The sequence below is a fragment of the Nicotiana tabacum genome, chromosome 24 (assembly GCF_000715075.1).
Source record: "Nicotiana tabacum cultivar K326 chromosome 24, ASM71507v2, whole genome shotgun sequence".
NCBI classification, from domain to species: domain Eukaryota; kingdom Viridiplantae; phylum Streptophyta; class Magnoliopsida; order Solanales; family Solanaceae; genus Nicotiana; species Nicotiana tabacum.
The window spans coordinates 586,863-658,951 of NC_134103.1; the positions used below are offsets into that span (position 1 = coordinate 586,863).

Sequence of the window (72,089 nt, forward strand, 5' to 3'; positions counted from 1 at the left end):
ACGGTTGTTGTGGGCCCTCGACTCTATCCTCTTTAACAATCTAATTATGTGAGAGGTGATATGTTTTGTTACAAGTCCAAGTACCCGTGCTAATGGTCTAGAACTTGCCCCAAATGTGTCTAGGCGAAATTCTAAGTTTTGCTTGGCTTGAGAAGTGATTGTAGGCTCTCCTTGACCCATTTTGAAACTTTCCATGGCCCACCATTGATGTTATCCCTAGTCAACCTATTTAAGCCTAAAGACTTTTTCATTTGATAATTATATTATAAGCCTTTACCCGTTTGATAGTGACCCCTCTTGGCACTCGAGCTTTCCTTAGCACTTATGAGAAACAAATGACGAAAATATAAGTTTGGGGGAGAGACGAGGAGTTTGAAAGTGGTATCAAGGTACAAAAAGAAAAAAGAAATAAAGAAAAGCAAAGGAAAAGAAAAAGAAAGAAAAAACAAAAGAAAAACACAAAAAGAAAGTGAATAAAATGAAGAGTTGATGGGATTCAAAGAATAGCAAAAGTGTAAAGCATGGAGAAAACAAAGAAGGAGAAAGTGAATATCATGACCAAGAAAGAGTGATATCAAGTCTCTCTAGTTCCCCTAAGGAAAAAGAAAGTGACTCAAAGAGTCGGCAAAAACATGAGCCAAAAAGAGAAAATGGAGTACTTAAGGAAGGATGAACTCGTTCTATTCTAACATTTCCCACCTTAGTCCAAAAGCCTTCATTACATGCCGAAAAATCCCTACGTGATTTCAAGCCAAGTAAGCTTGCATTAGTGGTGATCTACATGAAGGGCAAGCATATGGTACTTAGAGCCGTACTTGTGACATTCTTTTGAGAGTGATGAACGAACTTTTCACAAGTCATTGAATTGAGTGCTACATTCTTAAGTGAGATGAGCAAGCAGAGAGTATAAGAGGAGTTTGGGATCCACAGTGACCTACATGAAAGTACGAACTTCCTTGATGAGTAAAGTCAACTCTTGATGCTCAAGTGTCACATTAGAGCTATTCGTGCTTTAACCTTTAAAACAATGCCTTGTTGATAATTCATGAGTGTGTGGGTAATTGTTGGTCCCAATTGATGTGTGTTTGATTCACCTTAGGCTAGCTGAAATAGCTATTTTCTTGTGGAGGTGGGAATTACCTTATTTTTTTGAGGACAAGCAAAAGCTTAAGTTTGGGGGAGTTGATAAGTGGGAATTTTGACTACTTATTTGCGCCATTTTTACTTTCGTTTTAGCTCAAAAAATGCTTAAAGGTATTCCCGAAAACTGATAAAATATACTTTCTTGCAGGAGTATTGAAAAATGAGCCAAAGCGATGAAATTCAACTCAAGAAAGAGTATTTTTCGACAAGGACTAAAACCAAGCGAAAAGGGTAAAGTGCAGACCGCAGAATTTTGTCTGCGGCCGCAGATCATGAAGGGATTTCTGTGAGAGCTTCTTTGAAAAGTGCAGGCCGCACAATAATTGTGCGGCCGCAGAAGAGGAAGATCAGAGCGTCCCAACTTTAAGTCCATCAAGAAGTGCGGACCGCACTATTATTGTGCGGCCGCAGAACTCAAGAGTGCGGTCGCACTCAGAAATATGCAGTCCGCAGAATCTGAAGAAGTGCGGCCGCAATTTAGAATTGTGCAGCCGCAGAAGTCCCTCCTGTCAAGCTCTGCATCAAAGTACGGATCACACATAGAATTGTGCGGCCGCAGAACCTCCGAAAGGACAATTTTGTCCGAAAATTTTAGCTGTGTATAAATAGTCTTTTTTGACAAAATTAGGTTAGGTTTGAACATCTGAAAGTTGGGAGCCGTTTTTATTTACTGCTTTAGGAAATTTTATGATAGTTTGTCTATTTTACATTGGATTTTTATCTCTTTATCATTGAATATGAGTTTAATCTTCTATTCTTTTTTAATTTCTTCATTTTCATCTATGAGTAGCTAAATTTCTAGCTAGGGTTGTGACCCAACCCTAGTGTGGTTACCTAATGGGTGTTTGATTTAGGGCTTGTTTATGGTTGGGTGTATAATATTTAGCCTAGTTCTTGCTTTAATTGTAGAATTAATGGTTGCAAATATTGATTCAAGCCTATTTGACTTAGTCTCTACTTGAAAAAGAGAGATCGAGTCTAGGAAAACTTGGCTAATAAGAAATTGGGGTGAACTCAAGAAATCGATAGTCCCAATTAAAGGGTTGATTCTAGAGATAGTAAAACCCGAGTTGAGCATCTATCAACTGTTTTGTGAATTACCCATTTAGACTTGAGAAAGCCAAATTGGACAAAACTACTTTATTACCTAGAGGTATTGAATGGGTAATTGCGTGTCGATTGTTATATTACACCCCGACCTACCAAACCTGCCCTAAAGCCCACAATCCGTTAGAAAAACACATAGGTGGAAGTCGCAGCCCTAGATCTTTTACATACTTGAAAAACAACACCAAAAATATTATTCTCTGGCTTTACATTTGCAAAACGTAGCATAATTTAGAAGTAGAATCAAAACACAGTTTATGGAAGTGCATCTTAGATACTTTATGTGCTTGGTCCAAATATATACCTAATCCCATCTATGCTCCATGTGGATTCGATCCCGACTCCTAGTTAGGTATTATTATTACAATCGACCGCTTCACAACCCCAAACTGAGGTGTGATTTGGGCGAGATCAATTGCTTTCCGTACTCGTCTGGGGTACCGCCTGTCATACACCAGCGTGACATCTTCTTTCTCGTTGCGAGTGTCATTGATTGAGTCCTCAAGATGGGGGTGTTCCCCTTGAACCTCAGGGTTGTGAGTGTTATTAATAGTATTGATTGCCATTTTCTGTGATTTTGCTAAGACAAGAACGATCAAAGCTTGTGAGTGAAAGAGGTAAGGATCGATTTAACCACATGACTGTCTAGGCCCCACGGTGGGCGCCAAACTGTTTACCCGAAAAATAATATAGTTGAATTTGTTCGTCATTTCTAGACATATGAATCAGTTTGATCCCATAAGATAATGAATCAGTTAATTTGGATGCAAGATACTTAGCTCAAATGTAGATAAAACGATAGATATGGAGAGCCCGGGGATAGGATTTTCGGGCACGATGATGATAAGAACAACAAGCTAGAGAGAGAAAAATAGTATCAAGATGTTGTATTAGAATGTATCTTTTGATGTCTAGAAAATCGTGTGTTACAATGATCGTTGAGCCTATTATTTATAACTCAGTGAATTTAATGGTTGGGCCCACCACTAATGACAATTATTGAAGTGTGATAATGAAAACCTAACGGTAAACATAAATGCCTGAATTCTTGTAATGGGCCGTTATTCTTTAACGCTGTAAAATATTTTTCATTAAATGCTATCGGGTGCAGCATGCTTAATGCCTTTATGGACTTGCCTTTTTCGGTGACACACGTGGTAGATTTGCCCGATTTTCTGTCCTCCTGCCTTTGATTCCACGAGTCTCCTTCTTTGATGGCCACGTATCGTAATATATTTTACCTAATACAAGCTTATTTTAAGTCGTTGGAATTGTGCGGAGAAAATAAGGAATTATAGAGTTCATCAAGAGATTTATAATAAAATATTTTTCTCCACCTATTAAAAAGAAAAGATAAAGTTTTCTCGAAATTCGACTAGAATGAGTGTTTAAAAAGCAAAGCCAAAGGAAGAAGAAGGCTTTTCAAACCATAGTTCATCAATTGAGACTTTTGTGATCCCTAAAGTTCCACCAACTCATAAAACTCTTTACTAGTAACTGAACTTACATATTCAAATGATATATTCTTCTTTTCAAGAATTATTTGGTTCATAACTTTTTAAGTCCGCTTACTTTTTCAATGTGCAGTTCACATTCTCGGACCACATTCTTCTTTTTCCTAATCATATTACATCCTCAGCATGGGCAAGTTTCAAAGCATATCATGACTTGTTTTGTGATAACGTAACCTCCAAAAGAAAACAGCCAAAATATTTGGAGAAGTATAGTAACGTTGATCAAATTGATCATCACCACCTCTCCATTGCAATAAGAATGGTACATAGAAACTTGGCATCTCCAAAAGCTAACACCTTTCTTTGTGGTGGGTGGGTCCACCCATATCATCACCATATTCTTTCCCTTTATAACTCACTTTCATGAATCCTCAAGAAAGTTCTACACACACACACACACATATATATATATATATATATAAAAGGACTAAGCTAGTGCACTGCGTACGTGTTTGATAGAACCCAGTAGCTAGCTTTGGCTTAAACGTCGTATTTTGTTTGAAAAGTTTAGTTAATATATTTAAATAAGTTATCTAGAACCCATAAACCGTCTTTTCTAGAATCAAAGAACCAATAGACTCAAAATCTAGCTCCACCTCCGTTAATATTTATGTGTGTGTATATATTAGATCAGGCACCATCTTATCCTGAAGTAGATCAACTTGAAACCAAGCTCGCGGTCTTATGTCACCTCATGCAATTATATTGGCATGCTCGACCAAAAAGGAAAACAAAGTTTATGTGTGAGATGTAATTTAGACCGTCGATCCTATGCATGTTTCTTTCTAAGTTGTAACTAAGATTGTTTGAGCTGTAGAGACTAAGATTGTTTGAGCTAAACTAACAAAAAAATGTTGCATTCTATACCTTTTTATTTGATATGGATGAAAATTCAATTACTTCCCCGCTACGTTTTTTTTTCTTCCTCTTTCTAGCTAGGAATAGAAGTATGACGTTTGATCAAGCTCACCAGTCTCCTTGCTTGAGATACCGAGATAGTTCCATGAACTAATAGCTGGGAGTTACTAGCACTATAGATATATTTTATATTTCTAAAAAGTTAATTGATTATATGAGTTGAGCTTAAAAAAAGGTTAGGATTCATATCGCTAGACACTAATTTATTTATGATTTGAAGTATACTATATTCGATTCTAGAAGGTGTATCAGAAAAAAGGGTGGCAAAACTAGCTCATGAAAACAGGAACGTCAAGCCACCTCATGTTTGGGCTACTTAATGACTAGCTCATTTATTAACATGCCCAGATTGACTCGTGAGAAATCTTGTCAAAATTTTCTTTTAAACTTTTTGTTTTGTTTGATATGTTATATATAATCATAATAAAAAAATAAAGTTGTATTAGTTTTGTTAGATAAAAAAAAAAAATTAAAACATGGTAAGAGTCGGACATGTTGGGTATTCTCATTGTTTAGGCCAATTAGCACTTTCAGCCATGAGTGTGATTTCATCACTGTAAGCCTCACATAGTTGTAGGTGTTCTGAAAAAGGGGCAGTACCAATCATGAAAAAAAGTCAACATGAAAGATTTTGTGAGTATGTGATATGATTCCTGGTTGACATTACAGAAACATGGCTCTAAGTTAACTTGATGCCTAGCCATATATAATGATCTAACATCCAATATTACAAGGAAAAAGAAAATGTAACTGAAAGGGAAGGTTGTGGAAATGTGAACCTAGTCTTCTATATACATGAAGTATAGTAATAACTTGCATAGATGAGCTGTACTGATGGTATATTTATATCTTCTTAAAAGTTCACCAAAATAAAAATAAAATAAATATAGAAAGAATTAAAAGGGAGAGGGGAAGAAAAAGAAAACAAATAACAAGGAATCCTATAAATTTTACCATAAATTAAATGTATATCTTAGTAGAACTTTTATGACTTATATAGTTCGGGGATTAAAGTTTCTAGTTATGTCTTGTTATAGTCCAACCTTTGACATGGTCCCAACCACTAGTACAAAATTTTGAGTTGGGTGGACTGATTATTCCACTACCATCTTTTTGCAAATTATGTCATGGTATCCATTGTATATGGAAAGGTAGTACTTAATTATTTATAAGAAGTTCAAAATATTTCACTCAGTTACGATTTCTTAACTTTGTAATACATGTATGCAGCGGAAGATCCAAAGATTTTGTGTGAATAGAGACTGTGAAAGACTCAATGAGAGAGATCTAGAATACAATCAAACATCTCTATAACAGTCATATTTATTCCGGAATTTTGTGGTTGTTTTAGCGAAGTGTTATTATAGCAAACATATATTATAGCATATCATAAAAATTGATTTCATAAAAAAAATAATTTTATAGTAAACGCATATTATATAGCGACAAGGAGGTTCAATTGTATATATTATTCCGAGGAATGAGGGATATTGCGGCTTAATTGTGAGATTATTGGGGGCCGTAGGTTGATCTTGAAAGATTTGAAGGGTGGGGATAAGTAGGAATTAAGGGGCCTAATATATCCTTCCTAAATATCCCACCTAATTCCAACTTAATTATTCCATCATATCGGAAGATCATAGCTGGATTTAACATAGTACGAATTAGTCCTGATTTATAATTGCATAATCACAAACTAAACACTATAAACATGCTGAAAGACTAATTCAAAGTTGTAATAAAAAATTTAAATAATTCTTCTTCTCCCATGCACCGTTTGCGTTCCATCCCTAGTCATTTCCCGATAACCAAACGTCCATCTTTGTTAGAAAATTAAGCAGCTAGGAGTTCAGACAATATTTTGTTGAAGTTAAATGAAAAAAGTTTATGAACTTTGAAGTTTAAGAAAATTAATATTTGGAAGTTGAGTTGAATTTTACTTCAAAAAAAAATTGAAGATTTATAAGTAAACCATCATCTCGCTTTTCACTAGCTAGTATTCCAGATATAGGTAATATCATGGGTAAGATGACAACAGAAAATCATTATATGGTGTTACCTAAAAAAACAAGATTTGCCCTCATCTTGAGTTTGCTAAAGTGGTAGACAAAGATATCTTACGATTTAACGTACTTTTCCTAGCTTGCGTCGTTTCTTATTTCTTTGCCACATGTTATAAGAAAATTCCACTTGTTGAGAAAAGGGGATCCATTTTCTTTACTTAATTTTCTCTCTGTTTGCGTCTAAATATAAAACATTTTGTTGACCAAGATCTTGAAACAATGTGTCAAAATAATTTCCTTTAGCTTTATATAGGTATCGGAAATGATATATAGTATGATAACATGCAATCTAAAAAGATAAATGAGAAGTCACTATAGTGCGCTTATAGGTGACTTTACTGTAGTTCCTTTGCTATTGGACCTTAGGTGATTAAGAAAAAGGATCTACCGCCTCCATTATTAACAAATACTTTCGGGTCCCTTTACAAAATATACCAGAATCTGTTCATATAGGATAGTTAACCAGAATATTCTTAATATGTACACACGCAATATTCGTATTAAACTAACAAATGTATAATATACATCTTTATGATAAACTTTTATAATTTAATCACGATCAAATATCTTGTATTCGCAATGTCATTTCATTTATTATTTCTTTGTTTTTCTCTATAAAAGTAGTTCTCTTTTTAATATTTAATTATGATTCCACTTCTCAAAATTAGTCGCTCTAACTTGACTTTAGTAGACAAAGTTAACGGATATTTTGATCTAAAAAGTTAATCAATTTGAGCGATAATATTGTCTCGTGTTAGGCGAAAAGGTTAAACAACTAAAGTTGGAACATAGAGATAATCCATAGATATGATATTTCGCTAGCTATAATAGCTAGTTCCCCATATGCTAAATACGAGTGAAAATAGCATGCTAACCCATTTTCGAGCTAGTGATTGAAAAATAGCTAGTATTTATAAAGTGATTGAAAAATATTCACTATTTTATGCGGAGATAAAACTTGGGCAAAAATACCCTAACTGAAACACGAAAAGTTCCAGCATATATTACGTTAGAATTCCAGCACATTATGAAACTCCAACATATTATATTGGAATCTTATATGTAAAAGATTCGAACTCCAACATATTATACTGAAATTTTTTCCGATTTTTAAGGGTATTTTTATTAGAATTTTATTTTTACATGAAAAAATGACTAAATTTAATTTACTTTTGAAATTGTGGCTAATTTTCAATTAGCAATTGTAAATCCGACTATTTATGAATTTCCCCCTGATACTACGGAATCTATTTTTCCTTTCTTTCTCCTTTTTCCTTTTCGAAAAAAAAAAACCATAAAATCCATTTGATAGAAATTGATTAATACTTGGCATGATCCCTATACCATGTACATTCTCTTTTTACCTTTTTCTATTTTCTTTCTCTAAAAACATAAGAAGAAGAAGAAAAAGATAGAGAAACTGCAGTGAACAGAAACCACATTATTGAAACCGAAAGTGCACTATATGCACAATCAATTTTCTTGAAGATAATATGAGAAGATAAGGACCTTAGTTTCCTTATAGGTTCATCATCATTCTCTTTTGGTCCTTCCCATTCTGCTTTACCATGTTTCTTTGTCTTACTTTGGTTTGGTTCTCCTGAACCACAACATACTACTTACCATTACTTTTTCTCCTTTTGTTTTTACTTTGTGTCATTTGTGGTTTGACACCAATTTATCTTTTGTTCTTTCAGTTTTGAGCCTTTACTTTGCTGAGGTTTAGGTAAGTAATTGATTGAACCTTTGTGTCTTTAAAAAGCTACTTTTTATATTCTGATAATTTTGAGCTTATTGTATGGATAAGCATGACATGTACAGTGGCACTATTGACTGAAAAACTTTTTGAGGTCAAAAACCAACAAAAAGAAAGACATAACACATTAGGCCAGCAAAAAGTAGGAATGGCCCATGGAGAATAGTTTATTAGAATTCGACTCATTCATACAGGTGTATACAAGAAAAATTGAAAAACCAAACCGAATAAAAAATGCAAAATGCATGTATGCTTTTATTCATGAACTAAGGAATTAAAGAAAAGAGTATAGAATAATTAAATTATGATACATATACTAGCTGATTAGGTACATCTTAGAAGAACACTTATAGATATAAATACCCATATAGTATAGCAATTCAATTTTATGTAAGTTAAGTTAGAAGAAGTAAAGAAAAATACTTTCCGCCACTTATTTCAGGAGATGAAATGATATGACTGATAGGTTGTCTGGCCAAGTTTTTCAAAGGCCAAAAGTTTTTTTATTTTTTAAAGATGGAGTGTTTGGTCAAGCTTTTAGAAGGAAAACATGTACTTTTGAGTAGAAGTAGAAATAATTTTGGAGAAGCAGAAGTGGTTTTGGAGATACAGAAAAAAGTAATTTCTCCCCAAAAACACTTTTAGAAAAGCACCTTTGAAAAAAATACATTTAGAACTACTTTTTAAAAGTTTGGCCAAATATTAATTCATGGTCAGAGATACTTTTCAAATTAATTTGTCAAACATAAACTACTTCTCACCAAACATACTTTTGAGAAAAAACACTTATCAAAGCTGATTTAGATAAACTTGGCCAATCAGGCTATAAAAGTGCTCCTCCTTCCAAACTTCCAACATATCTGGTTCAGAACGATGTTACCAAAAGAATCTGAACCAATTCGAACACACACACACACACACACACACATATATATATATATATATATATATATATATATATATATATATATATATATATATATATATATATACGAGAAGAACATGACACATTAATTAGACCAACAAAAAATAGGAAGGGCCGTGGAGAATAATGTCAGAATCGACTCATCCATATACTATGCAGTGTATCCATCATTTACGTGAGAGGTTGAGTAAATAGGGCTGTGATTCCTGGGAATTTTATTTCTTGTATATAACGTCTCTGATTTATACTTGCTTGTTTGAAAAGACAAATTAAACTAGAGAAGGAATGCTTCTATATGTTTTGGATTTATAACATTCGTACACGGTACATTATGGTTCTTAAAATGTTGTTCTTACTATGCAGATTGCTTGCAAATCTTAATTTTTTAATTTTATCTTACAAAACCACAGCCTTCTTCTCCAATAGCATAATAGTAAACGGTTGCTAATTTTTACCAATCGGATACATATTACGTGACAAAATAGTCAATAGATAGTATACATTTAATAACACAGATATTCTTATTGCAATCAATATCTACTTAGTAAAAAGAATGTTAATAGTCGTCCACGTCATAAATCATAATATTTTTCCTTATTTTAATTTGTCAATATAAAGCATACTAGTTCGATAGTGCATTTTCGACTTCTCTTTCAATTAACACATTGTAACCTGTGTTGAATACACAATTAAGTAAGTAAATAGAAGTTTGCTCTCTAAAAGCTTAGCTTTTAAATGAGACGGTCAATACTTCAATATGGTATCAGAACAGGTAGAGGTCATGGGTTCAAGTCTCACTGTCAGCCACTATTAAAAGTAATTTTCACGTGCTTGGCTCATAAAAAATAATCAAGTCTGCACGTGAGAGGGGGTGTTCTCTAGCTAACAACTAAGTTTTTAGATGAGATGACCACACACTTCAAAACTCTCTGGTCTCCGACATCTCCCGAACCCAAAAGGATTTAAAAACGGAGAAGGAAAAGCACAGTACAAAACAAGGAAAATATCACGGGAGGAAACCAAGTTGCCACTTGAACAAAAACTCCAATATAGACAGAAAATGATAGGAAAAAACCAAATTCCAAGTTGACTCTTTAGTGACAAATATACAGGCGAAGTAGGGAACTGTGTTGAACCAGAGATTATGCATCTAATGACAAGACAGATTTAATTCAAGAATGGTGTTCTATTTTAATTTATGTAGCAGACCAACCTCATGGATAGGAATAATTGCATTTCAAAATATAGGGTCCTGCCAATTATATCAAAATTTGATTGGTACATCCAAATAATTGCAGAACATCAAGAATCTGTTCCCATGTGATCTTCTGGAACCAAGCCTCTCTATTCTTTCCTGCCTTTTTGCTCAATTAGTTTATTCCTTCTTACTTCCCTTCCAATTGCGTGATTAATTCTCTAATTGCTACTTCCAGATTTGGACACCTAACTTAGCTTTTCTATTATATGTAGGGTTGGATGTATCATGCAAATCTTTCACAGTTAAAATAATCCTTAATTATTATTGAACAAGAAAGTATAGAGAATATGTGCCTATTTGGTATAATGGTCTTATTCAAAATGATGTATTTGTGTTTCCTAACTCGTGACTAAAAACGGTACAAGTAATTAGTATCTTATTCGAGATAGCTTTAATCTACTCATCTTTGACCAATGACTTCTATAGTTTGAAAAATTATGGTAAACTCCTAGGAGTTGGTTAGGATATTTGTGTTCTATTCAAATGACTAGTTATCTTGATAGTCTTTTTTTCTTTTGCCACCCGATACTCGAGATCCATTTTGAGGTCCGACTAATCTAATTTGCGCCGCTAAATTCAACTTTTGAAAATAAAGGGCTCCCCGCCAAAAATAATTTGTAAGTATGGAAAAGTACTTAGGACCAGAGACGAACCTATATTGTAACGACCCGACCGGTCGTTTTGAGTATTACAACCTCATTCCCTCATTTACTGCTCAAATTGTGATTTACGGTTGTTATTTGGCTTGACGGGGGTAATTGGTTCAGGTCCGGTTAGGTTTTGTAATGATTTGGAACACTTAGTTCCAAGGTTTAGAATTTAAGTTGAAAAGGTTGACCGGATGTGGACTTATGTGTAACGGCCCCAGAGAATTTTTGCTAAGAAAATTAAGGTTTTGTGGTGCCGAGGTAGATCAATTAGTACAAAGGTTATAGAAATTTCTCGCGGCTCGAACTTTTTGGGTTGAACAATGCACTGAGTAGTAAAGGAAAATTTTCAGTAGAAGAGGGCATTTCTGCGGTCCACTATGCGGTCGCAGAATCACTATGCGGACCGTATAATGGCCGCAAAGTGAAGCGGATGTGAGGCAAGATTTGAGAAAATCTACAGTGCATTATGCGACCGCAGAATAGGTATGCGGGCCGCATAATCACCGCAGACCTAAACAAGTGACCCTCGTTTTGGAGCTTCAATTATGCGGTCAGTTTATGGACCGCATACGTGTTATGTGATCGCAAATCTGCATCGGGGCTTCAATTCTTTCTAATTTTTTACCCGACCCAACTTCGATTTATAGCCCTTGAAGCTCATTTTGGAGCAAAAACTGACATTCTTTTAGAGAAGGGAGAGTGTTCTAGAGAGAGAAAGTGAAGACTTAATCAATTGTACATCAATTCTTGTTCAAGAGTTGAAGATTTCACAAGGATCTTGTTAGGGCTTCAAAGAGGTAAGAATTTCTTCCCCCAATTCTTCAATTTCGATTTTTGGGGTAAAGATGGGTAATTAAGAGTATAATTCTTGTGTGTAAGAGTATTATTTATATGTATCAATAAGGTTTATGGAAAGATTGTTGAGTTCAAATAGGTAAAGATTGGGTTGAAAATGGTAGAAATCTTCAAAAATTTTAATTGAAGATTTGAGGGTCGAGTTGATGTCGTAATTTGGTTAAATTTGTATGGTTGGACTCGTGGTTGGATGGGCATTCATATTTTGTAACTTTTGTCGGGTTCCGAGATGTGGCCCCCACAGGTGATTTTTGAGTTAATTTCGAATTTTTAATGAAAAATTAGTATTTTCTTATGGAATTAATTACAATAATTGGTATTGACTGAATCGAATTAATTGTGGCTAAATACGAGACTTTTGGAGACCAATTCTCGTGGCAAGGGCATAGTAGAATAAAGAATTTTACGGTTTGAGGTAAGTAACAGTTTTAAATTTGGTCGTGGAGGTATGAAACCCCGGATTATGTGTTATGTGATTGGTTTTGAGGTGACACACATGCTAGGTGACGGGCGTGTGGGCGTGCACCATAAGAATTATGACTTGGTCAAATTCCATGGAACTGTGTAGTTGAATTATTTGTTGATATCCATACATTCTCTACATGTTAAGGAAACTTGAGCTGAAACTCGTATTAAAAATCATGCTTAGACATATGATGTTACTATTGGTACCCATTGGGGTTATTTCTGTGGTTGAATTATATGTGTAAATTGTAATTTCACTCTCGGTCATGTTTACTCAATTCATATCATATCTCAGTCTCTATTGCTATTTATTAAAATATCATATTATCAATTTTGGGCTGATTATCATGATTTCTGAGAGCCCGAGAGACTGGAGAGGTTGATGACTGAGTGAGGCCGAGGTCCTAATTGTGTGAATATTTATGGATCGGGCTGCACGCCGCAACATATTTTATTGATTTATGCCATGATTGGCTTGATATAATGCTTGGGCTGAAGGAGCCCCTCCGGAGTCTGTACACACCCCAGTGAGCGCATGTACCTAATGAGTGTGAGTGTCGAGTGCTGAGTGACTATGAGGTTAGAGTGAATGGGAGGACTGAGTGACTATTACTCTGAGAGGATACATTGATTGCATTATTTGCTGCATTTCAGCTGTCATATATCCCTTTTTGGAAATTTTGGAAAAATACTATTTTCTGTGTCAGTCAAATTTGATATGAAATTTCTGTGAAATTTTAAATGTTAAACTTGAGAGCATGCCTACTCTTTTATGTTGGAAAGTACTGTATTTGGACTTAACTGAGAAGCTCGTCACTACTTTCAGTTCTTTATTTATTATTGTTACTTACTGAGTTGGTTGTACTCATACTACACCCTGCACTTCGTGTGCAGAGCCAGGTGATCCCGGACATAGTGGGTGTTGATTCTTTCACACAGTTAATTTTTCGGAGATTTAGAGGTAACTGCCATGTTTCGCAGACCTTGTCTCTCCTTCCCTATTTCTTTGTTTACTATAATTGGTCTTAGACTATTATAGATCGTGTTTTCCAGACTTGTAATGTATAGATACTCATGTACTCAGTGACACCAGGTTTTGGGAGTAAATTTATATTCAGTATTGGTGGGAGTTTTCCCCTTAAATTAATTATTATGTTTTCAATATTTAAAAGAAATTATGGGTTATTGATGATGTCGGCTTGCCTAGTATAGAAATAGGCGTTATCACGACAGGTGAGATTTTTGGGTCGTGACATATACTATATTGAGAGGGGTTACCGACACCCGTATAATTTAGCAAAAACTCTATGTATAGATGTATATGTCTTTAGAAAATAGTGATTTATTAGTACACTACAAGAAATCAGACTTCTAATGGCGACAAAAGTCGCTACAACAACCCACAAAGTCACTGCTAAAGACATATAGTAGCGACCTTAGGGTTGCTGCAAGTACAACCGTTACTGAATGTGTTTTGTGACTACTCCTTGGGGTCGCCACAAAAAGATACATTAGTGGCGACTATAGTCGCTACAAATAGTTAATAAATATGCCTTCTCACAAAACAAATTTTAAGAAAGTTGCCACTGTATGACTAGAATTAGCAGCAATTACAGTCGCCACTAAAACCTTTATAGTTTCAGTGGCAGCTGTTGTCACTACAATAGTTTGAGATTTAGTGGCAACCTTTATAGTTTTAGTGGCAATTGTTGTCGCTATAATAGTTTGAGATTTAGTGGCAACCTTTATAGTTTCAGTGGCAACTGTTGTCGCTACAATATTAAAAAATTAATGTGTATTAGAAGCGACTTTAATAAAGTTGCCACTAAAAATTTACTTTCTGTAACGGCTACAATTGTCGCTGCTAAAGCTGTCACTATTTGTGGCGACTTTTCTATGTCGCGGCTAAAACGATATCAATAGTGGCAATTAAAGTGGTCGCTACTAAAAGTTTTCACAGAAAACCTAATTTCTTGTAGTGGCAGTAGGCACCCTATATACAAGGCATATTTTGATTGAATCCAAAAGTGCAACACCGACCTTCAAATTCTGGATCAGCCTCTACCTACGACAATCTTTGTTGTGAAACGGGTGTGTTAGTTTTGTAGGTAATTACCTTCTAGTGCTCCTTTAATATATCCGCAAGTACTTCTTTATCAGCAAGCCAGTAAAAATCTAACAAATTTGAGAACATTTTATTTGTGCATAGTAGTCAGACTTGTGTAAGTATTATTATTTCATACCTTATTAATAAAGCAAAATATAAAAGAAACAGATATAATCAATTCATATCAATATTTTGTTAGTATTTCATTTTCAAAAGTAAAATTAAATAAACCGACGTCATTCTAGCACTCTGAAATTTGCAACTCTGCACCGATCACCATATAATGACATAAGAAGGTATATTTACTTAATGCAAAATCAATAAAAGTACTCCTATGTAGATCTTGTTGAGAAATTTCATCCAGAAATATTATCATAATCTATTCAGAGCAAGTTAAAAGATCCTTTCTGGACATAAATCTTATTTGATTAATCCTATTGTTATTTCCTTGTAGTAACGCAGAGGGTGTTAGACTAAGTTTATAAGGTAATTTTGACTTATTTATGTGCTTATAAACTAAATTAGTCAAAGTAATAAGTTGAGTTAAGTTGATCACCCTGAACTTATGACTTTTCAACTTATAAGTATTTTTGGTTTGATAACACTGAGATCTTGAATATTAGAAGATATATAATTATTAAAGAATAATTTGATCTAAAAGGTGAAATTAAACTTGAACTATTCCCAACATTAGTAAGAGAATTACTACACATAGCCTTATGTGATCGTGAAGTTTGAGTAGGCCGACTACGATGAATACGTTACTTCTCGTATTTTATTTGTATTTTTCCCACTGCGAAATTTCTACAAAAAATCTTTTATATAATAAGATAAAAATAAAAATAGTGAAGAGCAGTTTGCCGCCATACCGACCTCCACATATCACTTTATCTAAAACTATCCCTCTGAAACTCTGAGTACTCTTCATTTATAATCTTGACCCTTACTCTATATTTATTGTATAAATTTCATAACCTTCTTAGAGAAGTGCACCCTTCCATTTAATGAAATTTCTCTATTAATTTTCTCATTTTCCCATTTCACATATTTACTTGGATACGTACCTATCGCAAAATCTCACCTTATTTTCATCAGAATCTTATCCAACTTCACTTTCTCCATCTTTTGGACAGTAACACTTACTGTCACCTTCCATCAAATTCCAAGTCATTAGTAAGTTTACTTGTTTGATATTAAGTAGATTTTGTGATCTCCTTTTTAGATTATATATGTCCATATTTTACCTATAAATTTAGTCAGCCCAAAGTCTCTAGTCAAGGAAAAATATTCAACACAAGTACTGTTACATTTCCATTTCATTCTCTCTTCTTAGAAGTTATTCTTTTCATTTCAACTCAATTACCAAGTGGAGTAGTACTAGTTTGTTTGGTAGCTGTCTTTTTGAAAGTTGATGGAAACATAAATAGGAGGAAAGGAACCACAGACATTTTGCATTCCAAACCATTCTCATTAATTAGACCAAAATGGAACCAAATAATGAGAACAGAGTTATAGACATAACAGCAATGGAGGTACACAAAGTTGTTTCTCCACCTCATAGAAGCACCTTTCAAAAACTCAAAAACAGGCTTAAGGAAACCTTTTTTCCTGATGACCCTTTACGTCAATTCAAAGGTCAGCCATTGAAACAGAAGCTAATTCTTGGTGCTCAGTATGTTTTTCCCATACTAGAATGGGGTCCTAATTACAGCTTCAAGTTGTTCAAATCTGATATAATCTCTGGCCTCACCATTGCTAGCCTTGCAATTCCTCAGGTTGGTTCTTTTTTTGTCTCAGGCCTAACCCTTTTCTTGATTTTGTCTTTTAAAGTTATGGTAATTTCCTCTTTTACTATTGCCACTTTGCTAACTCTTTCCTTTTTTTCTTTTTGGCAGGGAATTAGCTATGCAAAACTAGCTAACTTACCTCCAATTGTTGGCCTTTGTACGTGTTTTCATTGTCATCGTGCAATTATTTTTTCATTTTTTAATTTGTTGGGGGTACTTAAGTAACTTTTTTTTTTCTTTTCATTTGCTTTTGGAGTGTAGATTCAAGTTTTGTTCCTCCTCTTGTTTATGCTGTTCTTGGAAGCTCAAGGGATCTTGCAGTAGGGCCAGTTTCAATTGCATCACTTGTTTTAGGATCAATGCTAAGAGAAGTGGTGTCCCCAACTAAAGATCCAATCTTGTTCCTTCAACTTGCTTTCTCTTCTACTTTCTTTGCTGGCCTTTTCCAAGCTTCTTTAGGCTTTTTGAGGTAATTCCCACTTTTTTTATTTCATTCTTCTCAATTACAAATTACAAAGGAGGTGCACAAGGTTCGAGGACGAGCTGCACCCCAGGGTGTAATGCATATAGCCCACGCTAATACAAGTATTAGTGCTTGTTTCCACGGCTCGAATTCGTGACTTATAGGTCACGCGGAGACAAACATATCGTTGTTCCCAGGCTTCCCTTCTACTATTACCTAAAAAAGAAAAAGGGTAATTACAAGTGTAAGATCCATTTTAGTAATCTATTTTTTTTGATATTTTTGGGAAATTGCAGACTCGGTTTTATTATTGATTTTCTTTCAAAAGCAACACTGATTGGATTCATGGCTGGAGCTGCTGTTATAGTGTCACTGCAGCAACTTAAGAGTCTTCTTGGAATCACAAATTTTACCAAGCAAATGGCGATAGTCCCTGTTTTAAGTTCTGTTTTCCATAGAACTAATGAGGTTACTACTGTCTTTTTAACCCTCTCTTATGTACTATTGTATGTAAATGTAACTGATAATTATACTTTAATTTTCCTTTCTTGGCATTATATAAAACTAAATTTGTCTTTAGTCTTCAGCTTTTTGGAGCAAATTCAGAGAATTGTATTTGTCTGTGTCTTTTCTACATTTGGATTATAAGAATATTCACGTGCTGACTTGGCTTTCGATGCCATCATGTGAATTCAAGATTCTTAAAATCAAGTACTAATTTTCTCCCCATTTGTTGATTTGTTTTTACAAATTTTGATGTGGATAAGTTCATTATAATGTAAAATCGTCTAAAAAGGTGATTACGATCTGATAATAATTGATTGTAGAAAAACAAATAATAGCAATTTAATGGTGTTGTAGAATGAGAAACATGTAGTCAACAAGAAAAAATGTTGACCAATCTAGCATATTATAAGCTAGTAATGCACCGAATTTTTTTATAATTTCTTCCAAAATAGTTTGACAAAAATTAATTCTTTATTAACTATTGAAACTTTATAATAGACATCCACACACACCTTCTAATTTTCAATTTGAGTTAGACTACATTCAAGTCAAGGCAGCCAAGGGTTTGAGTGTTTGACCTTATGATGTTATGTTTTTTTTTTTTTTACCCCGTCACTTTTGGATCTTACTAATTTGGGAGTAACATGCTTCCTCTTAAAGGCGACTCTATTTTCAAGACTACAAACCCGAGAGCATGTTTATCACTTTGAGGGGCTTAACTGAAATAGTAACATTTTATATGGTATATATGCAGTGGTCTTGGCAAACTATACTAATGGCATTCTGCTTCTTGGTGTTCCTCCTATTGACCAGACACATTGTAAGTGCTCTTTTCCAGTTTTGTTTTTCTTTCTTCACTTTTAAAATGTAAGGAAAAGTCATATTTAGTTGACGTAATTTACTGAATTCTAAATGCAAAAGTCATTATATAGTTCACAATTAAGTACGTAATAATGTATTGACTGTGGTTTCAAAGTTTTGTTGCACAATAGATAAGTTCGAATTTCTTAAATTCCTTACCAATTAGTAGAAAGGAAAGATGTCCTATACTATATTACCTTTCGGGAGACATTTCTAAGTTCTAACCATTTTTCGAATCTGCAAACTGTGCATTTTTCATGTTCTTTGTAAATCTCTATATATTTTTGAATGAAAATTTAATAATAACTTTAAAAATTGGTTAACTAGATAATCTGAAATAAAGAAACATAACCATAATCTTAAGAAAATTTGTAACTGATATCATAGACTCATGAGAGAAAAATACTTAATACTTTTGACTTACAAACATTTTCTTTCTGTTTTTGGGATGAACATTTTTTATACAGTCAAACATCTCTATAATAGTCTTATTTGTACCGAATTGTTTTAGCTCTTATCGCGCAATGATGTTATAGTGAACATATATTATAACATAGCATGAAAATTAGTTCCATAAAAAAAGTTGAATTTTATAGTGAATGGTTGTTATATAGTGATATTGTTATAGAAAAATCTCACTGTATATCTTGTTATTAACATGACAAACTTTTGGGTGCAGAGCATGAGAAAGCCAAAGCTATTTTGGGTTTCAGCAGGAGCCCCTCTTCTTTCTGTCATTATCTCTACACTTCTGGTCTTTGCAATGAAAGGTCAAAAGCATGGTATCAGCATTGTATGTTTCTAAACCCAAGAAAATTTATCTATACTTCTAAGTTCTAATATCTATTACTACTATATTTCTAAATCTTTATATTTATGTAATTATTTTCCTTTTGTCTTTTGGTAGATTGGCAAATTACAAGAAGGGTTGAACCCTCCTTCATGGAACATGTTACATTTCAGTGGAAGCTACTTGGGACTTGTAATCAAAACTGGAATTGTCACTGGCATCCTTTCACTTACTGTAATTTTTTTCTCTTTTACCTATCTTTTTATGAAAAAGGAAAAGAACTCAAATTATGATTTTGGAATATAACATCTATAAATAATGACTATAAAGCTCATAGCAGGCACTAATATCTTTAGACACAAAGAAAACTTAGGACCCGTTTGTCCATAAATCTTTTTTTCCGAATTTTAAAAAAAAAATATGTTTATCCATAAAATTTTGAAAGTTTTTGAAGATTTTTTGAAAATGAGTTTTTCCAAATTTTTGGGAGAAACTTTTTTCCCCACTCACAAAACTGCAATATTTTTTCAAGTGAAATGTATGTTCAAACATAATTTTCAAATTTCAAATACCATTTTTCAACTTAACTCCAAATAGTATTTGTTTTCAAAATTACAATTTTTATATCCAAACGGCTACTTAATGTGTTGTGTAAAAAAAAAATTAGGAAGGAATTGCAGTGGGGAGGACTTTTGCTGCTTTAAAGAACTACCAAGTGGATGGAAACAAAGAGATGATTGCTATTGGGGTCATGAACATAGTTGGTTCCTCAACTTCCTGCTATGTCACAACTGGTACAATAAACCTTTCAACAGTTTAGAATTTCTAAAACTGTTTGTTGCTTTATTTTCACTGTTTCTTGAGCCAAGGGTCTATCGGAAACAATCTCTCTACCTTTAAAAGGTAGGGGTAAGGTCTATGTGCACATTACCTTCCCCAGACATCACTTGTGGAATTACACTGGGTTTGTTTGTTGTTGATGTAGAATCTCTAAAACTGCAGAATCCTTTAAATGTAACTCTACATTTTCAGGTGCATTCTCTAGGTCAGCAGTGAATCACAATGCAGGAAGCAAAACTGCAGTTTCTAACATAGTAATGGCAGTGACAGTAATGGTGACACTCCTTTTCCTAATGCCCCTCTTCCAATATACTCCCAATGTTGTGCTCGGAGCCATAATCGTCACTGCTGTCGTTGGCCTAATCGACATCCCAGCTGCTTACCAAATCTGGAAGATCGATAAATTCGATTTCCTAGTCTTGTTATGTGCATTCTTCGGAGTCATCTTCATTTCTGTTCAGAATGGTCTTGCCATTGCAGTAAGCTCCCTCTCAAGTTCCTTTCCTTTTTTCTTAACAGTCTCTCCACCTGCACAAGGTAGGGGTAAGACTGCGTACACACTACCCTCCCCACCCCACTTGTGGGATTATACTGGGTATGTTGTTGTTGTTACGTTACTTGGTTTTTGACTTTCTTTTATAATGAATTTCAGATTGGAATATCAATTTTAAAGGTGTTGCTGCAAATTACAAGGCCCAAAACAGTAATGTTAGGAAATATACCTGGTACTGGGATTTATAGAAATCTTGATCATTATAAGGAGGCTATGAGTGTTCCTGGTTTTCTCATTTTAAGTATTGAAGCTCCAATCAACTTTGCCAATGCAACTTATCTTAAAGAAAGGTTAGTATTAGTTGAACTGCTGCATTGACCATTCTATCTTTCATTTTTCTTCTTTTTTTCTTCTTTCCATATTTATTTAGGTCTTTTTATTTGCCCCGAAAAAAAAGGATTTCAAGATGGATAGAAGACTACGATGCAGAGGGAGAAAAAAACAAGAAAGAGTCGGGGCTTAGATTTGTGGTCCTTGATTTGTCTGGTAAGTTCATAGAGACGTTCTCAATATTGTCATTTATTCCCAATTTGGCATAACTGGCAAAGTTGTTGTCATGTGACCAGGAGGTCACAGGTTCGAGCCGTGAAAATAATATCTTGCAGAAATGCAGGATAAGATTGCGTACAATAAATCATTGTGGTCCGGCTCTTCTCCGGGTCCCGCGCATAGTGGAAGTTTAGTGCACCGGGCTGCCCTTACCCCTACTTTTAGATAATACCAAGAAACAGTCAGGACATCAAGAAATTCCCATAAATAAAACAAATTAATTTCAACTTGAAAAGTGATTGTGGCTTGTTTTTTATTCTTCAGCTGTGACTGCCATTGATACAAGTGGAGTCTCATTGTTCAAGGATTTGAGTATGGCAATGGAAAAGAAAGGCCTTGAGGCAAGTGTACTTTAGCTTTTAGAAGACCATTTTGTTTTCTATTTATTCTGATATTATGTGAGTATTTATTTCCTTAATGATTTTGGCATTGCAGTTTGTATTGGTGAATCCAATAGGAGAAGTACTGGAAAAATTACAGAGGGCTGATGAAACTAAAGATATGATGAGACCAGATTGCCTTTTTTTAACAGTCGAAGAAGCAGTAGCTTCACTTTCCTCAACAATAAAATATCAAATACCAGACAATGTTTGACATACTATAAAATAAATTCAGCTGCTGCGGCTTAGCTTTTTCATCTCCACCTTTGTAATTCTATTTGGTTGATTAAGAACTCAATCAAAAGCATAAAAAATAACCTATTTTCCCCTTAGGTTCACTAGATATGCAATCATTGAATTGTACAAGCAAAATTAGCTAAGAGAATTGTTGACTTTTAAGAAAGCATTATCAAGCAACCGTTATATTTTCAATCTCTTCCACAACTTACATCTACAGTTGAGGTGGAGAAGACATACTCCTTGTCTTTTAAGGCAACTCCACTTTTGCGAGTCTACTCACATTGCCAGTTCCAAACTCGAATAAAGGAGTAGTACAACAATGCTGACGATTAGCATATAATTAATCAATTTATGATGAATCCCCATAATACAAAATCGACATGTTCAACAAGAATTCATATATCCTATACCATCTTACTTGAGATTGAGCATAGTTATTGTTGTTGTTTTAAGGTATATTATAAGTTCTCTAAAAACTAGAGGTTCTTTAAAACCATGCTTATCACTACACCAACATACACGTCCATATGCAGAATAAAGGACTTCTAAGTTCTAACAAAGACCAAAACTAGTATAATATAGCAATAAATACACCTTTTATACTAAATAACTAGTGTCGTCTATACAAATATTTTCAATTGAGTATTCTATTCACATACAAAAGTTTCACAAAAATAAATAGATAGTTTAATAATGCCATTTAGAAGTGAGTAGAATTGAGCTTGCGATTGAGAAAATACTTTTTCATTTCAACGAAAGAATACAAGAAGGTGTCCCAAAATTAAAAGGTAAGTTCTATAGAGCAGTGGTTAGACCGGTCATGTTGTATGGTGCAGAGTGTTGGTCAGTCAACAATTCTCATATTCAAAAGACGAAAGTGGCAGAAATGAGGATGTTGAGATGGATGTGCGGGGACACTAGGCCGGATAGGATAAGGAATGAAGATATCCCGGTGAAGGTGGGCGTGGCTTCCATGTAAGACAAGATGCGAGAAGCTAGGCTTAGATGGTTCGGACACGTGCGAAGGAGTAGCATGAATGCCCCGGTAAGGAGGTGTGAACGGCTGGCCTTTACGGGTATGAGTAGAGGTAGAGGGCAGCCTAAGAAGTATTTGAGAAAGGTGATCAGGCAGTACATGGTGCGGCTTCAGATTTCCGAGGATAAATGGCCCTTAATAGGAAGATGTGAAGGTCAAGCATTAAGGTTGTAGGTTAGGAGGTAGGAGGTTAGTATGACAAAGTTGTGTCTTAGACTACTAGTAGCTCTTGTTGTGTTCATATTACCTCATTAGGGTTGCAGGTTAGATTGTAGGAGGCTAGTTTGATAGTATTTTGTCTTAGGATGTTAGAGGCTCTTGTTGTGTCCTTATTACTTCCATTGTGTCTGTAGTACTGTGTCATTGTTACTGCTTATTGTTATTGTTTTTCTTTCTGCTTTCTGGTTGCCATGTTGCTGGTGTTTTCTTTCTTACTTCCTTTGATGTTACTGCTCCACTATCCTTTACCATCGTTGTGAGTCGAGGGTCTATCGGAAACAATCTCTCTACTCCTCCGGAGTAGGGGTAAAGTCTGCGTTTACACTACCCTCCCCAAACCCCACTTGTTTGCACTGGTCGTTGTTGTAATGTAGACATTCCCTCAAAGCTATCCAAATCACCGCTCTAAATAAGAGGACATTTATTCGCACAACTATGCAAGGGTTATTATCATCGAAATGCTTTTTACCACACTTAACAAGTAATAATAATAACACATGAATTGTTATGCAAGTATTATTTCTAGAAAATTTATACTGGAAACTATATGCAGAATAAGAAATGAAAGTCTAATATGGGAAATCAAATGTCATATTAACATTGCAGAATTTTATGCCAGATTATATTTATTCACTTACAACAAACAAAACAGTCCTCTGTGATCTGGCCAAGAAGCAATTGAAAGAAAGTTACTTTCTGCTTTCCCTTCACCTTTCTTATTCAAGTTTTCTCGTCTAGCAAACAGCATTTGACCAACCAAAACAGCTAGAAACATGAGAAATCTTCTATCAGTAGAACTGATTCAGACCATCACAGCCACTTTATCTAGTTAATTAGCAGCATTTCTACCTTATAAATAAACGAAGTGCATGGATCCTCAGCTTTTAAAACTATAAGGGGACGTTTGATAGGGTGTATAAGAATAGTACTGAATAGGTGTATTAGTAATGTTGGGATTAGTTATGCTGGAATTATTTCTTATTAACTGTTTGGTTTGACGTATTAAAAGCATTGCATAATTATTTTTTAAAATTATTTGTTTACAAAAATACCCTTCACATTCTTTGGAAAAGGATTTGAAAGAGCAGTTGCATTTATACATGCTTTATCCATGTATTGAAAACCATGGTATTGCTAATGCCATGGTTTGCTATGTATAAGAATAGTCCTGAATAGGGTGTATAACTAATATAGGTATAGTTATACATAGGTTGAAAAACACTACCAAATAAGGGATTGATAATACCAAAGCTAATACATGTATACATCCTACCAAACAATCCCTAAGAGTTAGCTGGAATCATACATTAAACCACACAGAGAAGTGGCAACTGGCAAGGACACAAAAATATTCAGTTTTGATTAGAAAACTTTTGCAACATTGATTACGGATGACTCGCATTTCTTTGAGCAGTTGCAGATTAGTATTTACAGATGTGGAGCCACACATCATACATTTCAGGGCATAAAATCGAAAGTCAATTAGAAGTAGATCAATCACCCGATAAAAATGTGACGATCACAGGAAGCTATGAGATTGTTCAAAGGAGCCAGTCACTGATGGTCAAGCATTAGCTTTGCTGAATCAACTTTATAACCCTTCTATTGCCTCTTCCTCTGGTAGAGTGAATAACCAACAAAAGCAGACATAAAAAATGTCCATAGAACCTGTGAATACATGAAAGAATTTAAGCCAGAATTCAAACTTTTACGGTGAGAGGCAGTCAAGAAAACAAGAGAGGAATGGAAATACCGTATTGATCATTTGCCATCGTTCAAGCCTTTTAATTCTTGACTGCATGTCTTCAATTACACCATCCAATGGTGAAATCTCTCTTCTGGGCGAGGACTCTGAAGATGAACTGCTTCCCTGCTTGCAATACACAAAACACTAATCAATAAGAGGCTGACTAACCATTAGACTTGATATCATGCAGTAAGCTCGACCTGGATGTTATAACAGTGTACCAACATTCCACAACGTCGAAGTAGTATGTGAGTGAGCTCAATCTACATACTATAACACTGTAGAAGCATACCATAATGTCAAACTAGTATGTGTAGCTGAGGGAAATCGGTGGTGTATCACATGAAGGCATACATGATTCATGAATTAATGGGAAGCACGCAAAAAAACTCCTTTACTGGACACCGTCAGCCATATGGCCTTCGCTGTCAAAACTTGGTACTCCTGCAATTATCTTATGCGTCTGGTACGACAGAAGATATTTTTTGAAAAATGTTCTCTGGAAGATGACTTTCTGGAAAATGTTTTCTGCTGTTTGGTTTGATAGTTGAAAACATTTCCAAAGAAAATACTATTAAAGATAGATGATAACTTTAACAAACCGGAGAGTGTTTTGATGATTTTTTTTTTTAAAAAAAAAGGGTAACAGTAGTGTTTGATGAAAAAAATTGAGTATTAAAATCCATAATAATGTCTACTTATTGGTAGGAGCAGTGATATGAAATTAAGAGTTGAGATGTTGTGAAGGAAAACACTTTTCCTCATTTGTTGGAAAATGTGTTTCTTCTGACCAAAAATGTTTATTTCCATATTAGAAGAAAAAGAAAATTTTAACCAAGAAGGAGCTTTATATAGTTTTAAAGGAAAAAGAGAAAAAAATAAAACAAAAGAAAACAAGAAAATGAAAACCTCATAGATAGCCTTGAAGAACTTCAAGCTTGGAGGAAGAAAGAACTATAAGCAGAATTTCTAGGGCAAACCAATTTCAACAACCATTCTTCTTTAATTAAAAAAAGCAATTTAAACAACCATGTCCAGACTACCGTCCAAGTCGACCAGTGGGCTTTACCATCATTAATTGAACAGCCTAATCAAGTTTTCAGGTTGAAGGTTAAGCCAAATCTTATATGCTTCCTATATTTGTATCAAATGCTATCTTGTGCCAATCTCGGATTTCAGTTGTAAGACTGAAAAATAACACTAAAAGCATGTTGAACAAAAATGTTCTCAGCAAACGCATGAACAATGAGGAACTTGAAAGACAAATTATTGAAGTAAATATTGGCCCTCAACCACTTCTATCTAGTTATCAAACTATAACAGGAAAGATAGAGCAGTAGATTATCATGTCGGTATATGCAAAACCAAGCGTCAGCGTTCCCGAAGCTCCCTTCTACCTTCATCTCATATCAATATATCAATGATAAACTACAAAACTGAGGTATGCCAGCCCACCAAATAAGGTTACCTGAGATTGTATGTATTCCACAAGTTCTTGCAACCTTGCTGCCTGTTGAGAATGGATACCACTTGAACTTTTCTCTAATGCAGGCAACCTTTCTAAAACTATTTGAAGATAACTCTGTAAGAAATTCAAAAAAGTAAGCTATCGGTTTGGACTGTTTCTGATGTAAGACAGAATTCTGATAGTAATAGTAATGTCAAATCAGAAAGAAAAAAGAAGATGAAAGTCAAAACCTTGGTCGTATATGAACCATCTAATTTGAGTGTTGAACCAGCAGCTGCCACAACCTCTTTATTGACCCCTTTAATTTGTATGTAAGGGCTAGGTACATCTTGTAGATGATCAACCTCTATAAGAATCTAAAAAGAAGAACCCTTTACTTCCCCGAAACCAAGTCACATAAGAGGCAATGCATAATTGAGGAGGAGGTAGAGTGCAGCATATGAGTAGGAAAACAAAAATTATCAGGAATCAGAACCAAAGCACATCGATAAAAGGTTAAACAGATTCGTACCAACACCTAGGAAGACTACTGAAAACCTGCAGTGCAACTGAAAAGCCTCCTATCAGTAGTCAAATAGGGATCATGACTGTATACTATATGCTACTTCCCTCTCTACCAGCAAATTGACAATGATGTTGTACTGTCGGTGGAAAAATCCGGTGTTTTTTATCTCTTTCACTTGACCACAAGCATCATGATTTCTGCCCCCAACAAAATTTCTTCCGTGTAGCTATTTGTTCCTATTCCCCTATTAAAGAAATCCTTCTTGAGAGGTCCTTTTTGTGATAAATCTCAGAAATCTTCCACTTGTTCAATTACTGTTAATTCTTTGATTCTACCAAGATCTTTTTCTTCCTCTCTTCTAATCTCCGAAAGTCCTCTTTGTTTCCATCTTCTGATTGTACTGTCTTTCCTCCTTATGGTGACCAGTTTGGTGTCTCCACTCTTATTTCTTTTTGAATAAGGAGTAGTATTGAGCAAATCTCGGTGGCTGCTCTTCCGGAATAAATCTCTTTTGGGTGACCATTCCAGTGGCAGCCGTGCTTCTTTTCGATGAACGTTCTAACAATACCATGCCAATTATTTGTGACAATTCCAAATGAGCAGTACCTTTTACCCATGACTAATCGTGCCTCTTCTCTGGTGACAGTTGCATTGGCAGCATACCACTTTCCGCGACATTTCATATTTCCAGCCATTTTTCTCTTTCAGTGACCAAAATTTTTCTGCCGAAATCCCATCTATCATAATTTTGGCGAGATTCTAGCGAATCAAAACTTTTTCAATGACCTTCCGACATGCCTTCTATAAACCATTCCAGCAACAATTTATTTGTTGTTTCTGGATAAGTAAACTCAAGTTGACTCTCCACTTTGAGTTTAAGGGACGAGTTAGAAGTAAAGTGCTGGTATGTTATAATGGTTGAGTTAGCATTAAGTGTTATTATTAAGCCGGTCTTTCGTCGGTTTAAGATATGAATTCTATACAACACCTAGAAATAGGTGTCTTGTATTCCTCTTCTCTTATTCCTCACAGATGATATAGATTACAATTCAAGTAATGTAGACAAGTCTTTCGTGTGTCTCAGTATGATAAAAAAGTATCAAGAAAACTGAGAGTACCTTCCCATCTTGGTAGATATAAGCTGAAGCTTCAATATACGCGACTGCTTGATACCTGAAATCAGAAATTATGAAGCATAAAGAATTTGATTCAAAATATACTGACAAGGAAAGAACGTAGAAAAGATATAAATGCAGATGACTAGTCAAGTTACATATGAATTAGCGTTATGTTTACTAATACTTATGAGAAAGGATGGATATAATATGGAATAAGAAAGTGTTAAATGGAAAAGAAAAAGCGTAGAAGCAGCAATAACAGAGACATTCAGTATTTTTCATTAGGGTCATTTTGAGGAAAGCATGCCTGGGATTGTTATCCTTTATCTGTATCTCATTTTTTCTTGCTTTTTCTTTTTGCCTTTTTGAGGGGTTATCAAGTAAGTAGGTTGCCCTCAGACTGCGTCCTATGTGGGAAAGAAATATTTTATTTACTTATCACCAAAAGAGGAAAAAATGTTAGGACAAAGCTTGGCCCAGCTATTAGTGAGGAAAAGGTAGATTAATGCGCTGCATCCAGCAATTGTCCTTTCATAGCCAAAAATCAACTAAGGGAAAAAGTTAAACCCATCAAACGAAAAGACTTGGTATTTTCTGCAACATATATCAGTCGAATATGTTGTACTTGGCTTCTGAATCTTATTTTGTCCATACAAATGCATTTAACCAAGCCAGACTTCTAAAGAACTTCCCCACCCATTTTGGCCTTTACAACCATCATCTTGCTGGTGCTTCCCTCATCTTCTCCATTAAAGTTGTTGGTAGCCCCAGAATGACTCATCCCTTCCACCCCCCTGCATTCTCTCTTCCTCCTCTTCAATGAAAACCATCTGAACTACCCATTCTGGGACATCAAACATAATCTTTCTATTATGTAAAAACTCGCCATAGTCTTTCTATTATGTAAAGACTAGCCATTCTGGTTGTTGCTTTCACTAGCAGGCATTCAACTTCTTTTTTCTTTTCTTTCCTTGATAACAGTAGGATCGGGCTAGCTTGCGTGCACCTCGCTATTCCACCGGGGTACCTGCTAGCTACCACCAACACAGGTACCGGGTAACTCTGTCCACCAAAACTTAGGGAGATGAGAAGAAACCACCTAGTGTTTTTTGTCTTTGCTGAGAATTAAACTCTGCAGGTGTTCAACTTTTATAAGTACCAGATATTGTCTAATCTCCCCGCAACCCTTTCTTTCATTTTATCCTTTCATAACCATTACTTGTTTATAACAAGAAAACAAACTCAACATGCAATACAGCAATCAACTATCCAAGACATGTCAAATTCAGAAGGATTTACAGAATCTACATAGAAGAGGAAATGTTTGTTCTCATACAAAAATTTTCAGTTGTACATCCTTTAGTCTATTTCACGAACTTTGAGATCAATTTCATACAAGGCAGGCCAAGCATGCAATAGACAGCAGAGTATACACAAGAAAAATTTCTAATGCAATTGAATGGCATGAATTATTGATACAACAGAATCATACACATTATCTGCCGAAAGTAAATGAAATTATGAAGCGTGGAAATAAAAGGATGGATGATGCAAGAAATGGCCTAATAAAAACCAGCTCCATTGTCAAATACTTCACGTACCCAAGATTAAGGAGGCCGGCAACAGTACTAATGCTGATATCGAAGTCCACTTTCGGCTGAATAATATAATTTCCTTCTCTTATAGGCTTCAGATGTAGCAGTAGAAAATATAAGCCACTATGGTCGAGCATTTGCACAAAAGTTTCAAAAAAAGGAACGGTAGAGCATGTCCTTTGATAAATACATTTGTATGCATGTCAAATCACACACCTCGCGTATTAGCAATGCAAATCTTCCTTCACATATTCTGACTCTAATGCAATCACTCTCAGTTAACTGGCCATTGGCAGGTATTCCAGGAAGCCGCAAGTATATATCAATAAAATTCTGGACAGAACTACATATCTTGGTAGGGTCAAGAATTCTCAAGATATCTTGATATGCCACCTGTAAACAGTTTTCTAGTTAAAGCAACAAAAGCAAAAGACTCGTTTTGCGTCCTACATAGTAGAATAATGGAAGCAACTGACCTGTTTATTGCTTTTCAGCACAAACAATGAACTCTCAGGAGAGAGCACAGGATCAAAGTCGTTCCTGATTTTTAGCTGCAGAATGGTATCAAAAAGGTCTTTAATAAGGTAAATAATTTTATTAACAATTGGGGGAAACCCCGTACACAAGCACATAGACCAAAAAGAAGAGAGCCTACATCAAAATATGGTTCTCAACAAAAGAGACCCAATCTTCTATACAGGACTCCATGGGTACACCAAAAAGAAACTAGAAACAAAAGACTATTTTGCAATTTTACAAAATCTTGTTCCACTCCTTCAAATGCTCTCCCATTTCTCTCATTCCAAACAACTCACATGATTGTAAGGGGGAAATATTCCATGCCCTTGGACTTCTTCCCCTTCTATGAGCCCAACTATACAACGCCTCCTTTATTGTGCCCGGCATCACCTATTGCATACCAAACAAATTAAGGACCAGCCTCCATAACCAATTAGCTATTTGACAATGCAATGAGAGATGATCTACATCTTCGCCCGAACTTTTGCACATGAAACACCAACATAGGTGATCCTCCTCATTCTCGAATTTTCCGCTATCAAAATCACTCCCCTTGCTGCCAATCACGCGAAGAAACAAACCTTTCTTGGTGCCCTGGAAATCTAAACAGAGTAACGAGGGAAGATACATTCCTCTCTCCCTAATAACCTCTAATACTAAGATTTAACAGTGAATAATCCGTGTCTACTCTCTCGCCATCTCCATACACCTTACAATATCTCAACCAAGTGATGGAAGAAGGTTCCTCCTGAATCTCAAATCCCAATGAACCTCCCCCCTCCTCGTGAGACTTACGGATTTGTTGGACTGTCATCTCTCTTTGGCTAGATACTCTATATATGTTAGGAAAGGCTTCACTCATGTGCCCAAAAACTAACCCCGCCCGCGTCCATCCGCAACCCTGAAAGAAATATGATCTAGACAGTGTTGTGATATTTCTAGTCCTCCATCCCCCTTCCATAATACCATACTTTTCCGCTACCAACCTCCTCCAAAGTGCATTCTCCTCCATCCCAAACCACCATAAATATTACTAGCAATTTACTAATAACAGATTCTATTTTTATTTGTAGAAAACTCGTGTGCTTGGGAGTCCCTGATGATTAAATAAACCAAGATTTTACCATGACTGCAATTTTAGTAATGGATTTCTATTGCCACTTTATGTCAAAAGCAGTTTTGATTTACACAATATTGTACAAAGCTTGTCTCATGCACCGCTACTTGTTACAAAATATCAAGCGGTTTGCATCATTAAGTAATTACACAAACTTCCACATACTAGCCATGCAAAATAAACATTACTAAGAGATGACAACAATTACTTACAATTTCTAGTAGCAAATTCTGCTTGATTTAGAAGATCGCTAAATTCTAAAGCCCAATTTATTGCTAAATTTGAACTACCTAGTGAAAATTATATAGGAAATACGAAAAGTAAAAATATTTCCAGAATAGACTAACATGTGCATGAACAAGATGTGGTTCAATGTACTGCTGGAACATTGGAAACACAGTTGTCATAATTTCATTTTGGGACATAAAGCAGCCAACTCTACTTTTGTCTCTTTGAACTCGGGAAAGAAGATGTGAATGCACACCTCCAACCTGTTCCAAAACAGGCAATAAAATCATTGGTGATAAATTTCTTACCTAAATACTTTCACAAACAAAGTGAAGCAAATTCAAGATAATCATGTATAACATCATCATACTTACAACAGCAATCCACAAATCCAGTGATTTTCTGATGTCAGGATGCAAAGCATAAACACCTTCAAAAATGACCTAGCCAAAAAAACCAAACCTTACTCAGCTTCTCTGATTACTGTAGAAGATTAAACAGCAAAAAGCAAGAGCTATACCAACAATAAACTTCACAACTTTTAGAAGGAAATCAATTTTGTCTTCACTTTACTTACCTAATTCAACATACATCGTCTCTTTTCTTATTTAGATCGTGCAAAGACTTACCTTTTTCGTGGCTTTTACTTTCTTTTTTTCTTTTTTGTGTGTGTGTGTGTGTTTGTGGGGGGGGGTTAATCATACCACTCCACATTCTTCAGAAACTTCAAGCTCCTTGAAGCCACTACGAGCGCCTGATTCAAGGTCAAAGATAGGTGCTTTCGTTCTTCGGCAATTTCTGATGTCACTGATATTCTACAAATGACAAACAGATTCAGGAACAGAGAAACATGGCCGGGGAAGGAAAGGCATACAGGAATAGCACAAGTTATGCCAAATACAAGTAGTAGTCCAAAGTTATTATCAGAAGGAAAGGCATACAGCAAGTTATGCCAAATACAAGTAGTACAAAGTTATTGCCCCAAAAGTAAGACTTCCAATATAGATGCAGATCTGTCAGATACTGCAATAGACTCATAGGTTTACGCCAAAGAGTAAATTGACAGTTCTTGCTTTATGCTCAAGTTACATACATACCATAGCTGAGGCGCACTCATCTTAACAAAATGTTAGGCTCTTTTTTGAAAGTAATACAATTTTGGCCTTTTGACTAAGATCAAGTGTGGTATCTGCTCTTATCATTTCTTTTTTTAAATAAGTAAAACATTTTTTTCCAATATAACTAGAACCTGCAAAGGATTCTATAAAGTGAATAACAAATCACAAGCTTCCTGAAAGGACTAGACGATCTCAGTGCAGAAGAGAATCTCAGAGACAGTAGAAAGTAGGTCTTGCTGAGAAACTAAATTTGGCCTTAGGTATTGGGTCTATCACAAAGACAACCAAATGAAAGTCTTGATTTTAACGAACTTCTGCATACCAAATAAAACTCTCATAAACTGGAAAAAAAAGTAAGAAAGATATCTTTGTAACTAAGACAACTATGAATCCGGATCCCCTAACAAATCCCCCTTAAAAGCATATAGTAGAGGATTTAAAGGTCATCCATTCTCTTCATTAGCATATGGGAAAGAGAAATATCAGAGTGGATAAGAAAGCTGAAGTTTCCCAACCAAATGATCACCACGAAAAATCAATGTGTAGCACCGTAAACCACTTCTACCAATATAATGATCAACTTAATGGCAGATGAAAGAGTTGTTTTCTGTTTACTTCTATAACTAGTTTAATAAAATTAACTGAGCAGCCACACAAGGATTTTCTACGGTACAGATCCCCTAATCCTACCTGGATTGGAAATCCCACTTGTTCTGAAGTGAGATATAAGAGGAAAGTAAAGACTGAAATGAAATAATTAGAAGATGCTCTCCCAAAATGGACAATGATTTACAGTAAAATGCTCTCAGGCACTTACCCCGAGACAATTATCCTTCATGAATCCTAGGATTGTACCACCACCCTCCCAGAGACAAGCCTATCGCGACCAAAACCCAGCTAGAACCTCCGGCGTACGACCACCCACGTGCCCTCACGCGCGGCCCAGTTCCGGCGACCTCTCAGCCACGCGCCGGCGCGTGAGGTAGATTCCGGCCAGATCTCACTTTTTTCCCTTCAGACAGCCTCATCGCGAGGCTGTTCCGAGCCTTCCAGTCCAAAAATATCCAAATTCCGACGACTTTTACTGTTTTCCGGCGACGGGTGAGGCTTTCTCCGACCAGACCTCACTACTTCTTCTTCAGACAGCCTCTTCGCGAGGCTTTTCCGAGCCTTCCCATCCCAGTTCCTCCTAAATCAGAAGATTTCTCCTATTTTCCGGCGAAAATCTTCAGATTTAGGCGGCATTCTATGAATTTTACGACATCATGCAGCACCAGAGATACGGATAGTATTTTGGGAAAGCCGAATTTAGATATGATGGACTCTAGAGTGAGAAGCTCCTACTTTTCTCTAGAATCTAGAAAGCTGGAAAACATGTCTTTTATCAAAGCTGCCTCTTGGCCAGCCCTAGAACTTGAGGGAAGATGCCATCGAAAGCTCGACGTAGGGCAGGAGCCGCACTTCTCGCTGTCTTGGGAGCACACCCTCAGGCACAAGAAGGGTTTCTTGGAATCTCGTCTGATTGGGTCTTTCTCCAAATGGATTGGTTCTCCAGAGGCTGTTAGGAACTAGACAGCAGAGGTATGGAACGTCAAGGACGGAGTGAAAATATTGCAACTGGGGGACACACAATATCTCTTTTGATTTGTCGACGAGTCTCAAGCTTCAGAAATTCTTGTCAGAGGAAACATGTGGTTTGATGGGAACTTCTTAAAGCTAGACAGATGGGTGGAGCACGATGGGTGTCACGACCCTCGTTTCCCCGGCGAAACTTTGGTGATCAACATGATGGGTCTCCCGGTGTATCTTTGGTGTCTTGACCTATTCAAGAAAATTGGGAAAATCTGTGGGGGTTTATTGATGTAACTAGCAGCCTACACGATCTCTCGCGAGTGAGGATTGTGGTGAGGAAAGGGGGCAGAATCCCTGTCTCCATTGTGGTGGAAGATGGCTACATGAGTTACAGGGTTTGGTTGAGCCCTGAATTTCGCCCTATATTTATGCATGTGGTAGTGGTGGAAGAAAAGGGAAGGTCAAATAGAAGGAAGGGGAGGGGAAATCAGTCTCTGCAGGGAGGGGAGGACTCACCGGATCAGTGGACTAAGCCGGAATCAGACGTTAGATCAAGAAGAGACGGGGGGTTTGAATTTGGGAGAAGAAGACAAAACTTTATCGGGAGGAAAAGACGTGAATGCCCCTGGGTTAGTGATGCGGGCTGGAAAGGCAGAATGGGCCGGTCATCTTTTAACTATCATAGGGCCAGGCAAGATTTCAGCAAGTACAAGCCTGGGCCTCCACACAGGCCCAGCAACTTTTCCCAATTCTATTAGAATTGATCCCAAGGGGCCCAGATTATATAAAGCTGCGTCTGATAAGGCTCCTAAGCATACGGGAGTAGTCACTCCTTCTTCTTCTGCCAATGGTGCTTCACACAGTGGTATTTCTTCACCAAGTTCTAGTGACCTGCGCCCCTCTTGGGCCGCTGCTCCAGGGGCAGCATCGGCTAAAGCTGGTGGTGTTATTCCACAGCCTCCCGCCTCTAATGAACCCAGCTTCATCTCCCCCTATGCTTAGCTGTGCTGAGGTTACAATACAAGCTCCTCCCTCTTCTCGGGAGATTGTTGCGCCTGCCCCAATTGATGTCAGTGGCGGGCCAGTAATACCAGTTAATATGCCGCCAAGGGTTCCATCCTGATACCCTTCTGGCATTTCTGGTCATTTCTATAGCATAGAGGCATTAATTTCAGAGGTTGGTGCCTCTCAAGGAAACGATGAGATCTTCCCGGCACCTAAAGTTCCTTTTGCTAGCAATGCTATGGTCTTGTATTCCTCCGGTAGGGGCAAGGAAAGGGTACATACAGAAGACGCCTGTCCAATTTTGTCACGGATTGGAGAAGGGGATATGTCGTTCTGGATGGAGGATAAACTATTAAACTTTGGGAAGTTCTTAGATGTTTCTTTTGAAGGGAAGGAAGATAGGGTGCTAGAACTGTTGAGGGAGATTGAGCAATAGTCTTTTTATGAAGGTGCAGGGAGGGAGTTGGGTAAAGGTGTTAAGCAAAATAACTTAGTGGATGTAGTGGTGTATCAGAGAAGGGGTCGGGTATGTGACAGGGAGAAAGGGACCCCGGCTAGGGGGGATGGGGAAAAGGGGGCTATTGTTACTTATGGAAGTTAAGATTCTTTCATGGAACGTGAGGGGGATGAATGACCCAAACAAAAGGGTCATCCATCAAAGTAGGAGTTAGAGAGTGGGGTGCCAACCTAGTTTGTTTTTAGGAGACCAAAATGGAAGTTTTGTCGGATGCGATCATGAGAAGTGTCTGGGGAGGTAGTTGGATGAAATATGACTGGGTCACAGCAGCGGGAAGTGTCAGGGGCATGGGCATTCTATTTATGTGGGATGATAGAAGCTTGGAGGTAAAGGAGATTAAGAAGAGAGTTTTTTCTTTAGCGGCTCTCGTCAAAGATAGGATGAGTGGGGTGGAGTGGGGATTTGGGGGAGTGTACGGACCGGTAGGGGAAAGGTCTCGTCAAAGATAGGGTGAGTGGGGTGGAGTGGGGATTTGGGGGAGTGTACGGACCGGTAGGGGAAGGGTCTAAGGTGCCTTTCTGGGAGGAACTGGCCAACATTATGGGGGAATGGGACATTCCATGGGTTCTAGGGGGAGACTTTAACACTATTAGATTCCCAGAGAAGAGATTAGGGTGTAGTCTGATTTCGAGGGCCATGGAGTTGTTTTCTAAATTCATCAATAATCACTTTCTCATTGATCTTCCTCTGTCAGGGGAAAGGTTTACTTGGGCCAGGGCGGAGGATTCCAACTCAAGGTCTAGACTTGATAGATTTCTGATATCGCCCTCTTGGGATGAGCTGGTGCCGAATGTGCTGCAGATTCCTTTACCTAAGCTGACTTCGGATCATTTGCCTATCTTGCTAGATGGATGCAGAGGGAGGGGGGTGTGCTCCCTTCCGATTCGAGAACATGTGGTTGAAAGTGCCAGGATTTTGTGACAAAGTGAAAGAATGGTGGACAAGCTACGGGGTATCAGGGTCGCCTTCATTCCGTCTGTCGAAGAAATTCAAATTGCTCAAGGGAGATATTATTAGGTGGAATAAGGAGGTCTTTGGGAGGGTAGAGATCAAAATGAGGGAGCTTATGCATGAATTCGGGGAATTAGAGAGGGGAAGGGGTGAGTGAGTTAGATGAATCGGAGAAAACGAGATTGGGGGAGGTTAAGAGAGAAATAATCGAGTTAGCAATAGCTCAGGAGACTAGTTGGCGGCAAAAATCGAGGGCGCTCTGGTTAAAGGAGGGGGATTCGAATACCAAATTTTTCCACAGGGTTGCGGTCGCAAATCGAAGGAGAAACTTCATAGAGTCCTTAATTGTGGACGGGGTGAGGATTGAGGGAGAGAAGGAGGTAAAAGGGGCGATAGTGGGGTTTTATGAGAACTTAGACAAAGAGGAAGTTAGTTGGAGGCCTACTTTGGGGGGAATAGAGTTCAACAACATAGGGGAGGGAGACAGTGAGTGGCTAGAAAGGGCTTTCGAGGAGGAGGAGGTGCACGAGGCTGTGTCGAGTTGTGCTGGTGATAAGCCCCCCAGGCCTGATGGTTTCTCCTTGGCCTTCTTCCAGCTCTGTTGAGACACCATTAAGGGGGAGATGATGGAAGCCATTAAATACTTCCACGTGAATGGTGTTTTCGAGAGAAGTATCAATGCTTCTTTTATTACTATTGTACCTAAGAAAGAAGGCGCATCTTGTATCAGAGACTACAGGCCTATCAGTCTCGTGGGAAGCATTTACAAGATTATTTCTAAAGTGCTCTCCAACAGACTCAAGAAGGTTCTTGACGTGTCTGTTTCGTCCTCCCAGAATGCGTTTGTGGAAGGTGGACAGATCCTGGATGCTGCTTTGGTAGCAAATGAACTTGTAGACTCCAAAAGGAAAAATAGAGAACCCGGCTTACTGTGCAAGTTCGACCTTGAGAAGGCTTTCGACCATGTCAATTGGGAGTTCCTGGATTTCATTATGATGCGGATGGGGTTTGGGGAAAGATGGAGGGGATGGATTAAGTTCTGCATTTCCTCAGTCAGATTCTCTGTCCTGGTTAATGGTATCCCGTGTGGTTTCTTTGGCAGCTCCAGGGGTCTCAGGCAAGATGACTCCCTATCCCCCATGCTATTCATTCTAGTGATGGGTGCTCTGAGTAAAATGATGGATCGTGCGGCGGGTGGAAGTTTCTTGAGAGGATTCTCAGCTCCAATCGGGGCGCTTAGTGCCCGAAGAGTCTCTCATTTGCTTTTTGCGGATGACACCCTGGTTTTCTGTGATGCCGATATAAACCAGTTGACCTGCCTGAAGCAGGTCCTGCAGTGGTTTCAGATAGTATCACGACTCAAAATCAACCTCGGCAAGTGTGAGATTTTCCCGGTGGGTGAGGTCGCTAACATTGATGCTTTGTCTAATGTTCTCATATGTAAGTTGGACTCTCTTCCCACTACTTACCTGGGTCTACCATTGGGCGCTTTGCATAAGGATACTACGGTTTGGAATCCAGTCATTGAAAGGGTTGAAAAAAGATTAGCAGGCTGGCAGAAACGATACTTGTCAAAAGGCGGTAAGGAAGTGCTTATCAAAAGCACTTTGTCGAGTATCTCTACCCATTACTTGTCCCTGTTGCAAGCTCCTGTGAGCATCACAAAAAAACCGGAGCAGCTTCAAAGGAATTTTCTTTGGGATGCGGCGGATGAAACTAGAAAGTTTCATCTAGTGAATTGGCAGACAGCCACTTCCCCAAAGAAGGGCGGGCTTGGAGTAAAAGATCTTAGGGTATTCAACAGAGCTTTACTGGGGAAGTGGCTGTGGAGATTCGGGGTAGAAGAGCATGCTTTATGGAGGGAGGTCAATAGTAGAAAAATACGATTCCACGTGAGGGGGTTGGAGGACCAAGGCAATCACAGCACCGTTCGGGTGTGGCATGTGGAGGAGCATCATGAAGAACTGGGAAGCTTTCTATGGCAACATCACTTACAGGGTGGGAGATGGAAGGAGAATCAGCTTTTGGAATCACAAGGTGTGGAGAGGATACTCTGAGGGTCTTTTTCCCCCACGTCTTCAGAGTTTCAAACCAGAAGGAATGGATGGTCTAACAGATTCGCAAGGCCCTATCCATCTTGCGATTCTTGGAGATGGGGGTTGCGTGGCAATGGTTTGTTCACCGTAAAGTCCTTTTACCAGAGTATGTTGGTGATAGAGGAGGCTACTTTTCCATACTCCTCGATCTGGATTCCTAAGGCGCCCACGAAGGTGTGCTTTTTTGCATGGCTAGCGGCGAGGGGGTGATCTTGACAGCTGAAAATCTACGAAAGAGAGGCATTACACTTGTTAGTTGGTGCTACATGTGTAAAAGCTCAGGGGAAGAAGTTGATCATCTTTTGTTGCATTGCCCTGTGTCCTCGGGTTTATGGAGGGCAATCCTGAATCTTTTTGGTGTTCAATGGGTGATGCCAAACACTGTAAAGGAAATGCTATATAGCTGGGCCGGTTTCCGTAGAAGAAGCAACCAAAAGGCGTGAAAGTTCGCCCCGTTAACTCTCATGTGGACAGTTTGGGGAGAGAGAAATAGGAGAGTTTTTTAGGGGATTGAGTCTCCTTTTTCACATCTTAAGAATAGTCTTTTATCTTCGATCGCTTTTTGGTGCACCCATATAGCCCCTACTTGTGTAGAAGATTGGGAGTCTTTTGTAGAGAATCATGTTCTGATGTAAATTCTCTACTTTTTGGTATACCACTTGTATAAGGGAGTTTTTTCTCCCTTTTTTGATTAATACAATTTACCTTATCAAAAAAAAAAAAACATACAGTATATCCCTATGATAAGTATGTGATTCAATTCCAAACTCTAAAAGGTGTATAACAATGAAATAAGCGTTCAGGTAAACTATCTCTCTCCTTTTTTCTCTTATTCCGCGTAAATAGTTAGCATCCACATGACATTTCCCAGAGCAAAAAGCTAAGACTTGAATTTCCTAACACAGTTAATCAATCTATTTGATGGACTTTCCTGGGGAAAAAGGAGAAAAGAAAAAAGGACTCTGCTGGTAACTTATTTACCTTCCAAAACAAACGAGGCTGCAGTTTCAAGAAAAGAGTACAGAGCAGAAGAGAAGAAAGGATGATTTTGTACCTTTGACAGCAAACCGAGATCAAGAGAGCTAAAATCATCATATTTAAAGTCCTTTACATGTTCAGACTTGTAATAGCTTTCAAGGGAAACAACTTCGCAGCCAACAATATTTGCCATCTTACGAGCCAAACTCGTTTTTCCAGATCCGCTCGGACCTCCTATCGTGGCAACAAAAAGTGGGAAAAGGGGGGTTAAATAAGATGCTAATCAATTTACAAATATCTTGATTTTTGTTTAATTTAAGATACCTAATGACTATTAGGACTGAAAATATCATCTCTCAACATTTATTCTTAACCAAAGGATCCATTTGCATTATAGCAAAAACTATAGTTACTAGGAATAAGCAGGAACCAATTACCATCATAGTCAAATTTCATGTATGGAGTTGCTATACATAAGAATTAAGGGCATACGAGACATTTTCAATGAGGTGTTAGAGGAAAAAAAATTGCAACATGCATGTGATTGGTCAGACAGATATACCACATGATTTTTAGAAGTAAACTAACCTATTCTTCAACCATAGGGATGCATAGGGAGGTAAAACGGAAGTTCCAAAAGCTGTATAGGGGTAACGGCGGTTTTTCCCCCCTATTAAGTATCATTAACAAGTAGGTTATCAAAAAAGTATCACTAACAAGTATTTTTGAACTGCATAACATCCTTAGTCCTTAAAGCAAAATTTCTTAGTTGCAACAGTTTTTGATAATTAAAGATCAAGGTTACTTCAGATAAGATGAATTTCAGTACATATTTTGGGGGAGGGGGAGGAGAGAGAAATTTGTTGCATTGTACCAATTCCAACTATAACTGGAAGACCCTTGTTCTCCAGTAAAGCCTGCCAAAAAAAAAGTAATGAAACTAAGTTTCTGTTTGTGACAAGAATGAGCAGATTCTCAGATTTCGAAGAAAATATAAAAATGGCCTATCACATAATATGAACCTGGATTGCTTGAACAGAAAGAAGTAATCCTCTGTCCAAATCATATGAATCAGGCATAGGAGCAAGCTGCAGGACATCCCTGGAAGAAGTAGGATCTGTTGCTGTTTTATGAGCGGAATTGAAACAAATGGACAATTGATGACATGTAGATCACTGCTTGTTCCCAGTAAGACAAACATACCTGTAACAGAGCCATGAGCAAGTGCTGGATCCAGTGAGAGAAAATGCCATGTTGCTAAGACAGGTTCCATTTTGGACTTTGTGGGGGAACGCGTCCAAGGCTGAGATAAATCTTCTAGCCGGTTGACCAAGTTTGAACTAACACGAAGCGGCTTTGGAGCTGTGATCAGCCTCTCTTGGTTGCTAGCTAAAACAGCATTAGGCGGATTAGACAACGGTGGTGTATTCAGACGTGGTACACCTGCGAGTGAAAAATAATTTTATCAGAACACGAATATCTGATTGTAGAAGTCACATCAACATGAATTTTGTGCAAGCGTCTCACAGTCATCGTAAAGTTAGTGAAGAACCTATCAAGGTGAATTTTTCCCATGTTTTAATTTTGTGGATCCGAGGAACGATAATTGAGCAACACGCATTAGCCCTATCCATGATATTGTAGCCTGTGATAATATCAGGAATGCTAGCTACTCAGAATTTGCTTCTACTAGCCAATTGCCGCAATGAATTCTCCTTTTTCACCATTTTCTCTTGTGCTACTAACCATCCCCTCCCTCCCTGAGAGAAATATAAATTTTCTACCGCTGGAAAGACTTGCCAAGGGATAGTAGAGAATACATGTCATCACCCCCTCCTTCCCAACAAAAGTCATGCCACTAACTTTCTCAGTTTCTCTGGTTGAAAAAGGTAGGGTTCTAAAAATCATTCCATCTTATGAAGTAAATATCAAAGAGCTCTTGATGCGACCATAAGCATGCAATAGTCAAAAGATTAGAAGGTGGCATTCCCTTACCCACCATTACTTTCCTAAGATACTCCCTTAAAAAAAATGGACATATGTAGCTTGTCAATTTGTCATTGCAAATGAAAGCTAGCCAGAACCCAAAACTAAGAAAGCCCTATCTATAACATATTTTTTAAAATCAATAGCTTAACCACCATAATCAAACTCAAAAATCTTTTATACATTCATAAGCACTGTGGACTCAGATTTCACTCTCTCAGCAGTAAAGCTGGATTCATTACTATAACTGACCAAGAGTTCAAACAATTAAAATTTCAACTGATAAATCAATGACTGCTCAAACCAGTGGAAGAATCAAAATAACAATGAAAACTACATCCAAGAGACAACCTTTCCTCTCCAGAATCATCTCTAGATATGATTTAGTAATCCAAGGTCCATTAATACCCATCCTCGATGCTTCAGCTCCAACCATCTACAAAAAAGAGATGTCACCAAATAAACATGGAACCAGATAGACTAGCACAAATTGCAATAGGTTATAAAATAATCTTTTGATACAGACTTCATGCCATTGTCCAGAATTAACAAGATGAAAAATGACATAGAAGATAGCGTGAATACAAAGAAGAAGAATACAATGGGTTAACCATCCTAGAAGCAAGAGCTTGAGAGAACAAGATAAAAATAATACATACTTTCCGATTTATTCCCCGCAAAACCAGATATGTCTCGCCAAGAGTGTCGATCGTTTCCAACGAATTTGAGAAGCTGCCCTCAATAACTGATGTTGATGCCCTTTTGTAACTTACTACTACATTGTATCCCAAAGCCAGCAATCCACCCAGGGTCATCCGTCCAACCTACAAAAATTTAAAATATGGTAAGAGGAAAACGAGTGACATATGCTTTTAGGTCACTCACAGAGAATTACGCTAAGAAACAACGGTATGAAATATTAACGCGACTAATGAACCTAGATCATCAGTCTAAACTTCGGTAAGAAATATTGATACAGAGGATCGCGCAATATTAGGAATTTCGGTGATTATCCTTAGTCTAAAGTTCCTTTAGTTCATGTAATCTATGATTTCTTTATTTTATGTAGCCAAAAATCCCATAATAAAAAATAAAAAACAGTCTTACATGTTCACAACTCAATTCAATTATATCTAGATAGAGCATAACCAATATAGATGATTTGTATAACTAAACTAGTTTAAAATTGAGAAATAGTTCACTTATTGAATATCAAAAGAGACCAGTTACCTCAAATTCAGCTTTGGGCCGAATTATGAAATTTTTGTCAACAATCCGTTGATCACCCAAAGAGAGATAGTATCTGATACCCGATTGACGCACCTTAATCCAATCATTAATGCGTGCTTCTTCACTGGCAGATGGAGGTCTCAGGTACATCTCAATAAAACTATGAACAAAGCTCCAGAAAGTCAGCTATGACCATCACTTAGAAAGAAAACTACAAGCACAATGGAAGGAATAGTTGACAGAATTTGCTATGGCAACAATGCCACAGTGCTAGGAAGACCTAGAGTCTAGAACTCACTTGTCGACTTGTGCTTCCTTTCCATGGAATACATGAGATGCATGTTCATCTTCTAATTGCTGCATTAAGGGAATTCAATTCAGAGCCAGACTTATGTTTCTTATACAAATAACACCGCCAATATATAAAGGTAGAGTACTCTGAAGAACCATGACAAGTAGAAACAATTTAAACAGGAACCTTTCTTGGATTACACCATCAAACAAGGATACACTTGTTCATGTTAAAGTACAGGTCGCTGAATGATTCTAAGCAGCACAAACCTTTATTTTGGAGATAGTGTTCTCCCAAACTGGGGGTTTATTATACAAACAAAACTCTGCCTCCTGAGTTGTAAGATTAATCCCCTAAGTTGGATAGGTTATACATTTAACAAGTGACTATAAAAGTTCTAAAAGGCCATATGTAGCAAAAAAGCTATTTATTCTCAGGAAGAAGCCTATTAACTGAACACATATCTGAGAATGATCAAATGTATAATCTACTCAAAAAAACCTGCGCACATCCCAGGTAAAAAGCACAAATCAGCTCAAGTAAAAGTAGTATTATCACTGGAGAGGATAAAACTAGCATCTAACACCTGCTTCATGTTAGAAATTGCAATTGTTTCAGGACCAGCAACGCTAAATGCACAAATGTCAACAATCATGCCAACATGACATTTCATATTAAGGTAGTGTGGACTAGACAATCTATCACATGAAAGTAAAAACTCATACTATTAAATTCCATGGAGTAATATTTAGAAATTAGTGCTGAATCTTACAAACCTCACTTTTGCACTTGAGCTTGTAGATTGGCTCTCTAAATGATGACACAAAACTGTTGTTAATTCTGATCTGCATAAATATAGGGAATCAAGAGTAAGATTTAGGAAGACAAATTAGAATGGGAGACTTCAAATTTTACCTGAGCATGATGAAGGTCTGGTTCAATATGCTTCCTGAACAGAGGGAAAATACTGTCGATTAGGGAATCCAGCGGGCAAGATTCTCCTATATCGTACTGAACTTTAGAAAGAAGACTGAAGTGAACCCCACCAACCTAAGTGACAGGCACAAAGTATACTATAGTTGTATGAGTCACATAGAAGTAATCGCACCATGGTTAAACAGATTGAAGTGTGAAAAATAGAAATTTTACCACAGCAACCCGTATATCTAGCAAAGACCGTAGTCTTGCATGCAAAGCATAAGCACCATCAACTATTACCTATCGAAACGATGATCATTAAAACATAGATATAAAAAGGACCATGGGAAACAAATAGTAAGCATTCTCACCACTCCTGATGAGCTACTTTTTATTGCTTTAGTACCAATGCGTCTTCGTCCTTGGAAATCAAACACTGGGATAAATGTATCACGACCTTTTATCAGGTCCTACCCAAACAGGAAACGAACTTAAGTGAGCAGATAAAGGACCAAAACACAGATTTAAAGAGATAATACTGTTCTAACATTATTAGGCCAATTGAACAATTTCTTGAGGAGACTAACATACTCCAAGGCTGTTGGCACTGAAATGTACAGAGAGCTGACTTTAACAAAAATTCTACCATCCTAAACCACAAAAAAAAAGTAAAACTATTTTTGGACCTCAGACCAAAGAGCTTTAATACATTTAATACTACATCAGTTAAATTCAACTTTAATAGATAAAGATGGAAAACGAAAAAAACACTGTACCTCAAGATTCTTGACGAGAAGATCAAAGTCTATTAAATCCATATCATTTCCATCATCCACTCCAGTGCGATAATTCTCCATCGACACAACAATACAACCAATCACAGATGCTACTTTCTCTGCCAAGCTTCAGAAACAAATGAATTCACATAAGCCAAGCAAAGTAGCTAATTAGTAATAGAAAAAGCTCCACTCAGAATTTACCATTCTCAATGGCATGCAAACAGAGGACTGTAAATGAAGCTTACCTCGTTTTACCTGATCCGCTTGGGCCACCAATGCCAACAGTTACAACACCCTCTTTCTTAGAACGAAGTTCTTGAACAGATTTTACCAACAAGTAATAGCCATGATCAAAGGACTGCAAAATTGCAAAAAGAGAACCATTTCTATGTCATTGAGACACACATACCACAAATTCCAAACTGCGGTATCCAAAAAAGGCAGCCCGGTGCACTAAGCTCCCGCTATACGCGGGGTTTGGGGAAGGGCCGGACCACAAGGGTCTATTGTACGCAGTCTTACCTCCTTGTCACATAGCAGCAACTTTACAGTTACGCCAAGCTCCACTTCAAACTGCGGTATTCAAGTGGAAAATATCTCCTTTATATTCATGATTTTCGAATACCAAAATATACTGAATTAAAATGGAAGAATCAACAAATTGGAAACTATACAGCTCTAAACTAGCAAAGAATTTCCATAATTTTATATACATGGACACCCTTCTGCACATTTTACTCATTTGATTCCATGGGTCCAAGCTTATCAGCATGGAAATGAAAAGAGGAAAAGGGAGGAAAAAGTATACCACATGAAGAGGAAGGGATTGAAGAATGGAAGGGGAAGACGAGGAAGTGGAAGGCTGCTGTTGGTAGTAATCGCGGCCCCCTTCTTGAAATACTCGCTGCACCACATCATCATCCATAACACCAGAACTTAATTTGCACCTTTCAAGATGCAAATTTTTTTTCCCTGCGGAAAAATATAAAGACACAATTTTTTCAAGGCTTCAAATTCGATTTTCGTGGATGATATTGTAAAACCCTGATGGCAAAATCGATTAAGGTTGAACAAAGGGGAAAAGGATCTTGTTGATCACTTTTTGGGTTTGCTTTGTAAAGTAGGTAACAGTAGGGACGTAGTGCTAGTTTGTTGTAAGATATATGAACATTCAATTCTCAAGTCTTCTATGTATGCGTGTCCATCACAGAGTTTTGGTGTACAAGACTTCCCCCGCTTGCGTTTTTTGATTCAGCATTTCAAGAAAATGAAAGGTATTGCTGCATATTACCCTTCTGAACAATTTGGTATTTTCTCAAATAAAAAGAAAAAAAAGATACATAATTCCATTTTGTTATAAAGTTATTTTTTTACATAAGTTGTACCAAAAAAAGAAAGACACAAACAATTTGATTAGACATCATGTTTATAAACACACGAAAAAATTAGACATAATAATAAATTTTATCCAAAATGCCAAAAAGATAACGTTAATTATGGCGAGTATTGCTACAAGTCGTTCCGGATGGGCCTATCAAATTTCAGGTCAATCGGAGTCCGTTAATTTTTTTAGCACTAGTAGGATCCAAGTGGTAATGTATAGCACGGGTAAGTTTCATGTAACGACCCGGCCAATCTTTTTTTGTATTTGCGCTCAATTTCCCCATTTGATGCTTTTTATATGTTTGGTTGTTATTTTGTGACTTGCGGGGATAGTTGATTTGGTTCCATAAAGATTTTGGAGTTAATTGGATCACTTACTTTGTTGGAAACTTAAGTTATAACAATTGACCGGTTTGGCTTTTGTGCAAACAACCTCGGATTAGTGATTTGATGATTCCAATAGGTTCGTATAGTGATTTTGGATTTAAGCGCATGTTCGGATTTGGATTTGGAGGTTCCTAGGGTGTTTTGGTACTATTTGCCAAAAGTTAGTAATTTGAAAGTTTGAAAAGTTTTTAAATTTGACCAGGGGTTGACTTTGGTGATATTAGATTCGAATTTTAGTTCCGAAAATTGAAATAGGTTTGTTTTGTCATTTGGGACTTGTGTGCCAAGTTTGGGTTCATTCTGAATTTGTTAGGCTTAAATTGGACATTTGGTTGAAGTATGAAGGTTCTTGAACTTAAGAGAAGTTCAATTTGCGTTTTGGCCTTTGATTCGCTGTTATTATGTTATCGTGTCACGACCCAAACCCATGACACGTATTGACCGCTTTAGGCCTAGGCCCGCATGGATTTGTCTTTTTGGGCTACGCCACCTCGAGCCCCAAAAGCACGCGTATCATGTGAACTTAATTCATGCCTTATATAGCTCTTCATTTTTCTCTCCCATTCTGACTTGGGATTTGCCTAAGGTGACATGTGCTTCTTCAGAAGCTTGCTAGCCTAGAAGCCCGCCAGTCCAGCTTGACCCCCCCTCTTCATGGGCATCATATTCACCCCCGTTTGGGACTCATCGTCCTCACTGAGGTTTTTTCCACCGCTGTACTAAGGGAGATTTGGCTCTGATACCATATTTGTCGTGACCCAAGCCCATGGCACATATTATCTGCTTTGGGCCTAGGCCCGCTCAGATTTATATATTTGGGTTGCGCCACCTCGATCCCCAAAAGGCGCGCGTGCCATATGAACTTAACTCATGTCTTATATATCTCTTCACTTTCCTCTCCCACTCCGATGTGGATTTGTCTAAGGTGACATATGCACCTCTTCTTCAGAAGTTTGCTAGCCTAGAAGCCTGGCAGTCCTGCTTGACCCACCCACATCGGCCCGTCCTCCGTCATGAGCATCACATATCGCATGTGTTTAGAGGCTTGGATAAGTCTGGGTATTGTTTATGGAGTTTTTAGTATGATTGGACGGGGTCATGAATGGCTCCGGTGAGTTTCGAACCACACGGAGCATTTTGAGCGTTACAAGTTTTTGTTGGTGTTAGGCCCTTCATCGTGATCGCGGAGGTGTATCGCGATCGCATAGGGCATTTTGGTGATGGGAAGATTTTTTCTTCACGTTCGCTACAGTGGGATCGCGTTCGCGATGGGTTAGGCAGAGTGGTCTCCGCATTCGCTATAAGTGGTCGCGTTCGCATTGAGTTGAGGCAGTTGGGGGCTTGGCCTTCTTGTTAGCATTCGCTGGTTGGGGGCGTGTTCGTGAAGAGTTTTTTGAGGCAATATATTTTTGTGCATCACGAACGCGAGGCAGTGGCCGCGTTCGCAAAGTGTATCACTAGGCAGACTCATTAGTGATATAATTTCGGGATTTTATCCATCTTCTCATACCCTAGACTTCGAGAGGTAGAGATTTTGGAGAGGAAATTCATTACTACATTGGAGGTAAGCAATTTCTACTTGGATTTGACTTTATGTTTTGGTTTCTCATGGATTTCTACACCTAAAACTTAAAATTTTAAAGAAAAATTTGGGGGTTATGTCTACAATTTAAGAAAATAAAATTGGGATTTTAGGAATTCATTTTGACTCGAATTTGAAATCTAATCATATATTTGGACTCGTGACATTATGGATAGTCGGGATCTACCCACTAAATCGGATTCTGATCGTGTGGGGACGGGTTGAATTTTGTTGACTTTTGGATATTTGATTAAAGATCAAAGTTTTATTGTTTGGGGTTGTTTCCTATGACTTTGCTTAACGTTATTGAGTTATTTTTTGCTAGATTCAAGCTAATCGAAAGTGGTTTCTAAAGAAAAGAAGGTTTTGGAGGGTTGATTTGGTCCATTTGAGGTCAATTAGAGTCCGTCAAAAAAATTATACAAAATCAACGTGTACTAATACACACGAAAAATTGTATATAATCATAATTCGTGTTATATGACCTCGAAATGCCATAAAATGAACTCTAAAGTCATAGTGAAGCAATGAGTATTGGTCACTAAGCCATTTTCAACGGACCTATAAAATTTTAGGCCAATCAGTGTCCGTTTAGTAAATTCTACAAAATCAACATATTCTAATATGCACGAAAAGTGTACATAATCATAAATTCGTATTGCATGACCTTGAAATGCCATAAAATAAGCTTGAAAGTCATGGCGAAGTAATGAATATTGGTTACTAGGTTGTTTCATATGGACCTACAAAATTTCAGACCAATCAGAGTCTGTCAAAAAAATTATACAAAATCAGCATGTACTAATACACATAAAAAGTGAATATAATCATAAATTCATATTGCGTGACCATAATATGCCATAAAATGAAATCGAAAGTCATGGTAAAGTGATAAGTATTGGTCACCAGACTGTCTTTAATGGACTTACGAAAATTGAGACCAATCGAATTTAGTCAAAAAGATTCTACTAAATGAACATGTACTAATCGAAGTTCAAGTTTAGATATCTCAAGGGATTAGCAGAAATGCTTGTAACTGGCAGAATGAGGTGACATGGGCAATCAAGCATGCAACAAGAGATTTATAGGATGACTTTGGCAGGAGGTGTCTACCACGTTTGGCAAGAAAACAAATGCAAGGATCTTTGATCACGCCTAACTATGCCTGCTAAGAGGTCTAGCGGTCATTGCAAATATAATATGGTTTACAAGTCCGGAGTCGAATCCCATAGGGAAATAACATACTAATTATAACCAATAGTTTTGCATGAATTCAAGTAATCATCCTTCAAAAATATTATATAACGATTTGAGAGTTTACTAACTAAGATCAAAGTAATTAAAAATGCAGTAATGTATAAGTAACAAAGCAAATGTTGTAGACAAGATTTGAAAAAGTCTAAGGTTATAATTTTCCCTATTTGTCAGAATCTTTCCGCTATATTTTCTATGAATTTGCCTAAATATTCTCTACCAATTGTGAGTACTTTGATTGTAGTAGCTCTCTTTAGAGAAACTACGACAATTTACTAGACGTATTCTCTTGAACTACACCAGCTGACACTAATTTACCAATCACTATGATCGCACCAAGGCTTCGTTATCTCTAATACCGCCCTTAAACCCTCTGTATCGATCTCTCATCTACGTTAGGAGTGGTGTTGTTCAACAATTACCTAAATATGTACTCTTTCTCTCTCGAGCAATATACATACTAAATAGGCTCAGTTAATTTACAGCTCTTCAATTAACAACAATGAAAATATAGTTGACACACGTAGAGAAAAATCAAAGGCAAATCTATATTAAACACAGTAGAAAATTATCCTCCAATAGGTTCCATCAAACCTTAGATAAGAGAGTTTAGCTACTCAAAAATACAATAACATTAACATAATGTTCAAATACACTAAACTACAAAGTAAAGAGATAAAGGAAGGAAAACTCGTTTGATTCTTACTCCACAGTGCTTTGCAGCCCTTTTCTCCTCCAAAATCATGTTCAACCCTAGAATAACTCATTTGGGGAGTATTTATGTCAATCCCCCGGTCCAAATTCGGGTTGGGGTCTTTTAACCCGCGACTTTTAATTACCGTGCTATAGACTTTGCGAAGCATGGTCTGTAGCGCGGTCAACCTGGCTATAGACCTCGCGAAGCCTGGTCTATAGTGCGGTCGACCTGGCTATAGACCTTGCGAAGCATGGTCTATAGTGCGGTCTACCTGGCTATAGACTTCATGAAACCTGGTTTGTAGCACGATTTGGGTACTTGATGCCTTTGACTCTTTTCTTGCATTTTTGTCCTCTGTTTGTGCAACTATCATTCGATGATTTATTCCGATATTCCTACACATAAAACAACATAATTTAGCGCAATTGTCGTACAATAACTCACTAAACCAACAAAATATATGGCGAGTAATGTGCTAAAAGTATAGCATTTTGGCCTAACATCACCACCCCATACTTAAACGTTGCTTGTCCTCGAGTCAATCACCAATTCCTAGAGCACTTTTATTCTCTTTTAGCACATCTGAAGCACACCATACCTATGACTATAGTTGATAGCAAAAATTACACTTTAGCATATGCCTTCAAACTTTCCCTTACTTTATGCCATACTTCAAACCTTTATTCAACAAAAAGACAACATATATATATAAATATCTTACATCACAAACCGACTCAATATCACAATGTATTCATGACTTGAACACTTACATCATAGAGAAATCTAATAACGTCACATATCCCTTGCGAAATCATATACCCTCACAACAAGAACAAGAGAGTAAGTTGAATCCACACATTCGAATCAAATGCTCAAATATATTTTAAGGATTCTCATATATCAAAGAAATCCCTCACTCTCACAAAGAAGTCACATGCATGCACAAAGTACCATAGGCTTGCCCATTATGTAGACCTCTACTAATATAGGCTCGCTCGGTCTAAAATCACTTAGGACTTTTTATGTTTGTAATGTTGGCTTAAGGACGGGTTGGATAAATTTAGGAATAGTGACCAACACTCTAAATACTTTAACACATCACATAATTAACTTTAAGCGCATTGTTTTTCAACCTAACTGTATTTTCACAAACAATATCATCCCCAAAGTATTTCCTCTTTCTTTAAGCACTACTTTAATTCATACCCACTAGCAAGAATAAGATTACTATTTTTTTTTAAGTTTTCGCTAGTGGTGTATTAATTTACAAAACAAGTGCACCCTTCTTTCTTTCATTGGTTCCACTCGAAAGTCACCCCACACTTAATCCTTACTTTTTCTTCTAGCGCTCACATCACAATTAAACTGCTTTACGAGATACAAGGATCAAAATAATGACAATTAAGAACAAATGGGTATAGGCTTGTAATATGGTTGCCAAATAAAAGTCTATAGGCTCGAAAAGTTTGACTAGGGATAAATTTTATTTGTGGTAGGAATTAAGTTCAAAGAGATCAAAGAAAGCCTAAAATTATTTTTCTAACCGAGTAAAACCTAAAATTTCGCTTCAACTAACATGCCGGGAAAGTTCTAGACTCTAATACAATGACACGGACTATACAATTTCTCACCACACATGGCACATGATTCACCAAGGACGGTTCCATTCCTATTCTCAAACAATTGCAAGTATTCACAGAGCCACAAAATATTAAGCATCAAGCACAAAGTGACACAAGCCAAGAAAATGAGATATAGGCGTCAATAAACATGTTATTACTCAACAAGGCATCATAACATTTTCAAACCACAGGGAAGGTACTACACATGCTAGAACCTAAATATGCTACTATCAAACTAGTCAAAGGCGCCTAGCAATTCTTATTTTTTCATTCTTTTATTCCATATCCTATTCTAATCTAAAGACAAAACAAAAATTACTACCCGGTTCAACTACATCCCGTGAAAAAGAACCGCTGCACAAAGAAAAACCACAAGGGATTATTATTATCTAAAATAATACAAAGAAATATATATATATATATATATATAGACTCTAGTCCCTCAAAAAAACTGCCTAAGAGATTCATCGTCGGGAAAAATCCAGTCATTTTTTTTATAAGGGGAATTATGAAGCTAAAAAGTAAAATAAAAAAAATTAAACACACGAACTATTTAGTTTATCTAATATTTACAAATGACTGAGAATACCTCTCATCCCATACTTAGTTCATGCATTGTCCCCAATACATATATACGCTAAATAAATAAACAAAAATAGGTAAGGGGGTAGGAAAAACTCCCTGATTAGTCATCGTCCTCGCCCTCATCTTCGAAGGCTCCATCTGCAGCTGTCCAGTCATTATCCTCTGCTTCCTCATTTGCATCATCATCATCCTCCTCGTCGGATTTCTTTAGCTCGTCCTCGCAACACTTCGATGTGTTGATATGCTCATCCTCTGGGAGTCTTTGGCCAGCTTCAAGCCCAACCGTTTGTTGGGCGTGAGCATTGAGCGGAAAACGCTCCTAAAAAATGGCCATTTCCTCCGTATTGGTCGGCCTTCCTCCAATCCTGAGCTGTAAATCCATCATCCCATATAAATGGGTCATAAAGCTGTCATCTCGAGCATTGTGCTCGACACCTGTCACTGTGGCCATGACATTCTCCTCCTGAACCCAGATGCTTGTGATGTGGAGGAATGACTATATCAAAATCCCGCTCCTACTCCACCTCTTCTTTTCTTAGGTACTGAGTCAATATGTTACCGAAGGACAATCTATCAATTCTCTTGCTTGTTCTCACCTGAGCCATCTTGTAGCGTATTAAGTGGCACACATTCACTTTCTGACCAGTCATTAGGAAGTATATCACGCATATCCTTTCGCGGCTAATAAAAGTCCCATGGTTGCATGGTAGTAGTGGCGTGTTGATCAATTTCAACCACACCTAAGCTTCCGGCTTCATTTTTTTCTTTGGAAATTTCCTATGGCGTTGTGTCTTCTTGTCACGAACCCAAGCTACCATAGAATTTACACCACAGAGAATGTGTCTCAATACTCGATATGTTGGACGGGTGATGAAGTTATCCAAGGGTTCATGTGGAACATCCGGAGCTCCCAAAAAATTGCATATAATTGATACCGAAAAATCAATCAACCTTCCCCGAATAGGCACCAGCTGCTCGGGATCAAAACCGGCATAAAACTCCCGAACAAGGTTTACATTGATATCCCCAGTGTTTCCAAACACTTAGCTCAACCCAAGATCATGAATACCTTTTCAAATTGATTGATACTTAGCTTGTAGGCGACGCTTATGCAAAGCTGACTCAAAATGCATATGTCTCGGCCGACAAAGCTTGTACCCGTCCTTGGCAGATGGGGGTATGCTCTTCAGTCCAAATTCTCGTTGTCCCTCGGGTTGTGGGTGTTTGGATACTATAGCTGCAACTGCTTGCAACCCTTCAACTTGGCTTGAAGTGGCCTCCCCTCCTTTTCTCTTTTTCGGTAGAGGTGCGGAGGAAGCCTTGGCCTTAGCAGAAGTAGTAGCTTTGCCCTTGCCTTTACCATCGTCTCTCTTAGGATGCATATTCGTACCTACATAAGTGAACGTTCCGCAATCGTAGAGAATATGACTCAATTCAAAACATGGTATTGCGACCCCACACATAAGAGTTCATGACATGATGTTCAACTATTTTGAGGCTACTCAGACTTCACCTCTTTATTTTAGCATGAGAATCAAGCAATGGCAAACTGATATTTACTAGAATTGTGATGCATATAGTTACCAGTGAGCCCACCTAAACTTGCAATTTGGAGTGTTGCAAGGTAACATAGCACTAGTATTTCAATCTCGGAGACTAGAACTCCATTTGGGCAAAGAATGCCTTTAAGACATTTAGACAAACACTTAGCGTGCATTAGTGTTGTCAAAGTGGTTGTAGGAATGAAGGATTGCCTCACCCTCCCCAAATCGGCTTGGGGATTTCATGTTATCACCCTTGTACACAACAACAGTACCAATCATATGGGGTTTATGGGATTAGGGCGAGCAAGCACATTGATATACCCAAAAGTTGTGGAGTTGCATTACTTAACTCAATTTGAATTTTTGACAAAGAAAAGAGTTAGAAACATACCTTAGATGCTTAGGAGGAGGAAGTGCTCTTCAATTGAAGTTTCAATTGACTAAAGGAAAGGGTGAGTGAAAGTCTTCAATGGAGTTTGTGTGTGAGAGGGAGGAGAAAATAGGATAGCAGTGTTATATTTTAACTAAGGTGTGTGTATGTTTGTGTGGTGTTTTAATAGAAATAAGTTAAAAGAAAACCAAGGTAAAAATTACGTTGCTAGAACTTACCTGGCACCGCGAGCTATACAACGAGATGGACATCATGCTTTGTGAGGTCTGCCGCGAGGTGGTCCTCGCTATATCTCTCGCGACGGGAGGTCTACAGCGCACTGGAATACTAGTGACGTGAGCTCTATAACGAGCAAGGGATTGGGCAAGGCGAGCTCCACATCGAGCTGGGAAGCTAGTATCACGAGGTCTGCCGCGAGGTGGACCCCGCTACCCCCTAGCGACTCGAGTTGTATAGCGAGATAAAAGGTTGGCGACACGTGTTTTGTTGCCAGGTACGCTGTGCATTTTGCTAAGCAATGCGAGGTATGCAACTTTGTTTGGAGCGTACGTATGCAATTTTTATTTCGTTTTGTGAGCGACTCCAAGCTTCATGACCTCCCATCGTGATCCATTACATGTTCAAGCACAAAGAGTTAGCTAAAAATTTGTTAGTGCATAAAAACAAACAAAAATTCTTGTTAAGCTAAAATAAACTACGAATTTGGTTGCCTCTCAACGATCGTCTGATTTAACGTCACGACACGATACAAGCGATCACACTTAAGGTTCACTCAACACTTAAAGCTCCTTCAAATTAATCATCGATACAACTTTTTCCTCCTCTATGCCAAGGTAATGTTTCAACCTTTGCTCATTGACTCTAAACATGTTCGTTCCATCATCAGATTCAATTTCTGCAGCTCCACTTGAGAGTACTTGCACCACTCTAAAAGGTCCCGACCATCTAGATTTCAGCTTACCCGGAAATAGTTTCAATCTTGAATTATATAACAACACGACATCTCCGGGTTTGAAAATCCTTTCTTGAATATGCTTATCGTGCATGATCTTCCTCTTTTCCTTGTACAGCCTGGTGCTCTCAAAAGCATGGTAACATAAATCATTAAGTTCATGAACCTTTATGACTTTACTCGTACCAGCGGCCTCCACGTCTAGATTTAACTGCCTTAATGCCCAAAAAGCTCTATGCTCTAGCTCCACCGGTAAGTGACACGCCTTTCCAAACACCAATTAGTACGGTGACATACCAATCGGAGTTTTAAATGCAGTATGGTAAGCCCATAGTGCATCATCCAATTTTCTCGCCCAATCAGTCCGAGTAGCATTTACAATTTTGGCTAAAACACTCTTGATTTCTCTGTTTGACACCTCAACTTGCCCACTTGTTTGTGGGTAATACAGAGTGGCAACCTTATGGCGTACGCCATATTTTTTTCAGCAACTTTGCGAAGGCTCGATTGCAGAAGTAAGTTCCTCTATCACTGATGATCACTCTTGGAGTTCCAAATCGGGTGAAGATATTTTTTCTTAAAAAATCAATAACTCCCTTTGCATCATTTGTTGAGAGTGCTACAACTTCTACCCATTCCGAGACATAGTCTGTTGCTACGAGTATATACTTGTTGTTGTATGAGCTGACAAATAGTCCCATAAAGTCGATTCCTCATACATCAAAAACTTTTACCTCTTGAATTGTGTTCATGGGCATCTCATGTCGACGGGAAATATCCCCCGTCCTTTGACACTCATCACAACTCTTTACCCAAAAGTGTGCATCTTTAAACAACGTCGGCCAATAAAATCCTGACTCCAGCTCTTTAGCAGTTGTCCTTACTCTTCTAAAATGGCCTCCATAAGGCGAAGCATGACATGCCTGCAAAACAGAAGCTTGGTCTATCTCGGGAATACATCTCTGGATCATGTTATCAATACAAATCCTAAATAAATATGGTGTGTGTGTAGACATGCATATGGAGTCTATTAATTAAGCTCTTTATATTATCAGGGACATCAAACAGACAGTTTCCCCAATCCCAATCATTGTTAGACTTGTAAGCAGTTATAATATTGTTTAGATGGTTTAAAGGCAAAGGGCCTGATATTAGAGATCTCATCGTAATAGCTGGTACGAGCCAGGCATTTGTCCAGTATTTAATATTAGAAGTGCTACCAATTTTCCATTGTATACCTAGTTGACAATGTATCTAACCTAAAAGGATATTTTTTCATGTATTAAAATGACCCCATCGGGTAAGAGGAGTTTTGTTATATTTATGTAAGAGGGTGGCTGCCCAAAGTTGGGCGAGTGATTGAAAATGTCTCCAAGAGAGGCTAGCTAGTAGAGAATTATTTTTTATAGCCAAGAGCTATATTCCAAGCCTTCTGAAGTCTCTGTAGCAGTGATTTTTTGCCAATTCACCAAGTGAATTTTTCTTTTTAGGTCAGTCGTACCCCATAGGAAGTTGCGCATGTACTGTTCCATCTTGTGAATTATAGAATGTGGGATGAAAATGTATTGCTTAATATGATTGGGAAAGGTAGTGAGTGTAGATTGAATAAGAGTTGTTCTCCCCGCTAGGGAAAGACAATTAGTTTTCCAGCAAGTCTTACTTTGAAGTTGTCCAAAATGAATTGAAAATCGAATTTATTGGGCCTTTTCTGAAATATGGGAAAACCTAAATATTTCCCAAAGGTCGTTCCCTCATTCATGTTAAATCAAGAGAAGATGAAGTTTTTATCAGTAGTGGTACAATTTTTGGAGAAGAAGATTTTCGACTTTTGGAAGTTTATAGTTTGGCCTGAAAGAGTAGTAAAGTTATTAAGAGTGCAAGTGATGGCGTGACAACTTATTTTTGTTACTTTAGAAAAGAGAATGATATCGTCAGCAAAAAATAAATGCGATAATTGTGGGCCATTTTTTGATAATTGTATAGGTTTCCATAGAAGGTAATCTACTGACTGAAAGATGGTGCGAGATAGACGTTCCATACACATAATAAAGATATATGGGGATAGTGGATCCCTTTGTCGTATACCCCTTGAGGGTTGGAAGAAGTTTGTTCGTGTGCCATTGATCAAGATAGATACAGAGGCAGTTGTAATACAAGACATCATTAGGGATATGAGTGTACTTGGTAAGTTGAAATAGTGGAGTGTATTTTTGATAAAAGACCATTCTAATTTATTGAAAGCTTTTTCAAGGTTTAGTTTCAGAAGCACGTGATTTGTGTTTCCCTTTATCATTTTTTGGAAGTGGGTACGAATTTTTTGGACAAGGATTGCATTATCCGAAGCTCTCTTCCCTTGTTGGAAGCTAGATTGTGTGGGGCCTATAATTTTATGTAAAAAAGGTTTGAGACAGATCACAATTATTTTTGTGATTAGTTTATAAATGGTATTACAAAGACTAATTGGACGGAATTGAGTAATGGAGGTTGCGTTCTTTATTTTGGGTATTAGGCACAAGTATGTTTTGTTGATGTCCGGTGGAATATGACTTTCTTTGAAAGCTGTTTGGCATAGAAGAACCACAAACTTGCCTACTCTTTCCAATATTTTTGAAAGAAATATGGGTGTAAGCCATCTAGGCCCGGTGCTTTAAAAGGTTTAAAAAAATTGAGGGCTTGGATTATTTCTGGAAGGGACAATTGTGTAGCTAACTTATTTTGATATGTGGTGGTTAATGAAGAAGTTGTATCAGAAGTATGGTGGTTATTTATAGTAAATGATTGTGTAGTGGTAAATAATTAAGTATAATAGTTGAAAATATGTTGCTGAATTTCGATGGGATCAAAGGACCAATTTCCCACACTATCCTTGAGTGCGTTGATACGGTTACGTCTACGCCGTTGTAAAGTAGTCATATGGAAGAATTTTGTGTTAGTATCACCTTCATTTAGCCAATTGATACGTGATTTTAATTTCCAAAAGTCTTCCTCTAATTTTAGTACCCCACTAAATTCGTGAGAGAGTTGAATCTCTAAATTTTGTAAAAACCTACTTGTTGGGTAATGTATTGAAGATTGTATCCCATTAATTCTTGCTAGTAATTTACGCTTTCTGGAAATAATATCACCAAAAGTATGTTTATTCCAGTACGCAACATTATTTTGAAAATTCTCAGTAGCCTCTATTAATGAAGATGTATTCTGCCACGAGTTGTGTACTAAATTGTGGAAGGTAGGATGAGTTGTCCAAATTTGTTTCAAATCTGAAGATGCATTGCTTATGTATATTATTAGGTTTTAGTGTTACAAGTAAGGGGCAGTGATCCGAATAGGTACGAGGGAGATGTTGTACCATTGCTTCAGGAAAGAGGTTTAGCCAATCATAATTAGCTAAAAGCCGATCTAGTCTTTCTAAAATTGTGTGACCATGTCTCCGTTTGTTCGTCCAAGTATATCGACTACCTTTAAAGCCCAAGTCTAGTAAGTTACAGTAATTAATACACTAATTGAAAGCATCAGCCCTTCTATTGCTAATAGGGTTACCACTAATTTTTTCAGTGGCTCTAATTACTTCATTGAAACCCTCCCCTCACCCCCCGACTAACCAAGGGCCCCTATAGGAACCGTGGATACATTTTAAGTTATGCCAAAGTATATTACGGGAAGTAGAAGAGTTATGAGCATAGATTGATGAAAATAACCACTTAGTAGGGTTAGGCCATACCTGGACCATGCAGTGTATCTCCTGTGCGGTCATGATGATATTCTCAACTGTAACTAGATCACCATGCCACATGATAACTATACCACCGGAAAGACCTTGTGCAGATACTCGGGACATATTTGAGAAGTTGAAATCATTCTTAAGAACATTGTGATCATGCATATGAGTTTCCAAGAGAACTACTAGAACGGGCTATAGTGATCTAGGAGTGAGCAGAATTGTCACCTAAATTCCGCATTATGTGATCCTCTACAATTTCATACTATGAGATTCATTATGGATTGTGTGTGAGTTGTGTTGTTAATGGAGTCAGTCCTCTCTCCCAAGGGATGCGGATCTGTGATATGAACTTGAGAGTTTATTGAGTTGGTCTGTCGAAGTATTGGGATTATGACCATGGCATATTTCCCCACTTCCTGGTTTATGGTTGCCCTGAAATTTAGATTGCATGATATTAGTTTTGGGAGGCATTTGAGAATGAACGTTTTTGCGTATTGCTCTTTGAGGCTGTAGAGATAAATTTTCGTTAGCCACACAAACTCTGTCCTTATTTCCCTTATCTCCTCCATTATAATACATTGGGTGATGGAGGTGGAGTGTTGGGTGGACTGTGCATGGGAGACAGTGGTTCCTGGGTGCTGGTCGGGGATATGGGATGTTTTGTTGGTGTGAAAGAACTCATGTGTTAGAACCACGGGGCATAAATCATCCCTGTGTGATGTGGTGGATAAAATGGGAGCAACCCCATTGTCTGAGTGAGAGTATGAACTGGCGGAGACACTGGTTGTGCCCATGTTGTTGGTGTGGAGGCAGAGGGCTTGTGCTGGTCTAGAATGAGAGGGGTCTATGTTGAGAACCATTGACTCTGAGCATACACCTCCATTTTGAAGCACATGCCCTCTGTTACTATCTCCGCTAAGTGGACAGGGTTCTGAACAAGAAGTATAACTTCTTAGTTATTGAGATCCAGTATGAAGATCTGGGCATAATCCTGTAGGCCCATCTTGAGCCATGACTGGAGTGAGTAATCCAGTGGAGGAGTTTGGGAGGTGTAGATGAGAGGGGTTGTCGGATTTGGATGGGGCGGACCATTCATTGTTAGATGTGGGAAGTGGAAATATTAATTGTTGTTGTGATTTCTCTCCCTGATGGATGTGTACCAGGGTCGTTGCATTTGTGCTTGACTATGGGTATATTGATATAGAAGGGTTTGAGTGGAGAGCCTGTGAAGGTAATGACTTGTGTACGTCGGTTGTAGAGTTTATGTTTGTATCTAGGGTTGGGGTAGAGGAAGTTATGTTTGTGGGTGTAATGGTTGGCGTAGGGTTGCAGGTTAATAATAGGGTTTCACATGAAAAGGAATTATGATGTTCCATTGGAGTAGGAGATCTTTGTGTGTGTTATGTGTAGTCTCGTTGGTCATTGGAGGAGAGGGGGTGGCATGCAAAGAGACGACGGAGAACCCAGAGCAGATTGAGTGTGTGGATATAATATCAGAGTTGTTGGCTGAGTTGCCAGCTAAAGAGCTGGGTAAGTTGCCACTTAGGCCAGCTGTAGGGGTTACTGAAGATGGTGTTGTTATATCCATTTGTGCATGGGTTGTAGTGGGAGTACTAGGTTTGGTGTCTAGGCTTGGGGAATTGAGGTCCATATCCTGTTGAGTTGTCCCTAGTTTAATGAATGGTGGGGTAGTGGACTTATCGAAGGTCTTTACATGACCTTGTTGTTGTGCTTTAACTTTTTAGATCTCTAGTGAGTCCGATAAAAGGGTGGTAGTTATGTTTGGGCTTGTAGTCCCATTAGTCAGTACATCAAGAGTAGTATTTAAACCTTTTAAGTAGGAAAAAAGGTTAGTAGTAATCAATGGATCTGGGCTATTGTGAGTGGTGTGTTGAATATGATTGCGAGCCCATGTGTGACAGTTATTAGGGTTAGAGACATTACATGTCGTTACCTGGGGTGGTGACGTGGCTGCCACCTTCACTTTCGTCGTTTGTATGGGACGGTAAGCAGGGATGCGTGAAGCCTCAAAGTATGAATGTCCAATGAAGTTTTCAATTTTTTTATTGCTTGATTTTTCGGAAATGTTATTGTTTTCCATTATGACTCTATGTGTTGGACATGAGAGGATGATATGGGTGGGTTCATGGATATGGTGGGAAGGGAATTTAGTGGTGGAGTTGGGGTGAACTGGCAGTTCCAGCTAGCGGGGACAAACTTGCCACATCTCATGCATAATAGATTTAGACTCTCGTATATTAGGACTTGTTTGTGGGTACCGATGTGAACATGTATTTTGAGGGGTTTCTCAAGTGGTACTTCAATACAAATACGGGCATACCTGCCACTGGTAGTTGTTGAGGTGCAAGTATCAACTTTTAAGAGTTGCCCTATTTTGTTTCCCACCCTTTGCAGTATTTCAAGGTCATAGAATTCGGTTGGGAGCTCTAGTAGGTGTACCCATAGGGCAGCATAAGTTAGTTGTGCGTTTGAGGCTATGAATTTAGGCCCCCAAAGGCGGACAGAGAGAAAATGGTTTAAAATAAACCATGTAAAGCTTTGAACATGTTTTCCTCATAAAGAAATTTAATAAGGAAAAGATTTGACCCCAGATCAATGAGGGGAAGTTTCTCAGTGGGTTTCCAACGTTGAGTAAGTTTAATTTTTAGTAATTGATGACCCACTGTTTTGCCAAAAACTTTTACGATAACTGAGTTTTTTCAAAGAGAGTATAGACGAGATTTGTCATTTTTTGTTAATGGAATGAAAGTGTCTACGTCGTTTGAGCGAGATATTTCATATGTAAGGTCTATGTCATCATGTATCCATTCGTAATTTGATGTGTACGCAGGGAAGTGTGAGTTAGAAGTAAGTCGTATGGAGAAAAGATTTTGGTGGTGATGAGGAGTTAGGGCTGTCAATTTGCATGGATAGTGTGTTTGGTGGATCAGTTAATGGTAGGTATACGCAGGCTTTAAATTTCTATCCATAGGTGCATTTTAAGGTGCAAGTAGTTTTTGATACTGTGTAGTGCAAGTTTGGGACCGCTGTCCAAACTGCATGTTTTTTGAATGAGCTGTACATTTTTTCCATTGGCAATATAAAATAGTTAGTTGCCAAGAAATAATAATTGATGTATTCCTTTTGTTTTGGAATGTCTCCGAAATAAATAATTTATATTTGATAATCTATACAATTTTCACATAATCCTTCATTTTAATTTATGTAAATTTTTTAGTCCGTGCAAAAAAGAATGACCCCTTATTATATTTGGAAACAATTTACCTTTCTGTAATGATATATAGCCACACAAAATATATGTGTCTCATTTTATACCACAAGTTCAAAAATCTTCTTTTTTCTTAAACTACATACCTAGTATTTTACTAAACTTTATTTTAATATTGTACAACTTCATACCATACACATGTTAAACCAATACATTAAATAAGGTATCCAACCAATCTCAAATAAAACGTCATGGAGAGACTAATTAATTTATAAAATGCCTGTGTGTAGCACGGTTTTTTATATGTCTTTTAGATATTTCAATTGTTAATGTATTTTATTTTATAGTACTTTTACGTAGTTTTTAAAAATATAAATTTTATTTCAAAAAAATTCAAAATTCTATTTCCAAATACATGATTAAAATTAAGAAGTTTGACTCTCCGAATCTAAGAAATTGGGACAAGAAAATACAATTTACTTGATTGTAGGAACGGACGAGCTACTCCATCCGCCCTATTTGTTACATATATCCTGAATTTAACAGAAGTATTATTTAATTGCTATGGAGATTAAAATAACCTCTTTACTTTATAAGGGTGGAGGTAGGGGTGCAATGGGTTTCAATTGAATTGTATCTTCATCGATAAGTTACTGGACTACTACTATATGAATAGAGCAAAAATAATTATTCTTACTATATAAATTATTGAATCCCTTTCGCACAGGAAAAGCTACAATACAACAACAAAGGAAGTTAAAAAATTATTATAGATTTGTCACGACCCAAAATCTAACTAGTCGTGATGACACCTAACCCAACCCGCTAGGTAAGCCAATTACCAACTATCCAATTCCAATGAAATTAATAAGACAATTAATTAAAAGAAAATATCTAAAACCAATAGATTTCCCCAAAAACTGGTAGTACAAATCATGAGCTTCCAAAAATAGACTTTACAAAGCTGGTATAAAGTAAATACATTACATGTTTGAAAAGTACATAAACAATGTTTTATGAATCTAAGGCTACCATGAACAAGAGGCAGCTACAATCGGAACGCAGGTACATTTTCAGATCCAGCTCCCAACGAACACAGTAACATCAACATCCAACATCTGCATGCAAAGGTGCAGAAGTGTAATATGAGTACAACCGACCTCATGTACTCAATAAGTAACAAACCTAACCTTAGGTTGAAAGAAGTGACGAGCTTGTACCAAGGTCGGGTCCCAACTTCAATAACCAATAATAGTTCATAACAACTTAAACAAGTAATACCAGAAGTAACTCAACAATCAAATGCTCAGCAAAACATAATTTCTGAAAATAGTTCTGCGTTTCAAGTACATCAATGAAAACCCAAATCGTGTACCGGAGTTGCCAAAAATATGAATAAGTTTGAAAACAGTAATTTTTTCAAAATCCTTTCAATAATTAATAAGATATTTTATTTTTCTTTCCAGATAATCAGTGTAAAACAAAAGCATCACTATGCCCATCTGCCAACATGTGTGGAAAATCATGAATGATGTAATATCGTACATCATGAGGAAAAATACATCTCTGTGCATGTATGTCATGTGTGCATGTCAATGCAATGTATCTCAGGGATGAATTCATATGCATACTCTCAGAGTATCAATTCACTCAGTCCTCCCTATCACTCAATCCTCACAATCACTCAATCCTCCCAATCGCTCGACACTCGCACTCGGCACTCGGCCACTCGCACTCAGTAGGTACCTGTGCTCACTAGGGTGTGTACAGACTCCGGAGAGGCTCCTTTAGCCTAAGCGCTATAATCTGCACTGACAACTCACGTGCTACACGGACAACTCATGTGTTGCACGGACAACTCACGTGCTATAATAAGCCAATCTGGCCTGCTGCGGCGTGCAGCCCGATCCCATAATAATAAAGTATATAAAGCCAATATGGCCTGATGCGGCGTGAAGTCCGATCACATAATTATCCTCATAATCAGACTTTCGGCCTCACTCAGTCATCAATCTCTCCGGTCTCTCTCTCACGGGCTCACAATGTCATGAAAATAGCCCGAAAATGATAATATGATGTATCAATAAATAACAAAAGAGACCGAGATATGATATGTAATGATATGAATATGACTAAGTATGAATTTTTAATTTAAAATAAATAATTCACAGCAATATGACCTATGTGGATCCCAATAATACTGGCACATAGCCTCAACATGATTTTTAATATGATTCTCAGCTCAATTTCTTTAGCACATAAAACTATATAGAAAATGCCAAGATTATTTGACTACAAAATTTCACGAAAACAATTATGTCATAATTTTTAAGGTGCACGCCCACACGCCCGTCACCTAGCATGTGCGTCACCTCCCAACAATTCACATAATACATATATTCATGGTTCATACCCTCAGTTCTAAGATTAGAAGAGTTACTTACCTCAACCTTCAAGCTCCGAAAATACTACAATACTCCAATTGATTAAAATATCCAAATATCACCCACAATTCAATACCTACCATTAGATATCCCAACTACATCAAAATAAATACGAAAAGATTCATAAATATCCATTTAGGCTTCATAATTCGGCAATAAGTCTTCAACCATCCCAAATTATCCAATAGGCTCATCCATTAGCCTATTCAATTCCATTCTTATCATTTAATACTCATTTGGAGTCATTAATAATACTATGTTAATTACCTAACATCATTAAGTCACTATTTATTGTCTTCTCCAACAAAACCCTATGTTCAAGAACACTCATTTCAAGAACTAGTATTGTATCTTGTCAAAATGGTGATTCCCTATTCAGTTCGTTAATCAATTAAGTTATCAAGTCTATTGGAATCATTAGAAACTCAAAACAATTCCTTTTATATCAATTCATTACTATTCATCTTCTTCTTTGCCCAAAATATCATTTTCAAGACCCTCCCTTAGGGTTCATACAATATCCCATTACAACTTCAAATAAAACTCATAAACATGCTACCCATATTCCAATATGACATATATATGAAGCTCAAGTGAAAGGATTACCTCTTGGTGGAAGAATCTAACTTTTTTTCTTTTTTGTGTTCTTGAAGATTCAACACATTTCCTATGGATTTGATCCATAATAATATTAGTATTATCACTAACTGATATTATATAATCATCCTTGTACCAAAATAACTTACCTTGAAGTGTATACATGGTGAAAGAGCTCCTCCTTCTCTCTAATCATTCCAAGATGAAGAACTAACTCATTCTCTCTCTAAGCCCACGTTTTCCAGCTCCTTGAAATGACCCTTGAAGCTGTGTAGCCTCCTGCGTAGGTTACACACAAAGGCTATGCAGGGTGGACTTCCATTCCCCTTCAATTGGAAGTTGCTGGATTTGCCTACGCAATGGTGTGTTGGCTACGCTTCTATGCTGTGTAGGCTACGCAAGACTCGCGTAGCTGTTCTGACATCCTTTAGTAAAAAGGTCATAACTTCTTGTAGAAATCTCCAAATGATAAACGGTATAAAGCATTAGAAACTAGACACATAGACCTTCCTTTTATTGGTTATAAACCATATAAATCGTCATATCTTGAGAGTTATGCTCGTTTGAAGTTAGGTCTTGTGCGAACTCACTTGAAACTTTATCCCATCATACAATTTTCAACTTGACTTAGCCTTACGGCTCTTCTTAGATCATAAACCATTATTAATTCACCTCATACATATATTATCATGATCAATTGATATCATTCAAATTATCAGTCTTGTTCATACCCGAATTAATATAATTAGCACCTGCCAATCTTCTTAAAAGTCTTAAAACTCTTCGAAATTTTCCGGGGTATTACATTCTCCTCCACTTAAGAATATTCGTCCTTGAATGTTTTCCAAGTCATTATTAGGAATATCATTATCCTCCTTTCATATTAACCATCATTCTTAATCATTCCTGACTTCATATGGGTCTTAGATATTCTTCCAAAATTTTGACTTCCTTAAGGCTCCAAAATTTGGCTAACTCTCTAAATTCTTAAAATGTTCGGCAGAGTATCCCTTGCAATGGAGACTATCCCAAAACTTCAACCTTTCCAGAACAAGCCCCCCACATGGGCACCAATTTCAATATAATTCAACAACTAAATATCTTTACATAATATGATGTCTAGCCCCCACACGGCCGCATATATATGCTCAATGTTCAACAACAAACTAAGCCCCACGTGCCTGGGCATATACCAAAATTACATTAAATAATTCTTTATTATTTTAAACAGTTGCATATCTATACCTCACTCATTCCAACACCGGTTACTCTATATTGCAACACATATTACTATCATGCGTATCTGTATTCTCTTTCTATTATGCATACACCAAGTCATACGTGAAAGAGCATTTCTTGCATACATTAAAATTTTATTTCTTCCATTCGAAAACTTTCTCATTAATATAAAATTACTTCTAAGCATAGTTTGTCCTCATAGGACCCTTGATTCTCTAGTTGCCAACTCCTTCCATAATACTTCTTTTATCCTATCTGAATACCAACAAGATATTTGTCTTGCTTAGGTCCATCCATCACATGGGCGATTTATACCTTCACTTATACTTGTAACTTTTGAGTTTCCTTTAGATCTCAATTTGAATAACATCATATCTTACAAGTTCACTACGCAAATATTCATTTCACTTCCTCCTTGTGGAGCAAGTTTATCATCCATTCTCGAACATCAGTGTACATATTTCTATTTTCTTAACCTTAACCAACTCATAGATACCACCATGTCCTTTGTGATATTTCTCTTCCATAAATTCATATTGTATTTATTATTATGACTACCATAGGCTTATTACCATGGATTATAGGCTTCCAACTCCCAAAGGGACTATTCTATTAGGATAATACTTGCACCATTTAGTCTTTTTTTCTTTTCTGACCCCGTGCTTCTTACTGGAGCACATTATTTTGGTTTTCAAAAGTATTTCGTATTTGGGAATACACATAATATAAATTTTTCTTTCCCCATTTCATTCCAAGTGTTTATATACTTTATCCTCATTTATAACCTTCATTTGTTCTACTAAGTCCAATATATGACCAAAGTACTTCCTTATTTTCGCCCTTGCTTGAATTTAATTCAAATGAAACATGCTCCAAAGTTATAAGACTAATCAAATAGCCCATTAAATATTTGAGTATTAGATAACACCTTTTAATAAACCCAATATTAAATACTGTAACTGTTGCTCGTGATAAGCATGTGATCCCTATACCAGCATTGTATGATAATTTTACTCATTTCATCAGGAATCTTATCAAAGATGTATCCTTTATCTTTCTTTTATGAATAAAAAATTTTCTATTTTATTTTTCCAACCATCGCCCTTAAGGTGACTTTAACTTGATCTGATGCTCCCCCACTTAGTCGCAAAATCCAAATCTAAAGCTCGAGCCTGATACTCAAAGATTTTAATAAATTCGCACCCCATTCCATCTTATTATACACATGCCTATATACTACTACAAGTTATTTATCTCCCCAACTCAAAATCATAATTCACCATTTCAAATATTCATGAAGACTTGACTTCTATTTTTGTTTTCTACAATTACATTTAGTAGTACATACTATCCTGACAATAGAAGAAATATTGTTATGCTCATCAAGGATTTCTTTGCCCCTTCTCGTACCCAAGTATCATGGCACTTCTAGCCGTAACTCATGTTGCCAAGTATCATCCTTTAATGTCCTTACAACAACAATAAATTTAGCATATCCCTTTTCGTGCCGATCCTACTTTAAGAGATCTTTTTCTAGCATCTTGCCCTTCAGTCCATACTCAATTACATTTCTAGTAAATACAACTGCCTTAGACTATACCCGTATAACTTTCATATAACTTTCCATAACATACACTATTTTCATAATGCTAGATGTAAGAACGTGCAATCTATCTTCATATACTCATCATAACATAAATTTTTGTGACTATAGTTAATATCACACCTTCACGTCATCATGCCTCATTCAATTAATATTACCTCCATGTTTTCCCATTATTCAATGAATTCTACTCGTGGGGTACTCAATCACCTTCATATCTCGAGGTGTCTTTAATCTCTTTGCCATAGATAACATGCTAGGATTCGTGTGGCATTACTACGTAGCCTTGGATCACTTGTAACTCATCAACTTCACATGTGTACCATTATCGCTTGCAAGCTTTTGAGTTTTAAACTACATATGAAATATTCATAATCCTTGCGCATTACATCCTTTCAAATAACAACTCATTCATCCCATAATTTTCATATACTCATAAAGCGCAATATAACCTGTATTTAGGAATTTCAGTACTCGAGTCATCCTCGATGTCAACCTCTGCAAGTCATAACTAATCCACAAGTATGCCTCAGACCAAAACTAATATTTAACATATAACCAAGAAATTGAATTGTCAATAGCAGGCTCCCCCACTTGGCTCAAAGCCATAGATTGAAATACTCGATAACTCATAATACCCATACTCTATTACTACTATAATACCGCAGTCAGTTCAACGAAAAGTTTTCTCAAGCTTATGCAACGCCAACCATACAAATACCTCAATCGTCCACTAAGCTCTCATTCATTCTCTTGACACTCAAGTTAATATTCTCAACCAGATTCAAATTCAAATCTCAACACCTACGCTCCGCTGGCAGAAAAGAAACTATCCATTCAATATTTAAGGAACACACCCATGTAGATTACTCCATAGAGGGTAACCCACATGCTTAGCCTCAAATTGGCATCTTGTTATACCCTTTCGCAGTCACAACTACTATGCAATCACTTGATCTTTCTGAGTCCAAACTCATTAACAAGACATGAGAATTTAATTTGTCCCAAAATTTAACAACGTAAAAGATCCTTCAAAACATTCATACTCAAGACTGTACGTCACATCAAAATGAAAATCAAGCACCCAATGACTTTTTTAAAAAAATTTCAAGAAAACACTTCTCGTCACGTTCAAATCATCTTGACATATTTCGCAGTCACATCACACTCATCACAAATTCATTCCACCGCTCATCGAGCCACAAATTCCACTCGTAGGGACATTACCGGACATATGAGTCCAAATATACAAGTTACATCAAAGATACTGAGCTTAAACTTCGGCCTAACCCTGGCCTCAAGTCCTCTAGACTGGCCCATTACCAAAACACAAAATACATATTTCGAACCTCGTTAATGAAATAACAAGCCGACGATGCACAGCTGATACCGAACACTCACATACACATACGAATGCGTGGAAGGAATTCAAAGAGTTATGTTTCAAGCTGAATCAATTTCGCACGATAAGGAAAGCAATATAAGAAATTATCCTAATTGGCATGTAGCCTCTCGAAGATAAGTATGGACGTCATCATACCGATCCGCAAGACTCTACTAGATACTTGCTCATGACTTGTAGAACCTATGAACCTAGAGCTCTGATACCACCTTGTCAAGACCCAAAATCCAACTAGTCGAATGACACCTAACCCAACCCGCTAGGTAAGCCAATTACTAACTATCCAATTCCAATGAAATTAATAAGGTAATTAATTAAAAGAAAATATCTAAAACCAATAGATTTCCCCAAGAACTGGTAGTACAAATTATGAGCTTCTAAGAATAGAGTTTACAAAGTTGGTATGAAGTAAATACATCATCTATTTGAAAAGTATATAAATAGAGTTTTATGAATCTAAGGCTACCATGAACAAGAGGCAGCTACAACCGGAACGCAGGTACATCTTCAGATTCATCTCCCAACGAACACAGCAACATCAGCAACCAACATCTGCACGCAAGGTGCAGAAGTATAGTATGAGTACAACCGACCCCATATACTCAATAAGTAACAAACCTAACCTTAGGTTGAAAGTAGTGACGAGCTTGTACCAAGGTCGGGTCCCAACTTCAATAACCAACAATAATTCATAACAATTTAAACAAGTAATACCAGAAGTAACTCGACAATCAAATGCTCAGCAAAAACATGATTTCTGAAAATAGTTCTGCCTTTCAAGTACATCAATGAAAACCCAAACCATTTACCTGAGTTTCCAAATATATGAATAAGTTTGAAAACAGTAATTTTTCCAAAATCCTTTCAATAATTAATAAGATGTTTCATTTTTCTTTCCAGATAACCAGTGTAAAATAAATGCATCACTATGCCCATCTGCCAACATGTGTGAGAAATCATGAATGATGTAATATCGTACAACATAAGAAAAAATACATCTCTATGCATGTATGTCATGTGTGCATGTCAATGAAATGTATCTCAGAGATGAACTCATATGCATACTCTCAGAGTATCAATTCACTCAGTCCTCCCCATCACTCAGTCCTCACAATCATCAATCCTCACAGTCACTCAATCCTCCCAATCGCTCGGCACTCGCACTCGACACTCGCACTCAGTAGTACCTGCGCTCACTGGGGGTGTGTACAGACTCTGGAGGGGCTCCTTCAGCTCAAGTGCTATAATCTACACGGACAACTCACGTGTTGCACGGACAACTCACGTGCTATAATAAGCCAATCTGGCATGCTGCGACGTGCAGCCCGATCCCATAATAATAAAGTATATAAAGCTAATATGGCCTGCTGCGGTGTGCAGTACGATCCCATAATTATCCTCACAATCAGGCTCTCAACCTCACTTAGTCATCAATCTCTCCGGTCTCTCTCTCACGAGCTCACAATGTCATGAAAATAGCCCGAAAAAGAGACTGAGATATGATATATAATGACATGAATATGACTAAGATGAATTTTCAATTTAAAACAAATAATTCACAGCAATATGACCTATGTGGATCCCAATAATACTGGCGCATAGCCTCAACACGATTTTTAATATGATTCTCAGCTCAATTTCTTTAGCACATAAAACTATATAGAAAATGCCAAGATTATTTGACTACAAAATTTTACTGAAACAATTATGTCATAATTTCCATGATGCACGCCCACACGCCCGTCCCCTAACATGTGCGTCACCTCCCAACAATTCACATAATACATATATTCATGGTTCATACCCTCAGCTCCAAGATTAGAAGAGTTACTTACCTCAACCTTCAAGCTCCGAAAATACTACAATGCTCCAATTGATTAAAATGTCCAAATATCACCCACAATTCAATACCTACCATTAGATATCCCAACTACATCAAAATAAATACGAAAAGATTCATAAATATCCATTTAGGCTTCATAATTCGGCAACAAGTCTTCAACCATCCCAAATTATCCAATAGGCTCATCCATTAGCCTATTCAATTCCATTCTTATCATTTAATACTCATTTTGATCATTAATAATACTATGTTAATTACCTAACATCATTAAGTCACTATTCATTGTCTTCTCCAACAAATCCCTATGTTCAAGAACACCCATTTCAAGAACTAGTGTTGTATCTTGTCAAAATGGTGATTCCCTATTCAATTCGTTAATCAATTAAGTTATCAAGTCTATTGAAATCATTAGAAACTCAAACCAATTCCTTTTATATCAATTAGTCACTATTCATCTTCTTCTTTGCCCAAAATATCATTTTCAAGACCCTCCCTTAGGGTTCATACAATATCCCATTACAACTTCAAATAAAACTCATAAACATGCTACCCATATTCCAATATGACATATATATGAAGCTCAAGTGAAGGGATTACCTCTTGGTGAAAGAATCTAACTTTTTCTCTTTTTGGTGTTCTTGAAGATTCAACTCATTTCCTATGGATTTGATCCACAATAATATTAGTATTATCACTAAATGATGTTATATAATCATCCTTGTACCAAAATAACTTACCTTGAAGTGTATACATGTGGAAGAGCTCCTCCTTCTCTCTAGAAATCCATTCGAAGAAGAAGAACTAACTCATTCTCTCTCTAAACCCACGTTTTTCAGCTCCTTAAAATGACCCTTGAAGCTGCGTAGCCTCCTGCGTAGGCTACGCACAA

The 72,089-nt window shown here is 37.2% G+C and overlaps 2 protein-coding genes across 6 annotated transcripts; one reads left to right on the forward strand and one right to left on the reverse strand.

Moving 5' to 3' along the window:
* The first annotated feature begins 15,752 nt into the window (after positions 1–15,752).
* Positions 15,753–21,923, forward strand: LOC107814472 (putative sulfate transporter 3.3). The gene is made up of 13 exons (XM_016639896.2): positions 15,753–16,536; positions 16,657–16,705; positions 16,810–17,017; positions 17,308–17,479; positions 18,273–18,338; positions 19,059–19,172; positions 19,287–19,403; positions 19,837–19,963; positions 20,202–20,488; positions 20,662–20,852; positions 20,960–21,048; positions 21,376–21,452; positions 21,547–21,923. The coding sequence occupies exons 1-13, from the start codon at positions 16,246–16,248 to the stop codon at positions 21,703–21,705; spliced, it is 1,947 nt and encodes a 648-aa protein (XP_016495382.1). The 5' UTR covers positions 15,753–16,245; the 3' UTR covers positions 21,706–21,923.
* A 2,402-nt stretch (positions 21,924–24,325) lies between these two features.
* Positions 24,326–46,019, reverse strand: LOC107814474 (uncharacterized). Of its 5 annotated transcripts, none has more exons than XR_012706503.1 (27): positions 45,534–46,004; positions 45,248–45,298; positions 44,971–45,083; positions 44,723–44,849; positions 44,318–44,416; positions 44,178–44,246; positions 43,944–44,078; positions 43,805–43,873; positions 43,035–43,093; positions 42,737–42,896; positions 42,166–42,330; positions 41,858–41,942; positions 40,724–40,963; positions 40,543–40,637; positions 40,395–40,437; positions 39,597–39,754; positions 31,988–32,098; positions 31,658–31,726; positions 31,403–31,546; positions 29,896–29,970; positions 29,636–29,812; positions 29,426–29,511; positions 27,825–27,879; positions 26,432–26,547; positions 26,202–26,315; positions 24,740–24,856; positions 24,326–24,654 (listed from the first exon to the last, which is right to left on the reverse strand). XR_012706503.1 is itself a non-coding variant. In XM_016639897.2 (27 exons), exons 1-27 carry the CDS (start codon positions 45,648–45,650, stop codon positions 24,589–24,591), a joined length of 2,925 nt encoding a protein of 974 aa, XP_016495383.1. In that variant the 5' UTR covers positions 45,651–46,004; the 3' UTR covers positions 24,326–24,588. The 5 variants fall into 5 exon arrangements, 2 of the variants coding, with proteins under 2 accessions (XP_016495383.1, XP_016495384.1); XR_012706504.1 differs by having other exon boundaries at positions 26,432–26,557; positions 26,713–27,879; XM_016639897.2 differs by having other exon boundaries at positions 26,432–26,557.
* Between the last annotated feature and the right edge of the window lie 26,070 nt (positions 46,020–72,089).

Coding starts and splice junctions, on each gene's coding strand:
- LOC107814472 (XM_016639896.2), top strand. CDS start 16,246: ATGGAACCAAATAATGAGAACAGAGTTATAGACATAACAGCAATGGAG. Junction 20,489..20,661: donor AGAATGGTCTTGCCATTGCA/GTAAGCTCCCTC, acceptor AATGAATTTCAG/ATTGGAATATCAATTTTAAA. Junction 20,853..20,959: donor GCAACTTATCTTAAAGAAAG/GTTAGTATTAGT, acceptor CCGAAAAAAAAG/GATTTCAAGATGGATAGAAG.
- LOC107814474 (XM_016639897.2), bottom strand. CDS start 45,650: ATGGATGATGATGTGGTGCAGCGAGTATTTCAAGAAGGGGGCCGCGAT. Junction 41,943..42,165: donor TGCGGGGAATAAATCGGAAA/GTATGTATTATT, acceptor TCTTTTTTGTAG/ATGGTTGGAGCTGAAGCATC. Junction 40,964..41,857: donor GATGATTCTGGAGAGGAAAG/GTTGTCTCTTGG, acceptor TTTCACTCGCAG/GTGTACCACGTCTGAATACA.